We start from the raw sequence: 59,771 nt of genomic DNA on the forward strand, positions 1-59,771 counted from the left end.
CAGGAAGGGCCCCAAGCCAGCAACGCCCCGAGCAAACCAGAGCGGCAGAAGACGAGCATCCCCTCCCTCGCAGAAACTGCTCCGCCACTTGTTATCGCGGAGATGCAGGCCATGAAGGAACAAATGGAGGTTATGATGAATGCTCTCAAGGGACGAGTATCAAGCGACTTGGACGACCTTGTCAACCGAACTGACTCGCCGTTCACCGCCACCGTCAACTCCTACCCTTTACCAAGTAAGTTCCGCATGCCACAGATAGACAGTTATGATGGGGTCAAGGACCCGCTGGACCACCTGGAGACCTTCAAGACCCTAATGCACCTTCAAGGAGTAGCGGACGCCATCATGTGTAGGGCCTTCCCTACAACACTGAAGGGCGCAGCGAGAATTTGGTTCAGCCGACTGACACCAAACTCCATCAGCACCTTCAAAGAGCTCAGCGCTCAGTTTACCGCACACTTCATTGGAGGCCATCGATACAAGAAGTCTACAGCGTGCTTAATGAGCATGAAACAGCGGGAAGATGAAACTTTAAGGGCTTACATCTCCCGCTTCAACAAAGAAGCACTCTCAGTCGACGAAGCCGACGATAAGATCCTTGTTGCGGCATTCACGAATGACTTGAAGAAGGGAAAGTTTTTGTTTTCCCTATACAAAAACGACCCTAAGACCATGTCGGAAGTGCTTTACCATGCCACAAAGTACACGAACGCCGAAGATGCGCTATTGGCTCGGGAAGAGAAGCCAAGGAAAAGAGAACGGCAGGAAGACAATCGGCAGGACCAAGGCCGAAAGAAGACAAGAACAGGAGACCGGAGGGAAGAAAGGCGCCCTAGACCCATGGGGGGAAGGTTCACGAGCTTCACTCCGCTAACAGCCCCGGTAGATCAAGTCCTTATGCAAATCAAGGACGAAGAGGCTCTGACGTTCCCAGGAAAACTGAAAAGCGACCCCAACAAATGTTCCAAGGATAAGTATTGTCGTTTCCACCGCGACCATGGCCACGACACGGCTGATTGCTATGACCTCAAGCAGCAGATTGAGGCCCTTATCAGACAAGGAAAGCTGCAGAGATTCGTTAGCAAAGAGAAAACAGATCCTCCCGCACAAGACCAACACCCCCGACGGGACAATGAGCGACCAAGGCCTCCGATCGGGGATATCAGGATAATCGTAGGAGGAACGGCTGCCGCCGGGTCATCCAAGAAAGCCCGCAAGACCTATCTTCGGATGGTACAAAATGTTCAGCTGACGGGAGTCGTGCCGAAGATAGCACGGAGAGAAGGTCCCACAATCGGATTCTCAGAGGAAGACGCGCGACGCCTTCACCATCCACATGATGATGCGCTCGTCGTCAGCCTGCGTGTGGGGGACTACAACATGCACCGGGTGCTGGTCGACAATGGCAGCTCAGCTGATATTTTATACTATACAGCGTTCCAGCAGATGAGGATCGACAGAGAGCGGTTGATCCCAACCAACGCCCCGCTTGTTGGCTTCGGCGGGAGCCGGGTATTCCCAATAGGCGCAGTCACATTATCCGTCATTGTAGGCGATTACCCTCAACAAATAGCCAGGGACGTGACATTCTTGGTGGTCGATTGCTCATCAGCCTACAATGCTATCCTCGGGCAACCCACGCTCAACTCATGGAAGGCAGTAACTTCCACCTATCACCTAATGATCAAGTTCCCGACTGATTACGGAGTAGGCGAACTGTGCGGGAGTCAGATGGCCGCACGCGAATGCTACATAGCCATGATGGAAATGGAGGATCAGGTTCAAGCTTTAAGCATAGAAGAACGCCGGACGGTAACAGAGCCGGTCGAGAAGTTGGAAGAGATACCCCTTGACAGTTCCGATCCTAGTCGAACTACCAAAATTGGAACACTCGCTAACACCATGATCCGTCAGGAGCTCATAGCCTTCCTCAGACGCAATTGAGACGTATTCGCATGGGATCATGAAGATATGCCGGGAATAGATCCTTCAGTCATGGTGCACAGGTTGAACGTATCGCCCGCCTTCCTACCTGTCAGACAGAAGAAGAGAGTGTTTGCCCCCGAGCGAGACCGAGCCATAGCAGAAGAAGTCAGAAAGCTACGGGAAGCAAGTTTTATTAGAGAAGTATACTATCCCAACTGGCTAGCAAATGTGGTGATGGTCAGGAAGGCGTGCGGGAAATGGCGGATGTGCGTGGACTTCACCGATCTCAATAAGGCCTGCCCTAAGGATAGCTACCCCCTCCCGAGGGTCGATATCCTAGTAGACTCTACGGCTCGACACCAGCTGCTGAGCTTCATGGACGCCTTCTTGGGGTATAACCAAATCCGAATGCATGAAGCCGACCAAGAGAAAACGTCGTTCGTAACCAGCCAAGGCCTCTTCTGTTACAAGGTGATGCCCTTCGGCCTGAAGAACGCAGGCGCAACATACCAGAGACTCATGAACAAAATGTTCGCGCAGCAGATTGGGAGGAATGTCCAAGTCTATGTGGACAACATGTTGGTGAAGAGCCGAAGGGAGGAAGATCATCTAGGAGATCTCAAAGAAACATTCGACACACTTCGCTCCTACAATATGAAGCTCAATCCAGGAAAGTGTGCCTTTGGGGTAACGGCAAGAAAATTCTTAGGATTCATGGTGTCTCAGAGGGGCATCGAAGCAAATCCGAACAAGATCCAGGCCATCCTGGATATGGCACCACCAAGAAATGTGAAGGAGGTGCAAAGCCTCAACGGAAAGGTAGCGGCACTAAACAGGTTCGTGTCAAGGGCCACGGACAAGTGTTTACCCTTCTTCCGAACATTGAAGAAATCCTTCGAGTGGACTGACGAATGCCAGCAAGCGTTCGAAGAATTGAAGGCTTACCTTTCCTCCCCACCATTATTAAGCCCGTCGCAACCAGGAGAGGAGTTTTTTCTCTATCTAGCCGTCTCCCCTGCGGCAGTTAGCGCGGCCTTGATCAGAGAAGAAGAGAAAGTGCAAAAGCCCGTGTACTACGCAAGCCGAGCGCTTCATGGGGCCGAAGAAAGATACCCGCCCATGGAAAAACTTGCCTTTGCATTGGTTACGGCAGCCCGCAAACTCAAACCGTACTTCCAAGCCCATATGGTGAACGTCCTGACTGACAAGCCTTTAAGGCGAGCAATGAGCAGTCTCGAGGCCGCGGGACGATTGGCATTATGGGCTATAGAACTGAGCGGATTTGATATTCAATACCGCCCACGGACTGCCATCAAAGGACAAGTCGTCGCCGACTTTATAGCTGAGTTCACTCATGATGAAGACAGGGGGGCAGCAGAGTCCCCTCAATGGAGTATATATACGGATGGGTCATCTAACAGACAAGCCGCAAGGGCCGGCATTGAGCTATTATCGCCCGAAGGAGACACCATTGAATGTATGGTCCGTCTCGACTTCCCTGCCACCAACAATGAATCAGAGTATGAGGCTCTGATAGCAGGGCTCGACCTCGCCAAAGCGGCAAGAGCCGCGAGGGTAGTCATCTACTGCGATTCACAGGTCGTCACTAACCAAATAAATGGAGACTATGAATGCAAGGGCGAAAAGATGAAGAAGTACCTTGGTGAAGTAAAGGCGAGAGTGGATGACCTAGAAGCTAAAGTTGTCCAAATTCCTAGAGAAGAAAACGAGCGAGCCGACCGCCTCGCGAAAGCCGCCTCGGCGGAACAAATGGTCATCCCTGGTAATGTACTCTCCTTCATACAGCTTTCTCCACTAATAAACCTCAGCAACATGCAGGAAATATGCTCCGGCAGAAGCTGGACGACGCCGTTAGTTTCATACTTGAAAAACGGGGTCTTACCAGACAAGAAGGAAGCCGCAAGGAGACTTAAGGTCCAGGCTGCGAGGTTCGTCCTGATAAAAGACGTCATTTACAAGAGAGGTTTCTCCCGACCATATTTAAGATGCTTGGGTATGGAAGAGGCAGACTACGTCATGAGAGAGGTGCATGAAGGAATCTGCGGAAACCACTCAGGGTCCAGATCGTTGGTACACAAGCTTGTGCGAGCAGGGTACTATTGGCCCACCATGCAGAAGGACGCCAAAGCCTATGTAAAGGGCCTGCGACAAGTGCCAAAGGTTCAGCAACATTATTAGGCAACCAACCGAAGAGCTGACCCCAATGACGGCCCCATGGCCGTTCGCACAGTGGGGCTTAGATATTATGGGACCCTTCCTTACAGCAGCACGACAACTAAAATTCCTGGTGGTAGGCATCGACTATTTCACAAAATGGGTGGAAGCTGAAGTTTTGGCCACGATCACGGAGAAAAACGTACGAAGCTTTGTTTGGAGATGCATCATATGCAGGTTTGGCATTCCTAAAGTCTTCGTCTCCGACAACGGACGGCAATTCGACAACGACCCCTTTCGAGATTTCTGCTCGCAGCTAGGAATAAAGAACCACTATTCCTCCCCCGCCCACCCTCAGGCTAATGGCCAAGTCGAAGTAACGAACCGATCCTTGCTCAAGATTATCAAGACTCGGCTCGAGGGGGCAAAGGGTATATGGCCCGATGAATTGCCAAGCATATTATGGGCTTACAGAACGACAGCAAGGACACCCACAGGAGAAACACCATTCCGACTGACGTATGGAGGCGAAGCGGTCATTCCAGCAGAAGTTAGGCTCACAAGCTACAGGGTGCACAACCACGACGAAAACAAAAATGACGAGGCTATGCGACTACAGCTGGACCTAATAGACGAAATCAAGGCAATAGCAGAACAAAGGCTCGCTCGGTATCAGGACCGTATGGCTAAACATTACAACTCCCGGGTTCGACACAGGGACTTCCAGGTTGGAGACCTTGTTCTTAGAAAAGTCATGGGCGCCGCTAGGGACCCTACCCAAGGGAAACTCGGCCCCAATTGGGAAGGACCCTACAGAGTCACGTCGTGGCAAAGGAAAGGCACATACCATCTAGAAACGTTGGAAGGAAAGAAACTGCCGCACCCGTGGAACACCGAGCACCTGCGAAAATACTACCAGTAGGAGCGACAGCACGAAGTTCAATTTCTTCTTATTTTATTTTACATTTCAGCAAGACTTTAGTCTCACTCCTCAGAACTATCATTTACTTTAATCTTTTGCAACAATTCTTCTTTTTAGCCCAAGGGGCAGGATTTGGTTTTAATTACCTTTATTTGAATGCATGGCAATAAGAGGAGTTTTTCGGAAATTACTAAAGTGTATTTTTTCTACGATCTACTAAGTTCGCGGCCAAAACCGCCAAGTCCATAACATACGGACCAAAAAGATGTCCAAGACATCAAGGCTAAGGTCGACGGTCCAAAAGATGAAACAATCATCATATGGACGAGGTCCTAAAAAACTAAGGACTAATGAAGGTGTTAAATACACCAAGGCTTAAAAAGCTGACGGGCCAAAAAGATGTCAAAGACATCAAGGCTTAGGCCGACGGTCCAGGAAACCTAAAAAAAAACCGACGGTCCAAAAGACGAAACAATCATCATATGGACGAGGTCCTAAAAAACAAAGGACTAATGAAGGTGTTAAATACACCAAGGCTTAAAAAGCTGACGGGCCAAAAAGGATGTCAAAGACATCAAGGCTAAGGGATTAATGAAGGCTAAAAAGCTGACGATCCAATAGATGAAAATATCATCATATGGACCAGGTCCTAGAACTAACGGACCTATAAGGCAGACGGTCCAATAGATGACGGTCTAACGAAAAAGTAAGACCCTACTTACAAACGTGGTTCTCAAACCAACAAGCCTGTAGAAATGATAAAAAAAAGGGGCTAAAAAAAAATCAAAAGGTAACGATCTCGTCAAATAAATGGGGCCATAAGAAATTAGAATCAGTATACATGTTCCAAGTGCCATAAAAAGGGGCAGATAGAGTTACAAGTAAAAAACCCAATAAGCGAAAGGGCATTTAAAAACATTGTTCAAAAATTACAATAGAAAAGCCAGGGTTAAGTGGCAGGAACATCCTTAGAGACTCCGTCAGCTTTATCCTTGGCAATTTGTGCCACATCTGAAGACTCGGCAGGGATAGTGACGGCTGGCTGGGCCAAAATAACTCCGGCATCATTAAGCAAAGAGTCCAAATTAAGGGGTCCGTCACCTTTGTCAGCAACGATTTCACGAGCAGGAGTCATCGGCACGGAGGCATCCATGGTAATTCCGGATAGATCCAACTCTGGATAAGCTGACGCTACTTGCTTCAGACAATCGTCGAAACCTGTGCCATAATAATCAGCGCAGGAATCAATAAATGACTGGGTTGTCTTGAATTTTTGGACCGCGTCAGTCCCAGCCGTCTCTACTTGTGCACGTAAGGATGAAACCTCCTCCTGAAGCTTCTTCTGCTGACCCTCAGCCTCTCCCAACTTCTCCTTTACATCCTTCAGATCTGAGTTTAAGAGACGGACGGCCTCCTTATATTGTGCTTGCTGATCCATCAAATTGGCGTTATGCCTCCTAACCCGAGAAACGACGCCTTCTTTGGCCACGCACCGGTCTTGAAGTGCTTTTACACGAATCAAGGCCTGAATGAAGTACAACCGTCAGCCACAAAGCAAGGCAAACATTAAATTGATCGAAGTAAAAAACATACCCGTGCTATGTCAAAGAAAGCTGACGCCCCCAGGTCTTCCGTCCCTAGCTGAGCACAAGGATCCAGATCCGTCTGTTTTATAAGAGATTCTACCCCCTCAACAGCATAATCCTTATGGGTCAGCAAGCAACGGGGTCCCCCAATGACGGGACCGGAAGAGGTCATCATTCCTTTCCCAGCACCGTGACTAGACTTAGGAGGCGACTTCGTGGAAGGCACATCCCCTGCACTGACGGCTACCTTCTTAGAAGGAGGATCGTCCTTTCCGTCAGCCTTCCTCTTAACTGAACTCTTCAAAGAGGAATGAGGGGTTGACGCTCCTTCTTTTCCCTTGGCTTTCTCCTCCTCCTTCTTACGGGCAGCAGCAGCCCTCACCCTTTGCTTCGCAGCTTCCATCTCTACACAAAATAAACTGACGGATCAGTGATAGCCGATGAAAGAAATAAACCGACGGGTCATGTAAGGCATCGACTTACGTTTACGAGAAAATTCTTCCAACCTCCGAGCTTCAACCGTCGGCTCTAGACCCCCACAATACAAATGGAGAGTGTCTAGGGTGATCAAGTCCCTACACTTCCGTTGCTCAAGCGGTATGCCAAGTATCCGACGGATGAATTCCCTTTGTTCGTCAGATATCTCCGGGCGAGCGCTAGCTGAAATAAAAGGGAATAGACGGTGTTAAAAGAGACGGTCTTAAGAAAACTCCCTGATAAATGAAAAGAGACGGTAGGAAGAAAGACAAGGGGGCAACCTGACTCCCTAATATAGGCCCAACTGTTATCAAAATAACCGCTGGGCAGTGTATCCCACTCATCTGGACGGCACACCCAGTCCGTCCCTTTAACAAAGAAAAATCTATTCTTCCAATTTCTATTGGAGTCTGGCATATCAGACACTAATCTTAAGCTCTTCTCTCATGGAGCAAAATGGTAGATCCCCTTGGCAGATACTTTATGTTGGGGTCTGTAGCAATAGAAGAACTCGTCTAGCGAAAGGTGACGGTTCCCTCCACTCAAGCGACCCCAAAGGATCTCAGCACCAATAAAAATCCTCCAGGCATTCGGAGCAATTTGGCTGACGGACAATCCCAAGAAATCCGCCAGCCGACGGTGTAAAGCCGTCAGTGGTAATCTAAGGCCTGCAGCAAACATGGCATCGTACATCCCCACATCAGCAGTCCTCCCTGTATAACACCTCTCGTTTTTTCTAGGGAGACGGATAGGAATGTGGTCTGGGATTTGGAAACGGGTACGCAACTCGTTAAAAACTCTGTTGCTAATCTTTGGAAGGAATTTATTGACGGCCCACTCCTCCGGGAGGATGAAGGGACGGTTACCTCCAGAACTCCCTGAAGTTCCATCACAGGACTCTTCATCACCTTCATCCCCATTTCCGTCACTACTAACCTCGTCACCTTCATCCCTACTCCCATCACTATTCGACTCCTCGTCGCCTTCATCCCCGTTCCCGTCAACAACAATTTCCTCGTCTCTCCCCTCGACCTCAACCTTACTTAACACTTTATCCCTAACTTCCTCAACATGGTCTTCTACATCAATACTAGGGGACTGGGCTGACGTTTCCTTTCCTGACGATTCAGAAAAGCCGTCGGACTCTTGACCTGAGCCAAAGAATTCGTCGTAGCCCGCTCCATCGCGGACTGACGACTGATCACTCGACGCGTCACTTGACATCTGACTACCTACAAGTGACGGATATACTCTAAGTTCCTAGACTGACTTTGTTTTTTCAGGCAAAAATAAAAAAGAAAGAAAAAGCAAAGAGAAGGAAAGAAGAACTTACAGGTGAAGCAGATCTTGAATGGATGGAACGACCTTGAAAGTGACGGTATTGATGACAGCTGACGGATCAAATTGGAAGTAAGGGTGACGGATTCTCTCTTGAAAAATCAGCAAGGTTGAAATGGTGAAATGAGGCAAGGGGCGTGGTATTTATACAAGAGAGAAAACGCACGGAAGACGAGGCGACGCCCGTGCCCAGAAACGAGGCCAACGGCTGAGTGCCACGTGACCTTGCATTTAATAGCTCGAAGATCGAGGAGTCATTCATATTTGGTTTTTCTCTAATCATCTTCTCATTCTAACTCCACATGCCGACGGTCTTGGGCGTCGAACATGTAGAGTAGGGGGCAACTGATGAGGATAAAAGAAAAGCCTAACCACACGGATGTAAAACCGACGTTTTAGTACATTTCCTTTAGGCGTAACTGACGGCATAAAAAGCTGACGGTCATAGAGTCGGCTGACTCCATGGTTGACGGCTCCAAGGCTGACGGCATAACAAAAGTAAGGAAGGTAAATTGAAGCTGACGGACCGGGCACAAGTTTACTTGCTTCCCACGCTAGATAATAATCAAAGGATCCCCATAAGGAAAAGATCCCGTAAAATACGCTCAAAGGGACTCCTATAAGGAAAGAACTTCTACTCCAAGGTAAAGAGGTCAACCTTCTACTAGTATAAAAACCCAAGCACCCTCACAAACTAAGGTACGCATAATTTACCCTCTCTAGCACTCTAGAGCAGTGAGAATAATTCTAACTTGACCTTCGGAGGGTGTTTGGCCGGTACCACACCGGTACTCTCTGTTAGGTTACTCGTTTTCGTTGTGCAGGTGCCATTCGCGATCGTACGAGAAACGTGTGACTCACTGGTGGTATTATTTTCGACATCATCAGGTAAGAAAAAAAAAAATCAATTATTTGGAATATCTCTTTACAAGGATTATACATCCTATAAGAAACATGCAATTACTCAAGAGATTACTTGAATTTTTTTTTTTTGTTATAAGGTTACATAAGTATTAAATTCATTGGTTTGGGACGTGATGATCTCAAATTCAATCTTTTACATTATTAGTTTATGGAATTTTCAAAATGTCTTAATAAATTTTGGTAAGTAACTGTAATTAATTTTAATTTGGACCTAATTCTTGCTATTTATAGTATTTCATAATTTTTTTAAAAAAAAATTTCACACAAATTTTTTTATCCATGCTAATCCTCTGCCGTTCATATGTTGAATCGTTGATCAATTATTATAAAATTTTCTTTGTCCGTAGTGGAAGCGGTGTTCTTGAGTGCGACAAAAAAGAAAAACTACCCAATGCCCAAATTTTGAAGGCACTCTAAAGTCTGGACTATGAGGCACTGAGTACACCCAAAGGTCCCACACTAACCGAAAATGATGTTGACTGACGCCCAAACTAACAGGACCAAGTGGGCTCTCCTTTGAAAAAAAGGCTAACCAAAGTCTAGAATAGAATAGTACTGTAAACTTTCTCTCTCTTTTTTTCTTTTTTTCTTTTTTTAGTTTGGCCTCCAAAGAGGAAGTCTACTGCTTAGAGGTTGGAGTTTGAACAGACTATGCATGCCCTCAAAACAAGCCGAGCTCTATTCATAGTTTGTTATATTCGTTATCTGCCCATCATCATGCATACACAATGGCTTCATTTGGTGGATATATCAAAATCATAAAGATACCGTTTTGGTCCTCGTTTTAGTAGTTAAATTGAAATGGATATTCTCAAGAGTTCTATAACTTAATTGGTACTTTTTGGTGTTTTTTTTTTTTTTTTTTTTTAAAGTCAAAGATTATTCGCTGAAAGAAAACTAAGAAGCTACAGCAAGTTTAGGAAAATATTAGAAAGGTCCACAAGCAGACTATCAAAGAAAATAAAATCTAGGTCCTAATCAGATCCCATTTTAGTGAGCACATTTGCACACCGGTTCACTTCCCAATAGCAATGGTTAAACTGAATCCGATGAAACTGGGAGACTAGTGTTGGGGGCAAAAAAAATTTCCTTCCAACAAATGAGATTTATGTTGGGTTGGGGGCCTAAATCAAAACCCAACAATGGGCTTGAGGCACAGCCCAGAAGCTATCAGTAAAGATCCAAAGAATTCGCTGTATTTTATGCCTTGAGCTTAGATTAAGACTGACAAGAATGGCCCATAAACAATTCCTACAACAGATACGTCAACATGATTAAAAAGCATATTGCAAAAAATGGCCTAGCAGTAAAATGTTTCTGCAGTAAACTAGCCCAGCGGTAAAATGTTTTTGCAGTAAACTAGCCCAGCAATAAAATGTCCCAGCAGTAAAGTAAGCCCACCTGAGTCCACACATTATTTAAAACCCATATAAATATTTCCCATATATATTACCCAAATATTCTCCATATTATTGGGCCTTCACAAAATACTCTGTACCCAAGCCCGTAAATTGTCATGGGCCCTCTCACAAATATTACCTATTATATCTCACATATCATCCAACTGAAATTCTCCACAAAATATGCTCATCACATCACTGCCAAAATTGGGCCACAAATTACACTATCCCCACACAAAGCCCAACATCATTTGGCTTGTGGCAAAACTCAAAGAAAGCCCAAATTCCAAAAGTCCCACTACGATGTGGCTAATTCCAAAGTCCCACTACGATGTGCAAATTCAAAACCCGCTACGATGCGGCACTATTTACAAAAATTGCTATGATGCGACACTATTTACAAAGCCTGTTGCTACACGGCAATACTTTACAAAATCTCAAAATCATTTTTACAAAACCCAAATTCTCATTTGGCATCTATTTTCACAAAGCCCAAATTCTTATTTGGCATTTATTTTCACAAAGCCCAAATTCTAATTTGACACTATTTTATAAAGGCCAAATACTAATTTGGCACTATTTTATAAAGCCCAAATATTATCTTGGCAATTCTTTCATAAAGCCCAAATACTAATTTGGCAATTATCTTTACACTATTTTTATAAAAACCCAAATGCTAATTTGGCATTCATTTTACAAAACCTAAAACCATTCTAGCAATTATCTTACAAAGCCCAAAATGACATTTTGGCAAAAACAATTACTTTATACTCAAAGCCCAAATGTTAATTTGACACTTATTTTTGCAAAGCCCAAATAATCTTTTGGCAACTATTTCATGAAGCCCAAATGCTATTTTGGCACATATTTACTAAATTCAAATATTATTTCAACATTTGTTAAATCCCCAACTCATGGGAAATACAAATTATTCATTTCTCAAAAGAATATCTCTTTGACAAAATTTTATGGGAACTATGTCTATTATTTCCATAATCAAACTATGAAACCCATGAATATCACATATGGCAAAACTACTCATTTTGTAGGGTTAATAAAGCCCAAGCAAGCTTATCAACAAAGCTCAGCTGGGTCAGACCAGCCTATAAACAAATTTCAGCAAATGAAGAACACGTGAACTGGTCAGCCAAATCTCAGCAATAAATAAACAGCTGGAGCCCCTTCCCATCAAGTCCCAACATGTCTAATCGGTCAGAAAACAGACATGTGTCCACCAGGGGATGAATCCTTGTTCCACAAGCTGAAATCTCATCATCTCTCAAGTGACATAAAGCTGAAAGTTATGTGACAAAAAGCTGAGAAAGCTGGGAAAGTTTCAGCCAGCTATTACTTCTTTCTCCTTCAGCTCATTCAGTCAAGAAAACAAAGCTGCCATGACCAGACCAATGAAGCTCCTGACACGACACAAAATCAGCTCATTTTCATACTAAAAATATGTATTTTCTGGTTCATGAACCAAGCACATGAATCCCAAATGGGGAAACTTAGGGAAATGTGGTTTGGAAGGCACCAAAAGGGATCCCAATAGAGTTCTCAGCAAGGGTTTCAAGGTTGACACCTAGCATGGGGTGGTTCAATCTGTCCTGGGGAACTCTGATTCTAGTTGCAGCATATCCAAGATCATTAGCCTAAAGCATGCCCTAATCCCATCAGTCAAGGCTAATTAGCATTCAATGCTAAAGCCAGAAACCCAGCTGTGGTTACCCAAAATGGTAAAAAACTTCTAAAGTTAAGCTTACTACTCTTAACTAAAAATCTTAAGAACGATTCTCTAAGAATTTTCTAGAGATTGAGAAAGATTTAGCAAAGATTATTTGTTAATCACTCCCTGAAAAACCTAATATAAATGAAACTCTCCATTAATGCTTCAACAATGAACAACACACTAAGACTTACACCAGAAAAGTTTCTGCCTTAACCTCTCTGTTTAAGCTTTCTTTAAGCTCTAAAAAAGCATTTGAGTTCTTAGTTTCAAGCATGGAGACTAAGTCTCCCAGCTCCTAACTCACAAATACTTTCTCATAGCTATACTCATAAACACTTACTTGCCTCAACAGAATATTCCCAGTAGTATTACTATACACTCTCACTCATTACTTATACTACTCACAAATGATTCTCTCTACTCACTACATATATTATATTCATGAGCATGCCATGGCACCATAATGATATTGTTGCGCTAGCTGGGATCTTTCTCTCTCCCTTCATCTCACACTAAGTCTTCTCCATTATTTGTTATTATGGAACCGATGATATTTATCTACTCATTTACTATAAATGGTTATGATGTGATTGTCACTATAAAGTTTTTCCCTCATATTGTTGTATTAGAAGATTCATCTCCAGAGTTAACGGATGACGAGTCTGAAAACATAGATGTTTTCCTTAGTCTGTAAAGTAACTAATTTCGTTTTACTTTACTGCTGGGCTATTTTTCGCAGGAGTACCTTAACAGTTGGGCCCTTTTTTGCAGAAATATTTTTACCACTAGACTGTTTCTTGCAGAAATACTTTGCTGTTGGGCTATTTCTTACAGTATATTTTTCAACCGTGCTGACGTATTCGCTGTAGGGATTGTTCATAGGCCACTCTTGACAGTTCCAATCTAAGCCTAAGGCATAAAATATAGTGGACTTCTTGAATCTTCACCGATAGCCTTTGGGCCGTGCATCAAACCCATCGTCGAGTTTCAGTTTAGACCCTCCAACCCAACTTAAATCTTATTTGTCGAGAAGGAAACTTTTTTTGCCCCCGACAACAGTTACATCATAACCTTCAATAGTAAATGAGTGAATGAATATTATGGGCTCCATTATGACAAATAATGAGAAAAACTTAGTGTGAGATGAAAGGAGAGAGAGAGAGAGATCCCAATTAGCGCAACAATATCATCATGATACCAGGGCATACTTATGGATATGACATATGTAATGAGTAGTGAGGGCCATTTGTGAGTAGCATGAGTGATGAGGAGAGTGTGCAGTAAAGCTACTGGGGCTTTCTGCTAGGGGTAGATAAGTGTTTATGAGTAGAGTTATGAGGGGTGTTTATGAGCTAGGAGCTAGAGAACTTAGTTTCTAAGCTTGAAGCTAAGAACTCAGTGACTCAAATCCTTGCTAAAGCTTGGAGAAAGCTCATCAGAGAGGTTAAGGAAGAACCTCTTTCTATTAATGTGTCTCTTAGTGTATATCCCCCCAAGTGTTAATGGAGAGTTTCCATTTATAGTTGAGTTTTAGGGGGTAATTAGCAAATAATCTTTGCTAAATCTTTCCCAATCTTCAGAAAATCCTTAGAGAATCATTCCTAGGATTTTAGCTAAGAGTGGCAAGCTCAACTTTTAGAAGGTTCTTGCTATTTTTGGTAATAACAGCTGGGATTTTGACTTAGCATTGAATGCTGATTGGCCTTGACTGATGGGATTAAAGCATGCATTAGGCTAATGATCTTGGTTATGCTACTGCTAGAATCAAAACTCCCTAGGGTAGATTGTATCACCCCAAGCCAAGTGTCAATCTTGGAGCCCTGTTGGGAACTCTGCTGGGATCCCCTTGGTGCCCTCCAAACCACATTTTCCTAAGTTTCCCCATCTGGGTTCATGTGTTTGGTCTATGAACCAGAGAGTACACATTTTTTGTTTGAAAATGAACTGATTTCAAGTTTTTTCAAGAGCTTTCATGGCCTGGTCATGGCTGCTCTTGGTTCTTGACAGAATAGGTTGGAGAAGAAAGAAGGGACAGTTGGCTGAAGCTTCCCAGCTTTTTGTCATGTCACTTTAGCTTTATGTCACATGAGAAATGATAGAATTTCAGCTTGTGAAGGAAGGGTTTAACCCTTGATGGACACGTGTCCTCTTCTGTTTTGATTAAACAAGTTGGAACTTGATGGCAATGGGCTCCAGCTGTTAAGTTGTGCTGAAATCCGGCTGGTCAGCTCACGTGAGCTTCAACTGTTGGGATTTGTGTATGAGCTGGGCTAGCTCAGCTGGGATTTGTGTATAAGTTGGGTTAGCTCAACTGGGCTTTGTAGTTAAGCTTCTTTGAGCTTGGTCATCCCTACAAAAATAAATGGTTTGGCCATGGGTAATATACATGGACTTTTGTAGTTAGTTGATTATGGAAAAATAAGCATAGTTATCATAAATTTTGTAAAATGAATATTTTTTTAGAGATGGGTAATTTATATTTCCCATGAGTTAGGGACTTTAGTATATACTTTTGCCAATAAATAGTTTTGGGCTTTTAAGCATAATGTAATTGTTTTTGCCTAAATAGTATTTTGGGCTTTTATAAATAGTTGCCAAAATAGATTTGGGCTTTGTAAAAATAAGTACCAAATTAGTATTTGGGCTTTGTAAAATATGTGCCAAATTAGTATTTGGGCTTTGTAACATAAGTGTCAAATTAGTATTTGGGTTTTGTAAGATAGATGCCAAATTAATATTTGGGCTTTGTAGGATTTTGTAAAAATATTGCCGTGTAGCAACAGGCTTTAGGGTGCCGTGTAGCAACGGGCTTTTGATAGGTGCCGAGTAGCAACGGGCTTTTAGAGCTGCCGTGTAGTAACGGACTTTAAGAAGTGCTGTGTAGCAATAGGCTTTAAGAGGTACTGTGTAGCAATGGGCTTTTAGAGGGTTTTGTTCGGCCTTTTGGATTCTGCCTACAGGTTAAATGATTTTGGGCTTTTTTGTGGAGGAAGTATAAATTTGTGGCCCAATTTTGATAGTAATGTAATGAGTATTTTTGTGAAAACCCAAGTTGGATAATATGTGGGATATAATGGGTAATATTTGTGAGAGGGCCCAAGATAATTTATGGGGCTTATATATGGAATATTTGTGGGAAATATTTATGTGAGCTTAAATTAGTTTATGGGCTTGTGTGGGTATATATTTTCGTGAGTGGGCTAATGAAATTAGGGCCTGAAAATTTGTACCTCAACAACTAGCAGCCTACAATCATTCAGAATAGGGGACACAACATTATTTACATAGTCTGATCTGCATAAGACATCCACAATAGCTTTGGCATCAAGTTCAACAACAAGAGATAGAATATTAAGGTTGCTGCAAAGCATTAACCCGTCCCTGAAGCCCCACAGTTCGGCCACAAAACTGTTAGTTGTCTCGATATGCCTGGAAAATCCTGAAATCCACCTGCCATGATTATCTCTCACAATGCCTCCACAACCAACTAGACCCGGATTGCCAGCGGAAGATCCATCAGTGTTTAGCTTCATCCAACCTTCTTGAGGTTTCTCCCAACAAATTCTTTTGACCATCATATGAATCGGGCTTCTTGGGGAGTGCATGCAATGTATGAATTCAAACATTTGGTTAACTATTTCATCAGCCAAGTTTACATTCTGAGCTTTCCTACTTTTCCAAATAACCCAAACAACAAAAGGAAAGAGCATTTTCCATAGGGGTTTACTAGGGAGATAACTGTTGCTAACTTTACCATTCATATCCAGCCACTGTTGAAGGTTGCTCCTCCAAAAGGTTTGATTTGCCTCCTTAATTCCTAACTGCATCCACACAGGCTTGACCCAACGGTAGTCTCGCAAAGCATGCAGGACTTATTCCGGACCTCCATGGTAAATGGGGCAAGCATTCGCATCCACAACTCCCCCTCCTTGCAAGGCACACCTTCACTCCAACATTGTTAAGCACACACCTCCAAAGAAAATTTTTCATTCTAGGCAACGTCACCACTTTCCATATCCAGCCAGCAATGAAAGGAGTGGTTGAAATGGTGTCCACAACAATTTTGTAGGCACTCTTTACATCAAAGCTACCTCTCGAGTTGCCCACCCAAGCTAGCCTGTCACTTCCTCTGCTTGTGATTGAAAGAGGAGTAGCTTGGATTATCGACTTAATTTTAGTGGGAAAGTCAAAGGGAAAATGACCCTAATCCTAACCAGAATCTAGCATGACATCCTTTACCTTCCAATGGGTTGCTTCTTGGGTTAGGGGGCCTTGAATTAGATGACTAACAAGGCCCTTATTTGTCCAATTACCACACCAAAAATTTAAATTACTATCCCTTCCTACCAACCACATACTGCCCTTGTTGAAAACTTTCCTATCTTTTTTAATTCCTACCAAAATCTAAGAACACGAGCCTATCAGCATTGTTGGTGTTAATTCTTCTGCTGTTGCAGTATTTTAGTCTTAGGACTTTGGCCCATGGTGCTTCTTACTCTATATGGAGCCTCTAGTTAAGCTTAGCAAGAAGAGCCATATTTCTACCCTTCACTATTTGCAGCCCAAGACCACCTTCCTTCTTAGATTTAATCACCTTTTGCCATCCAACCCAGTGGATTCTTTTTTGAGTTTCTAAAGTACCCCACAAGAAATTTTGATTCACCTGATCTATACCATCTAGAATTCTCCCTAGAACATAAGCACATTGCATAACATAAGAAGGGATTGCCGTCGAGGAAGCTTGGATTAGAATAGAGCGACCCGCCAATAAGAGCATATTAACTTTCCATCCTGCTAATTTTTGTTTCACTCTATCTAGAATAAAGTTATAATCTTGGGACGATGTACCAGGTTATTTAATAGGAGTACCTAAATATTTACTAAGGAACGAAGTGGAAGCAAACCCAAGGATGTCACAAAAAGATTCCCTCGTATCCCCATCCATATTAGGAGAGAAATACACTCTAGATTTTGCTTCACTAACTATTTGCCTTGACATCTTGCAAGACTCATCCAGAACATCTTTGATGGTGGCACAATTAACATAGTCCGCTCTAGCGAAAAAGACCAGGTCATCCGCAAAGAGCAAGTGGGAAAAGGCAAGCCCACTTTAAGAGGCCTTAACTGGATTCCAAAGATTAGCATTGCATTTTTCCTTTATGAGCTGGCCAAGGAAATCCATGCAAAGGATGAACAAATATAAGGATAGGGGACCCCCTTGTCTTATCCCTCTAGAAGGATATATCGGGTTCAGGGCTTCTCCATTAAACATAATAGAAGTAGAAACCGTAGTCATATAACTCATAATGATATCAATAAGATTCCCTGGCAGATTTGCTCTGATTAGCATATCTCTAATAAAACTCCACTCTAGCTTATCATACACCTTCTCCAAATCAATTTTTAATGCCATATACACCCCCCTCTTCTTACTGAGGGTATGGATGATTTCCTGCATTATTATAGCAGTATCAATGCACTTCCTTCCCAAAACAAAAGCCGCTTGGAGGGGAGAGATAAGCTTATCAAGATACGACCTCAATCTAGCTACTACAATCCTTGTCACAATTTTTTAGACTGTGTTACACAAGCTAATGGGTCTATAATTACCCAGCGTCTCAGGGCCTTGGATCTTGGGAATAAGAACAAAAATATCCAAGGAGATATTTGGTATTCAAAACTCCTTTTCCTCATTGTAACTATTAAAATATCCACACACAAAAAAAGATACGAATATGAGCATATATATATATATATATATATATCTTCGTAAACTCAATTTAATTTCATCAAAATGCATCATTATACAAAAATATATCCACACAAATCTCATTGCAAGCTTGAGGTATACCAAATTAACTTTATTGTTTTGCAAATTTCATTAAATGAAACTAATAGTTGGTACTTACCGAAACTAAAACCCATCAATACATGAAATTATCCAAAACCACTATAACAAACTGAAACTCTTCAGAATTTTTAATGGAGCATTTTCCATCATTCCATGGGGGATGGGCCAAAATGGAAAAATGACCATTTTGGGAAAACAATTTAGCAAAATGCCCATATTTTGAAACTATGTAGCAAAATGTCCTTAATTTTGAAACTTGATTTTAACAAAATCAAATTACAAGTGGAACTCTATATTAGCAATGTTAACTTCTACACATATTTTGTCACTAAATTTTTTTTGAAAATTTAAGTGGAACTCAATAGTGCTAATGTCAAGTTTTACTTAAAAAAAACACATAGAACTCAATTTTGAGGCTATCGAGTTTTACATAGAACTCGATTTTATTAAAATTGAATTCCAAAAATTGGGCATTTTGCTAAATAGTTTGAAAAGAGAGACAAATTGCTAAATTGCTTTCTAAAAAGAGGGCACTTACCCATTTTTGCCAAGGATTACGTGCACCAGTTTGATAATAGGTGTACTATATTTCCACCAAATTATTGAAATTGTGTTGGATTTACAACGTTGGGATATCTGTTTTTGTACACATGTAACCAAATGATTGAAGGGCAGTGATAAGAGTGCTGAGAGAGGCACATGTGTTTCGAGGATTTTACTACTTGAGGTTTGTGATAATATCAATTAGGTCCAAAACATTCTAAAATCCACCAATTTGGTTCTTAAAAGACAACTTTGTCCCTGGTAGCTAAACACCGTTAATTTCATTTTCTCATTTTTCCCCTCTCTCTTTTTTGTCTTGTTCCTTTCCCTTTCTACTCTCCCTGTTATCTGAGTTCTCTTTCTCAAAACTCTCTCTAACTAAATCTTAGCCTTGGTGAAACTCATGGCTTGGTCACCGATATCAACAACACCACCATGCAAGGATCTTCTCGATTCCCACTACAATCAACACTGTCAACAGACACTTGTCCCTCTCTCTCTAAGATCGGAACCTATGCAATAATGGTGGTGGTGCTTTGATCTAGATCTCGCCTTCAACAGACTCTGGTCGTGGCATCATGGATCACGGCATGGCCGATCTTGTGATATAGTGTGTTTTTTCTAGTTTCTCTTATGAAGATAGTTGGGATTGTGCTAGTTTTCTATGTTGTTTGGCTAGGATTTTTGTTGGTTTTTTTGGGTTTTTGTTGGGATTTTTAGGAGATTTCATTAGGAATTTACAAAGGTATTTGTGTGTTGTTTGGCTTGGATTTTTGCTATTTTTTTGGGGTTTCTATTGGTTTTGAAATATATATATTTTATGCTTTTTTTAGAGATTTTTTTTTAAAACTTTTTCATAGAGATTTTGATACTGATTTTTATGGCTTCAGAGATTTTGGTATTGTTACTATGCTGATTTTTCTAGTACGTTGGGATTATTTGTAAATGATATTATAAAAGTAACGGTGTTTGGCTATTAGGGATTGTAACCACTCAAATAAAATTGATTTCTGACAAGATTTGCTAAACAATTAGCCTGAGGTTAGAGAGAGCTTTTGAGAAAGAGAACTTAGAGAGCAGAGGGAGAATAAGGGGAAAGGAACAAGACAAAAAAGAGAGAGGAAGAAGAGAAAATGAAAGTAACGGTGTTTGGCTATTAGGGACAAAGTTGTCTTTTGAGGACCAAAGTGGTGGGTTTTAAAATGTTTTAGATCTAGTTAGTATTATCACAAACACCTGACTCATCAATTAAACTCATTTCACCATAAGCTATGACTAAACTTTTATTAGAAGTTTCATAATAGAGTATTTACCAACGAGTAATTTATTCAAAAAAATGAAGATTCGGTCATAACTTTTGAATGAGAAAGAGAGAAGTTAATAAACAACTCAGAGAGAAAAAAAGGCAAAGACTAGGCCTAGTGGCTAGCGATGGTGCACACATATGCAAAAGGCAGAGATCAGGTCTAATGGTGCACATATGCATGAGTGCGGGTGTGCACGTTAGCAATGTAAACAAGCTGAACCGAGTATAAAAAATTTAGGTTTGGTCATTTAATTTTATTTTGAACATGAACCGATCTCAAACTTACTATCAAACAAAATTGCATGTTTAAACTTGATTCATTTTCTTGCATAACAAGCTCAAATTTATTCACAAGCTACTACATTGACTTTTTTTCTTTCCATATATAGAAAAATCATGACTAAAATACTTTAGTCCTTCACAAATTTATGAATTTTTACTACAAATGAATTGTTTATATTATCAATAAACTACAATCTACAATTTGATATCATATAAACCTAAGTATATTTAGACAAGATACTATCCAATTTCAAGAATATATTAGTATTCCTTTAGACAAATATACATATAAAAATATAATATTAATATAGTTAAATCGGGCGTTATGTCCACAAGTTTTTCACAAACATATTATTATATTGGGTAAATTACAGTAACCTAACTTAAGGTTTGTGGTAATACCAAGCACATCCAAAAGTTTTAAAAAATGACCAACGTGGTCCTTGAATACAAACGGCATGTAATGCCATTTGTTCATTCTCTTCCAAACAATTTTTTAGTTCATTTTGTATTCTTCATTCTCTCCTCTTTGCTTATAACATAAACGCCTCTCTCTCACTCACTCTCAAGCTTAAATCAGTATCCAAAGGATCTACATTTTATAGACAACCATGTATTTAAGCAAAAATCAAAAGAAAATCTCATTAAACCAATATCCACTTTCCAAAATCATACACAGTTTCACTTGGGAAAAAAATTGAAAAACATTCAAAGAAAAAAAAAATCTCACACATCAATGATCAAACCAAGATCAACCCAATTAGATCCAGCATCACACAACACAATCAAACATGGATCAACTCAACCATCCAACATCAAATCTTAAACATACCCAAATAAAAAACATTTCAAAACATAACCTAGACCCACAACAAAGACCATCGTGTGACCTAGAAATTGTTGTCCACCACGACACCACCTATCACTATCCACTCATTCTCCTCAAACCCAAACAATTCCAACTATCTAACATCATGTGATTCACAACCTGTAAAGTGGTGGGCCTTGCTTGTAGTGTTGGGCTGCTTCCTGCTGCACTAGGCCCAAGTTTTCTGGATAAGGGAGTTGGGACCGGTCCAACTGCAACTCAATTTGGTCCAGTTTGTGCGCAAACTATGCCTAGTTTTCCAGGAACATACTTGCAGCAAGCAGAGCTGTTTCAAATAAGTTGTGGCAGACAGACATGGTAATAATAACAAAATAAAATATCCTGGCTACTTAATAGAAAATGACCAAATGATCCCTATTTAAGAAACAAAATCACAGCAATAATAATCACTTTTACAAAAAGAACAAAGGGAACAAATGGTAATATATGTGGGTTAATCAGAAGAGAAAGAAGTTAGATAAAATCTGGTCCGCAGGAGCAAAACCAGAGAGGAAAGAACGTTTCTTCTCAACGCAATTAATCTCCTAGGAAAGCCCTACCGTGGAAATTAACTATCTTGAGGGAAACGGACCTGAATGGTTGATGCATAAAGGGCTCCTTTTGGTTTTGACAGAGAGCAGGATTTTGTGAGGGAGAGAGGGAATCAATTTATTGGTGCATGCCTGCCGTTCTAACTCTCTATCTATTTTCTTTTTGGTTTTTCTCTTTTCTTTCTTTCCCTCACACTCATTTCTTTCTGTTTCTTGGTATATCTTTTCGAATTCCTATTCCTTCGTTATGGTTCCCGTCCTCTGTCCCTTTTGTTCACGGCAAGGGTCTCTTTTTATAGTGCCTGCCGTGACCGGATTTTACCGTTTTAGCCCTTAACATCCTTTGTTTGGTTTGGGTGTACTTGCCGACCACCACTAGTCCGTCTGTGTGCCACCTATCACCAGACAAAGAATGGTATTTTGTTTGTTTGTCTTCTGTGGCATCCTTTCTTACTACGGTCTGGGTTCTTTCTCTCTCCCTATCCCTCATGGTATGCACCTAGTGGTTCCAACTCAGCTTACTTCTTTTGGGTAGTATGTCATCCCAGCAGGACACTTCCCCCAAAAGAGCCTGAGCAGGAACCTCAAAAATAGATTTTTTCCCTCTCCCCACCACCAAACTATGCCCTCTTACCTTTGACCCACAACCTCACCATGTCTTGTATTGGCTGGGTACAGGCTGGTAATGCCTGGGCCTTACGCGTGCCTCCCTTCCATGTGTGTCCAAAAATCTGTCTGCTGCTCATTCGTCCGCTGTGGTCTAGAGGCTTGCCTGCACAGTCTGCCGTCCGTTTTTTTGACCTTTTATGTGAGCTGCTTTTTGATTTCCCGCTCCCCTTAGGAGCTGGGCTTTATTTGACACTGGGTCTTACATTTCTTTCGGCCCATTTCTTGATTGCCCTCATTTTCTGTCATATTACTCTATCATTCCTGCTATAATGACTCAATCTTGCTGGGCCTCTTTAGACCTGCCGTTTACTCTTTCCCTCAATGACTTGGCATGGCCATTGGTTCTCCTACTTATCGACTCCTGTGTTCCTTTTATTTTTTCTCTTGGGCATCCTTGGCCCATTTGCTTTCTTTGGGCTTCCTTGACCCTTTTACTAACTCTGCATTCTCATGGGTTTTTACTAACTTTATTGGGCTTCCCTGACTCAATTACCTTATTCTCACCCTTGGGGTTCGTGGGCCTGCCATTAACCCCTTACTTTTTTTGTTTGCGTTACTTTGAGCCTGCAGTGGCCCATTCTCACTTTTCTATATCATATACTGCACATGGGTATGCTATTTCTCTCTTTCTGAGCTCCTTTAAATCCACTTGCTTCTTCAAGACCCATTTGTTTATTTCATGGGCCTGTGATATATTATTCCTACCACTTGAGCCTAATGGTTTTGCCATCTGTTTGCCAACCCCTTTGCTGCCCTTGTTGCTGGGCTTTCTTCTTTCTACTTGGATTCTCAAAAATGACCCTCAACACACCCAAACCCAAATGAACCCAAATCAAAATTAAAAATTAAAAATTAAAACTCATGCTCACAACAGTGAGCTCCACCAGACTGTGATCTTGTAATCGCAGGCCACCACTCTGTTGGAAAAAGCTAATTTTGCATTTCATACAAAACCCACAGTGGAAGCAACACAAGAATTTACTTCATTCATTATAGATAACATGTAACCTTGAATTCTCGAACAAAGAAAAGAAAGTGTACCTTGGTGCAATAAAATTCAAAAACAAGACTTGAGAATACCTTTAACTTCATCCCAATTTCACATGGTGCCCAAGATGAGTGGTCTCTCAATCAGTTCTTACCTAAGTTAATTTTCCTTTTTGGAAAAGTGTATTTTCAAGATTCTGTAGAGAAAAACTGTTTTCTTTTTCTTTTTCTTTTAATCATACGTACGTTTTTAACTGTCTTGGCAATTACTTTATTTAATAACTTTTATTAAATAAATAACTAATTATCTAATTGGGTTAGCATCTCGGGCCAACCCAGTTGGGCTTAAGTGTGGCTTGAAATGAGACCAAAAGGACTAATAAGGCTCTAGCTCTAATGGGCCTCAGACTTATCTGTCAATTCTTGACAAGCCCAAAATTACCATCGATTATATAACAAGTACCACTATTGAAATATAATTGTATTCTAGGTTTTATTGATAAATTATATCCTAAGACTCTAATATGATATCATTTGACCCCTCCATGAAATATCCATAGTGAACAAAGTCATAATAAACTGTCACTTTGTAAACAACTATTTTATTCCTTGAGTACCCAATTTAATCTTTTAGTTATTCATATTTATGAAATCTAATTTCATAAATAAAAACTTTAGTAACTCTTTACTAAAGTGGCTAGCACTGAATAACTAGTTTTCATTAAACTTATTTTAAGGGGATATTTCATGTCTCTATAGAAAGAGATTATGGATTCCATCTTGAGAATATGTGTTCCCTCAACACTACGTGTGGTTACCCAACATACTAAGATTTTGACTGTTAAACTGGATCTCACTCTTGATATATCAAAGTAACCTACATTTCATAATCGGGTTCACTATCCTCTCAGGATTGAGAGTTAATGAAATTAGAAGTCGTGAAATTAATTATTCAAGTGACAGTTGTTAATTGAATAATTAATCTCACAGTGGTCTAGTTCAATATGTCTTACACACTTAAGACATATCAATACATCAACTAGAAGTCTCCACTTCCACGATCAAGAAAAACCATCCTAATTGACGAGTTATAGTCTTCACAAATGAAACGTCCAATTTCATCACCGACTAAGAACTATATTTTGAGTTTACAAGAAACTTGTGATTTATATATTCTGTAACTAAATCACATAAATCACATACAATGCATCTCAAGGACTATGATAATGTCTCATTAGTTAATTTATAAATAGCCTCATATAATTAAACAATTTAATTATTTATAACATGCCAATAAATTGGATTTTAGGACACAAACCCTAACACACTCATGGTTGCCTAGCAACCTTAGTCCACCATCCTTCTAGATAGTGGTCGAACCACCCAACTTTAAATGAAAGCATATGTTGTGAAATTTATGGGTAAATCGACTTTGAAACCATTCCGGTGGTGGAGTTTGTTGGTTCTTGTTGAGTTTGAAACCTTATGGCTTGGCTTGGGAGAGAGAGAGATTTTCTGGCGTGGAAAAGAGAGAGCAAAGCAACAGAGCAAAGGAAAGAAAAAACATAAAAGATGAAGCAGAATGATTTAATAGATGGTGCACAAACGGTGTTAGTGTTTAAGGACCAAATTGGTCATTTTTTTAAATTTTTGGATGTGTTTGGTATTACCCCAAACCTCAAGGTAGGTTATTGTAATTTACTCTATTATATTCTGAGCTTGACTTGTTTGCTAAACAAATGAATATAAACAAGCCTTTTTCATAACCGAGCTAGAGCTATTCATAAACAACTTGTTCATTACAGCCTACAATGCAATATGAAGATCAAAGCCTCAAGAAGTGCAAATATTGGAACTTGATGTTCCATGAAAACCTTGAAAAGGAAACACTCCCATCTTGGCCAAATCTTATTTGCTTAAAACTGTACAGTCAAAAAGTGGCTTCAAGCAAATAACCTAACTTTTTCAAGTTAGTCAGCTTATTTACTTAAAATCACTGTTGTCTATGCTTAGCCAAATACATGGATGTTTGTCAAGTGGAAATGAATTGAGTAGGCTTAGAGAAAGATACAAGCAGCATCACCATCCAAAACATGAAAACAAGTCAGAAATATGCACCATGACTAGTAATGATCAATACCTTTCTTGGCCTTTTGGCTAAGATCAAGAGTAAAAATGATCAAAGCAATAGCATTTCACAAAGAATATCTTCTATTTTTCTTTCCAAGTGAGAATAAAGAAAAGTCAATTTATGAATCCAATAAAAAAACTAGCCCCATTATTTTTCACAACAAGAGGGACAAGAACCCAGCCAGAGGCCACAACTTAAACTGAAAAGTTTATACAACGTAAGTAAAAAAAAAAAATCTAATTTTTGACAAATACAACCAGTCAATCGAGCAGCATTGCTTGCAATAAGAATTTTATGTACAGTAGCTAGGCAGATGGAGTCCACATCTTAATGACAAGATAATATTGTGCTCCTAAATGCATGTGCCGAGAACCACAATGGGAGTGTACAGCCATTCTTCACAGAGTACATTTCTTTCCACACTCGATTCTTTCGCTGATACACCAATACCTGCTTATGAGTTGCTAGAAAAACATATTCACTTGTCTGACTTATTGGGAAAATGCCCGGCACAAGTCCTCTTATACATCTAAGACTCACCCTATCAGCCAAATCCCATTCTTCCCTCACATAGTCTTTCAAAACCCATATATTCATCCACGAATCTGATATCTCAATCAAGGACAAGCAACTATCCAATTCCAACATATAAATCCTATTCCCAGAACCATAGCCCGATTTGTCAGGCAATGACATCTTCCTCCATATGTCACAATCCAAATCAAGCGCAAGAATACATGAACTACCCGTCAACCAATGCAATGAGCCATTGACAAATACAACCTGATTCCGATTCATATGCGTAAAATGATAATCTTGAAAAGACATAAACTTTCTCCATTTATTCGACTCTGAATCAAACACAAAACATATAAAAGTTCCATCCGACCTATGACCAAAAGATCGATGATAACCCGCTAACACAACATTAAACTTCTGAGTCCACAAATTGCACGCCAAACCAACCAGTGAGGCCTCACCATCAGGGTAAAACCTTGTCACAGGCCTCTCTCTACTCTTTGGAAGCAACCTAAACTCCCTAGTCATAGGATTGCATACATAGTACACACCCTTATCAGGGATGCTAGAGCAACACAACAATCCATTACAAGAAGCTCTAATCTTAACCCTATCATTCAAGAAATCTAAGGAAATTTCAGACACACCCCTCAAATTATCGACACAGATCAAACTAGATTTCGATTCTGATACCTCAACCAACACCATTGGGTTCTTAACAGACACTTCATTATAGAGCTGAATAAAGTACTTGTCAGAGGACAATCTGTACCAAAGTTTACACACAGTTTTGGTTCTGAATAGAGACTTCACAGGCAGTCTTGCAAGGATTTGAAAAATAACTTCGTCCGGGAAAAACCCATCTTTTACCGAATTCATCACAATTCATCAATTTTTAAACAGAAAACAAAGTACAATTTGAGACACCCAGATGGGAAAATCAATAGAAAAAGTCTGAGATTCGCTTACCAGATGAAAATTTCGAGATGGGTATTCCGTGAATTCTCATTTTGAAGCAAGTAAATCTAAAAGCGGGGCATTCACTTTTGGCCTTTCGTTCTTCTTCGACAGTATTAATGTTTTATTTATATAGTATTTTTTTTTCCTTAATCAATGAGTTCTGAGAGAGACTGAGAGGCTCGGTGTTGTTTAAGAAAATTGGATTTGGGTTGGCAGAAATTTTTTTTGGGAAAAATCTGTAAAGCAAAAGGATGGAAGAGAGAGAGAGAGAGAGAGAAAAAATGTAATGAGAGAATTTGCGAGTTAAAAATGAATATATTTAGTATGAGTTTATGACCGAATTGATTGACAGTTGTGAATAATAAATTTGAGAGGACAAATGGGCTTGTAGGCCCTCATCACGTTGGCTAATGGGCCACAAACTGTGATGAGGTAAGGCATCACGAGTTGAATTTCAAAGGAATATATGGCCAATGGGCTCAATAGATTTCATCCCATTTGCTCGAATAAAATAAAGGGTCCTGTTACCAGTGGGTTGTAGAATTCCCAATGCAGTCATTCACTTTTTTTTTTTTTTTTTTGCTAGGCAGTTGAATTTTGGTCAAAAAGTCTAATTTTTTTATTAACCTTTTACTATTTTTATTGCTTTGTGGCTGTTGATAGCCATTTTGGAAGCCTAAGTGGAAAGGAGAAACCCAACAACACGGACAGAAAAGAATTGATAAATGGATAGAAAACCCATTAAGACCAAGTGGCAGAAATAATGGATCACAAGCTTATGAGATAAACAAATGGGCCTTGAGGGGGTAAATGGGCTTAAAGGAGCTCGGAAAGAGAGAAAAAGCAAACCATGGGCAGTATATGATGTGGAAAAGTGAGAATGGACCACGGCAGGCCCAAAGTAATGAAAGTAAAGAAAGTAAGGGATTGATGGCAAGCCCATGAACCACAAGGATGAGGGATAATGTAATTGGGCCGAGGAAGCCCAAAGAACTCAGTAAAAACCCATGAGAATGCAAAGTTAAGAAAATGGCCGAGGAAGCCCAAGGAAAACAAATGGGCCAAGGACGCCCAAGAGAAAACAAATGGGACATAGGAGCACGCCAGTGATATAATAAAAGAACCAATGGCCGTACTGGACCATTTGGAGAAGAATAAACGACAGGCCCAATAGGATTGAGGTAAACAACTTCGCAGTGGGAATGATAGAGTGGTATGGCAGAAGATGGTAGCAGGAAAAAGGGTGGGCTAAAGAAAGGCAAAACCCACCGTCAAACAAGGCCCAACCCCTAAGTGGGGCAAGCCATAAAGGAAAGGGGAACCAGAAAATAGTTAAAAACGGATGGCAGACTGTGCAAGCCAACCACGGCAAACGCATGAATAGCAGGCAGATTTTGGATATACATGGAAGAGAGGCACACTTAAGGTCCAGACCTCACCAGTTTGTACCCAACCAATACAGGACACGGTGAGGTCATGGGTCAGAGGTAAGAGGGTATGGTTTGGCGGTGGGGAGAGGGGAAAAACCTATTTTGAGATTCTTGCTCGAACTCTTTTGGGGGAAGTGTCCTGCTGGGATGACATACCACCCAAAAGAAGCAAAACTGAGTTGGAACCACTAGGTACATGCCATGAGGGATAGGGAGAGAGAAGATACCCACACCATAGCAGGAAAGGGTATCACGACAGACAAACAATCAAAATAGCTTTCTTTTCTCTAGTGATGGGGAGTGGCACACAGATGGACCAGTGGTGGTCGGCAAATATACCCAGACCAGACAAAGTTGGTTAATGGCTAAAATAGTAAAATCCGGTCACGACAGGCACTATAAAAAGAGGTCTTTGCCGTGTACAGAAACAACGACAACAAGCACCACGGTATTGGGAATTTGAAAACCAGGAAATAGAAAAACAAGTATTAAGAAAAAGAGGAAGAAAGAAAAAAAAGATAAGAAAGGGGAATATTAGAAAAGGAGGAAAGAAAAAGATAGAGAGTTAGAGCGGCAGGCATGCACCAATAGGTTGATTCCCTCTTTCCCTCTCAAACTCCTGCTTTCTGTCGGAAACAAAGAGTTCTCTTGTGCACCAACCATTTAGACTCGCTTCCCTCAAAGTGATTAATTTCCATGACGGAATTTTCCTGGGAGATTATTCACTTTGAGAAGAAGCGTTCTTCTCTCTCTGGTTTTAGTCCTGCGCATCAGACTTGATCTGATTTCTTTCTTCTTTTGATTAACCCATATACTACCCACTTATTCCCCTCATTTTCTTTATAAAAGTAATTGTTATTAAATTGTGATTATCTTTTCTTAGTTAAAGATTATCTATTCACTTTAATTAAGAAGTCAAATTACTTTCTTTTATCTTATTATTATCATATCTACCTGCCACGACTCATCTGAAACAGTTATGTCAGCCGTAAGCGTGCTCTTGGAAAATGAGACATAGTTTGCGCATAAACCGGACCAAATTGAGTTACAGTTAGACCGGTCTCAACTCCTTTACTCAAAATATTTGGATCCAGTACCACAGGAGGCAGCCCTGCCCAATTTAACCAAAAAGGCCCATTACAGTGGCGTAGATAGGATAATAGTTGTCAAAACGTGAATTGTATTGTGAATTAATTTTTAATTTTTTTATATCGTGTCTTGTATCATATTGTCCACAGACACCTAATAAATTTTTTTTTAAAAAATTATAAATATACATATAAAATATAAATTCATTATAAATTCAAAATTTATTCAACTAATGACTAATTTAATCATTAATTATGTAATAATATTTAACAAATATAATTAAATAAATCAAATTAACATGTGTTTATAGTATGTACATTCAAATTGATTAAACTCAAAAGTGATAATACATGACATATGAGCTAGAAAAATATTTTTTTCACCATATTCATCATCTTGCTTAATCAATACCACCTAAGTCAATGTTATTGTAATATTAATCATCTTGCAAAATTATTTCTTCATTAACATTTTTTTCATTATCATTAGCATTTACTATATCTTCTTATTCTTCTATTTTAATAATTTTTCTTGGCATTCTAACTTCTTAGACTTATAACAATAATAAAATAAAATAATATTATATTTTCAATTAATGTCTTATTCATAGTATAGAAAAGAAATTTCCAAATGTGAAAGTTAAGTATTAAGTGTGTAGTCCAAATTTGATAAGAGAAAGAAAGAAGAGAGGGAGAAAATCATGAAAATGCTATTTTATTGGGCTCAATTAAGTAGCCCAATAATTTTGAGTTAAAAACAAGTTTAACAACTTGTTAAACTCAATTAAAAGTACAATTTTTAACACCCCCCCCACCCCCCAAAAAAAAAAAATCATTTTAAACCCACTTATTCATGTATTAAATGATTTATGAGCACTTTCAATACGTTATTATGATACATAACTTTTTGTACATGATACAATACTATCGTCTATCGTACGATACTAACAGCTATAGATGGGACTCATTTTATTTTCTTTAATGATTTCCTTTAGAACACCCGTTAACATACCCTTGTCCACATATATGGTCTTATGAGTTGCCATGTAGTGGGTTAGAGCTAGAGGGGACTCTTCCAAACTGGGTTGGAAGAAAACTTTGTCCAAAATAAATAATGTACGAATTAGTCATGATAATTCTATCTTGGTGTCATCATAATCATCTTTAGCTAAAAAATTTAGTTAATTTTTTTTAATAAATATAGTATAATTTAAATCTATGGCACAATGAATTTCCTTTTGGCTAAATTGCAAACTATATCCTTAAAGTTTGGGGGTGTTTGAATTTTACACTCTAAAGTTTCAAAATTTGGATTTTACCCCCTAAAGTTTTATTATGTTTAAATCAACAACCTCCCAAACCATATTTTCCATTAAGTACAACATAAACTTGTCATGTGTGTTTAGTTTGTCAATAAAATGAAGCCACATCATTTTTGTAGATTAAAAATATTTTAAAAATCAAATAATTAAAAATGACGTGGTATCATTTTATTAGATGAACTAAAAACGCGTGGCAGGCTTATGTGGCATATACACAAAAAATATGGATGGAGAGATTATGGAATGTGGATGTGAACGGAATAGAACTTTAGAGTGCAACATGGTATAGTTCGCAATTTAGCATTTCCTTTTTAAATAAATGGAATTTGATTTTAGGTCTTTTATTGGACGGATCAAGGTTGAGTTTATTGGAAATTTGGAACCCATATTAAAATAAATATTTAAAAAAAAAAAAAAACCCTCACTGTTTAAGGAGCGGGACTCAAATGAGATACTTACCGACACTCTCTCAAATAAATCTACCAATCATCACTACTCACGTTTTAAAACCCCAACTAACGGTCTAAAGGAATGGAATTATTTAATATTTGATCTCCTCCCACTAATGTTGAGGCTCGAACATTCTCACACAAGCATACAATTATGATAACTAATACGTGTTCCAAACTCTTTCTTCCAAGAGGTTTTGAAATTTGAATAAGAAAAGAATAGTTACTGTAACTAACAGTAATAGGCCTGGTTTGAAACAGTTCTTTACTAATATATATAATATATATTAATATAAAGTCTCTTTGAGGGTCGTGTTAAGAGTCGTATGCTCAATTCTCCTTTTATCTTTATCTTTATTATTAAGAGATTTATACTTAATATGAATATGAATATGAATAGTTACTTATCTAGAAAACACTAAAAACCAACTATTGGTAGCAGTAGAAGTCCAGGTTTTATATTTACGTTACATACATGAATCCTAAAAGTCTAGATGCTAGAAACCTTTAGGACATCTCCATATCAAACAAACTTTGAAAAGGTGATTGTTCTTTGTTCATGTACATATTGTCAATCTCTTAAAGTGCCTTTATCTTCCCCCCCTCACAAAGTGTGAGAACCTCCTCAACCCCAATCCTAAGCCCAACACACACATAACAAATTCAACCACAAAGATGTCTCTTGTGACAGCAGAGATGAAGGCAAAAGCAGAAGTGTATTATGGGGATGAGATTTGTAGAGAGAAGTTCATGTTGTTGCTGTCAGAAATAGGTTTGCCTGATGGTCTACTAATCTTGCAAGACATAGAGGAATGTGGATATGTGAAGGAAATTGGCTTTGTTTGGCTTAAGCATAAGCAGAAGAAACAGTACAGATTTGACAACATACTTGTCTGCTATGACACAGAAGTCACAGCCTATGTTGAGCCCAACAAGATTAAGAATCTGACTGGTGTCAAAGCCAAGGAGTTCTTGATTTGGATTACTTTGAGTGAGATTTTTGTCAGGAATCCTCCTGCAAGATGGATTACCTTTAAAACACCGGTAGGTTTGTCCAAGTCTTTTCCGACATCGGTGTTCACTATGAAAGGGATGATGCATATATCTGCAGAATGAGATAGTTGTAGATTCCTTGGAGAAGAACATTGAAGAAGCAAAGGAAGGGAAAGTAATGCAGGGCAAGTGTAATTCAAAAAAAAAAAAAAAAAAAAGAAGAAGAAGAATATCTTGTATTAAATATTTATTGATCCTTTATAGGAAGGGAAAGTAATGGAGGGCAAGTGTAATTCAAAAAAAAAAAAAAAGAAGAAGGATATCTTGTATTAAATATTTATTGATCCTTTATTTGATTACTTTGTATATTTAATAATGATTTCTTGTTCATCTCAAACACGTCATTCTTTGGTTTATGAATAGTTTTTAAAGCAAGAAAAGAATATGCTAGTTAACAAGTGCCTTGAGAGGTTCCTCTCTTTCCAAGATTCTTCACGCAACCAAAGTGACAAAATTTTGGAAAGGTGACAATTACAGTGCTGCAACGCAAGAATTCTGGCTGATGGTCCCAAAAGTGCAAAGATGCCCCTTGCATCGTAGACAGACAGAGAGAGTTCAATACAGTGATGGGTAAAAATATGCCGTACAATCAATGAGAGCCACTAGTTCTAGAGCATCCGGAGTGCATTTTAAGTCAGCAGGAGAAAACTGTATTTCAGATTTCACCAATCCATTTGGATGTTTGAAATTGAAGGTGACGTTCCCCCACTTGATGTCTATTAATAAGGGTGGTGTTACATCCATTTCAAATGTGAAACTGGCCAAGTACTTATCTCAAACCCTTTTTTTTTTTTTTTTTTTTTGAGAATCAAGTTAAGGTATTTCATTCAAACCTCTTTTAGAAGTAGGAAATTACAGCAAGTTCAGTGTCTAACAAATGTTGGTTGTGTTGACAATAGAGTAACTCTAGAAAAACACTAATTATAAAACAACCTGTAGTTGATCAATCTAAACTATTAGTTTGTGCTTCAAGAGAGAATGGCTTAATTGTGGAATTTAAGGTAGATAAAAACCGTGATAGTTTGAGGTCTTTTGGATTAAAACTGGTTATGGCTCAATGCCTTGGTTGCATAATTGCCTAAGGTAGCCATGGGCTTCAAACCAGTGAGATCCTCTACCAAGACACAAGAAATATCTGGCATTAATGTGAACTGTTCTTAGGAGAGATCAAAGGCCTCAAATTCAATTTGATATTTGAAATGGGGCTAGCTAGAAAAATGAAATCTTATTCACATGAAGTGACTACAAAATGTAAGTCCTTCCATTTATTGTAGACACTGACTGCATACTGAAATAGAACAGATTTCGTCATTTAATACGGAATAAGCTAAGCTGCTATTCAAAGTGAAATTAATCATGGAGGAGGAAAAAATGCAAGGCACGATCAAAAGCTTAAATGATATATCCATATTGAAAATGCTATGTGGAATTAGTAAGATACTAATATGTTTAATATTTACAAGATATCATATCAAATGAATCTCTTACATACAAAAGAAGTTGGAGGTTCATTGAACCTGGAATCTGGTTGGAGAAGGCAAGAGAACTCTCAGATCTGACAAAAAATATATACACACAGCAAAGGATAGCAACATTCTTGAACACATTAATGCTTCAATTTTTAGACGCACAAAATGTTGATCTGATGTAGCCAAAGACATTCTTTACAATAAGATAGCAGATTGGCTTGAAGAACCTAAAGCAATTCATTCTTTGATCAGAATTTCCAATCCTGAAAAGAAATTAGCTGAGCATAAGTCATTGTGCAAAGAAATGAGCAACCAGATCAAGCATTTTTGTAGCATAACCGCAAAATGAAATAATATTATTTATAACAATTAAAAGGTGTATGAAGCATGAATAGCATAAAGGAGTGGAAAGTGCAACAAGGGCATAATTTCATCTATATCAGTAAAAGAAAATGTACAGAGTAAAGGCCATACAACTTTTGAGAAAAATCTATCCAAGCATAAGCTTCTTTAATCCACTTAAAACATATATATATGTGTGCATGGTGCTGCTATAAAGCATCTGATGGAGAACTCATTCTTTTGAAATTGTTAAGAAGCCAGCAGATAATTGATAATCAATCATTCATTAAAAGTTAATTTCGCCAATTTGGAAAAACTGGACAGCTAAAGCCATTAGTAGAAACACTTAATAAGAGACTTACAAAGTGGTTATTGTTTGTACATTTCAGGGCTTCAGACTGTTGAGAGATTTCATGGGTAGAAGAAATCATTTGTAGTTTATAAAAAGGGACAATATGTTTGCAAATTCAGAAATATTTACACAAGAAGCTATATAAAAAGATTGCCTCAATAAAAGTACCATATAAGCATTACTGATGTCCTACCCTAGAAGCAGCTACCCAGTTTCCATCGACCCATTCTTGATGAGGCCTCAGATCAGAATGTTCAAATTCCAGCACCTCATTTGTGGTCTCAAAATACACTCTGTACCTCAAGTCATCTAGAACATTGGATATATAACCTACCCACCACCCCTCATTATACCAAACATCAACTTTCTCTTGCACTGCAAAACGGTAAAGATGTTCAATATCAGGGGGACAAGGCCTTATATCTGACACATCTGCCTCTTCCCTAAGAAGTTCAGTTTCATCCTCTGTTCTCAGTGTCTGATATTCCACCAAGAACTTGTCATTCCCTATCAAATCAACAATGATTGCAGTGTACCAAGAACCTCGAAAACCTTCCTCATCACTTCTGACCTCTACCATTGCTCCCAAGTTGAACTTTGCCTTCGATTTGTTTCCAGCATCATTCATACTCACTTGTACATCCCTATATGCCATTGCCAGCTCACAAGACTTTCCCTGCATTTCAAAACTCAAGATAATGACACATTTTAACCAACAAATGGAAGACAAGAAGCTTTTAAGAATTATTTGCCTTGGCAATGCAGAAATAACAAACAATAATTTCCAGAAGAAGTAAAGTTGAATCTAGTTTATAAATATCCATTGAACAAAGTCCACGACCATGGGAATAATACACAAGTCAAGCATGGCTCAGTAGCTTGTTTTATTATTCTCTCCCAAGCACACTGTCTAAATACTTTCGATGTCTAATGGACTGGATGCCCAGACAAAGCCAAAAAAATTTGTAAGGTACTTTTTGATAATTCGAAATAACATTACTCAATAACACAAAAGAACATCATTCCTCCCAGCTTCCAGAACCAGAGCAGGGATGGAGAAACTATTACAACAAGAAGATGAAGGCAGTCTTAAGGCAAACTTACACAAAGTATGGGTTACACCATTTGCTTCCCTTTTCACCCAACAAAAATTACAAAAAACGAAAGATTTAGCTACATTAATTTGTTGGCATAATTTTTCTAGACATTGCAACTTGCATCAAAGTGATTTATTTTTTAAAAAAACACCAAAAATTGATGATTTCCCTTCTAAAGCAACCAGCATATAAGATAAACATATCCAATTGATCAAAACATTGCAACATTGCTTAATGATCTTGATATGTATATAATAAATTTTTTAATCACTATTCAGAAGAAAAGGTACCCTAAGTTTGGATGGAAGGAGCATAGAGGGAAGGAGGAGAGAGAAAGATGGCCGGAATATACTAAAAATTAACAAATTATGGCCACCTTCCACTCTCCTTTCTCTCCATCTCCCTTCATCCCATACATATGAACATCATGTAATAGAAGCTTCTAACCTTGGAAGCAATGAGCCATGTTCCATTAATCCAATGCTGATGAGGCCTCAACTTAGAATGTTCAAATCTTAATTCCTCATTGGTAGAGCTGAAATAGACAATATACTCTGAGAAATTTATAACTTTGGAAATCACACCCTCCCACCACCCATCATTGTACCAAGCATCGACTTCTTGGAGCTTTTTAAAATGCACAATTCCAGAAACTTTAGGGGGGAAAGGCCTAATATGCCGTGCATGTGCTTCTTCTCTGAAAGGCTGGATTCCATCATCCATTGTCAGGTTATGGTATTCCACCAGAAACCTGTCAGATCCTGTAGACCCAATGACAGTAGCAGTGAACCAAGAACCCTTATAACCTTCCTCATCACTACTGACCTCCACTAATGTTCCCTTTCTGAACTTTTCTGTTGATTTTTTGCTGCTGTATGTTATCTTTATTCTTAAATCTCTAGACTCCATCTCCATTTCAGATGGCTTTTCCTGCACTTCAAGCTTTCAAAATCTTATCACGCTTTAAGAAACAGATCTAGTTATTGAAGAAACAGTTATCCAGATGCATTTAAAAGAAACGATAAGAAGGCCAGGCAAAAGGACACACTGTTTACATGGAAAAAATAAAATAAAAAGAATGACAGTATCAGGCATAGGTATTGCACTAATTATTTTTATGCCAAATGCCAATGGAATCACACTTTTAATGATGAAGTTCCACTAGCAAATTGTGGAAATGTACAGTCAACTGCTTGAACAAGAAAATCCTAATTCAATGTGAAACTTTTGCAGCATGAATGTACAAGTATTTCATTTAACTTACCTCTATGTTTATAAAAAGTAAAGAAGATAATAAAACTATATGCGCAGTGAAAGAAGATAATAAAACTATATGTGCAGTGAAAGAAGATGTCCGGAAATCAGGCCATTCATCAAAGATGTGACAACTGGAAACATATAAGATAATCATAACAATCATATCCATTTGGGCTAAACATTGCTAAATGATCTTGATATGTATTTAATTAAATTTGTAATCAACAGAGTTTTTTCAGAAGAAAAAGTATTTAAAAATACAAAACATCAGACTTCCATGCATAATGTAAAAGAAGCTTCTAACCTTGGAAGCAATGACCCATTTTCCATTAATCCAATGTTGATGTGGCCTCAACTTAGAATGTCCAAATCTTAATTCCTCATTGGAATAGCTGAAATAGACGATATACTCTGAGAAATTTAGAACTTTGGAAATCACACCTTCCCACCACCCTTCGTTGTACCATGCATCGACTTCTTGGAGCTCCTTAAAAGACACAACTCCAGGAACTTCAGGGGGAAAAGGCCTAATATACTGTGCATGTACTTCTTCTCTCAAAGGCTGGGTTCCATCATCCATGGTCAGGTTATGGTATTCCAACAGAAACTTGTCACTTCCTGTAGACTGAATAACAGTAGCAGTGAACCAAGAACCCTTGTAACCTTCCTCATCGCTGCTGACCTCCACCATGGTTCCCTTTCTAAACTTTTCCTTTGATTTTCTCCTGCTGTATGTTATCATTATTCTACAATTTCTAGACTCCACCTCCGTTTCAGATGGCTTTTCCTGCACTTCAAGCTTTCATAATCTTGTCACACACTCACACTTTAAGAAAGACAGAAAGTTATTAAAGAGACAATTATCTAGAAGCATTTAAAAGAAATGATAAGAAGGCCAGACAATAGAACACACTGATTACCAAAAAATAAAAATAGAAAGGACAGCATCAGGAATAGGTATGCTATTAATCATGCCAAAGGAATGACACTTAATGATGAAGATCCACTAGCAAATGGTGCACATAAGCAGTCAACTGCTTGGAAAAGAATATCCTAATTCGACATGAAACATATGCAGCATGAAAGTATTCATTCAACTTACCTTTATGTTTACAAAAAATACAGAATATTATAAAAATTATATATGCAGTGAAAGAAGATGTCCAGAAATTAGGCCATTACTCAAAGATGTGAGAACATCTAACAGAATAGCTTAGTCTTGGTGAAAGAAAACACCTCAAATTAATGTGTCGCATTTTTGTTTCCCACATTCTCCCTGTTTTATCTACCAGGAGCAAAGGCACACTACTCCTCCTTATGACAACAAAGTCCAGTCTTCAATAAAGACACATTTAATGACCACCTTAGTCAGTATAGGCCTTATTCACCTCAAAAATCAATGACCTCTCCGTTAAGGCCCGAATTTGTAAATTTGATGTGTACACAGTAAACTGCACAGTGCTGCCTTGTAATTAACCTGATTATAATAGAAATTAGAGAAGAATCTATCATCAAAAGTTGGATCTGATTCTATACAAATAATCAAATTTTAATTGGGTCCGCTTCAGATACTGACCCGATTAGCCCGAAACACTGATAACCCCGAAATTCCTAACCCCAAAAAAGCACCATCACCCATCTCTTTCCCTCAAAGACAAAACAAAGGACCTGAAACCTTTTCCACCAATATAAACCCATCACACCCTTCCCCCACTCCCCTTTGCAAAAATAAATAAATAAAAATAGAGAACAAGAAGAAAGCAAAATTATTCTTATATTCATTTAACCAAGTGGGCCGTTTTCGTCTCTCTCTAAAACATGGTACAAAACGTTTCAAAATTCAAACCGTACATACATATATATAATCACTGAACAAAGTAATGACAAAAAAAATAAATAAATAACAAACATAAACATTCTCTCATCATATATATTTATTCCACCACCCAATCATTTCTCAACAGTATTATACTCACGTGCAGAAACAACCTTATACATGGCAAAAGTTACCAACTTTCACAAATGCTCCAAAGAATCAAAACCCAGAAACACAAAATTAAGTACCAAAACCAAAAACCCATTAACATATATTAAAAAACACAAACATTCTCTCATAATTGCACCACCCGATCATTGCTCAACAGTGTCACACTGACATACACACTAACACACAGAGAGAGACCTCAACATAGCAAAAGTTAAAACTATCACTAATGCATAAAACAATCAAAACCCAAAAACACAAAATTAAGCACCAAAACCAAAAACCCATTTATATATATACGTAGTTCTAGAAGAGGTGCGTCCCATGAGCCACGAACCCAGTTCCTATGAAGCCGCAAATTCCACTGCTCAATCTCGAGCTCTTGTTCTTCCTCGTCGAAAAGCACCAAGTACTTGGAGTTTTCATAAATGTCCATAACCGTGCCTTTAACCCACGAACATCCTCGAAAGGCGTCGACGGAGTCACCGACTTTGAGGCCCTGGTGGGGGTCGTTGGGCGGAATGGGCCTGACCCGGGCCCAATGGACGTACTCGGTGAGGAGTTGCGGGCCGTAAGGCCCACTGTGCAATGACTTAAGGGTTTGGTACTGAATCAAGAGGTGGTGGTCTTTGGTGGGATGTGAGCGGAGCACGATGGCGGGGTAGTAGGGTCCATTGGTGGCGACGCTGGTGGTGGTGGCGTAGGAATGGTGGTGTGGCTTTGTCACTTCCACTTGGTCACCTTTCCTGAATGGGGTCTCTGAGTCTGACATTGTGAGTGAGCTTTGAGAGAGAGAGAGAGAGAGAGTCACAGAGATCACAGGGAAGAGAGAGAGAGAGTCTCTGACATTGTGGCGGGAGACAAGTACATTTTAGTAACAAACGGACGGTATGTATTCCATGGAGGCACATGTACCTTTCATTCTATTCTATTGAATCTATTCTATTCTTTCAAGGTTTTCAAACCAAAAAAAAATTAAAATTTTAAAATTTTCCCGTTATAAATTTAATTTATATATTTGATGGTATAAAGGCTATAATAAGCGTATTATTTTAGTACATTTTCACAAGATATTATATATATGGTATGTATTCCATGTAATTAAACATCTACACTCCTTCAAGGTTTTCAAACCAAAAAAAATTCAAATTTCAAATTTTAGTATAACAAATTTAATTTATATATTTGATGGTATAAGCATATTATGTTCATAAAAAAAAGTAATTATATTTTTTATAAATTTATTATTTTTTTCCACTTTTATTTATATTTTTAACAAATATTATAAAGATATGGAGTCCAAGCCCAATTCTATTTGGTGTCCAAGCAACGTTTTTTATTTTTATTTTGAGACTACTATTAGTCTTGTAACAATGGTTAAATATATATATATATATATATATCTTATATTGGATTTATTGTAAGTTTGTAATATATAATTCAAAATAGTGAAGATAATTATTAATAACTTTCTTTTGTGAATGTTAGTCGTTAGGCTAAACCACGTAATACAATTTTTTTTTTTTTTCTACTTCTACTTCTCTCTTTATTTTAGATCTCTAACAAAAATAACAAGTGAATGAAGAATATGATATTATTCAACAAATGTCCTTTGGAGATTAGGGATTTCAGTCTTCAATTATAAAATCAGTCAACACCTTTAGAAGCCTATTGATTTTATGAGGAAATTCTTTGCAATTTTATTCCTTGATTTTCTCAATCATATAAAAATAAAAATAAAAGACTTTTACAAATTGCAATAATGTCCATCAATACATTGCTTGAATGTGTTTGAATGTTCTTCACATGTTCATTTGATGTTCTTTACATGTTCATACATATAACCCTACTAGATCTTAGGATGCTAAGAAATTTAAGTCAAACATGTGTTGTTACTTGATTCTTATCACTTGGCATGCATAATTGTTGGGAATATTATACAAAGTAATAATGGAAGAACAAGGTTAACACAGAAGACAAACAGAAAATAAATAACTTTGAGACACAATATTGTTTCTTTAGACAATATTTGCCCCCCACACTATTGTTACTAAAGGGTTATTGCAAATTTGTTCCTAAGATACAACCAAGATGTTGGGTTCTACAAATAACAATTCTGGAGAATGATCACATGATTTCTTGTGTTTCTTTCTAACTTACTATTTTGTTACTAAAGGGTTATTTTCAAGTGAACATAAGTCTCTATTTATACCCATAGAGTTATGTTTCATCAAAAGGCACGTATGGAGAGTTAAAATGTTTCATAAAACCGTTCACAAGGTTTCAAATTCTCTGAACAGTCACTAGAAAATTTTGCAGAAAAATCATGTTTCATGATTTTAGATCGGTTGAAAGTTACTTTCGATCAATCAAGTGCTCTTTTCGATCGGTCGAACAGGAATCCAGCAGCGATCGAGACATCCAGAGACTCCAAGATTTTTTCTTTACCATTTCAATCAATCAAGCCAAAGTTTCGACCAATCGAAAATGCTATATTTCGAATTTTCACTTAGAAAATTCCAAAACTTGAATTTTCACTTTATGAAACAATATTCTCCAAACCCAAACATCATTATTATAACTTATCCATGTATATACCTATATATACAACAATCCCCCACTAAGTTGTAATAATATATGTCTCACTTGATTAATATTCTATTATGCATAATGGAATGTGTCTTTCAACTTAAACCTCCCCATAGTGTAATTGCTCAAGAAAACAACAGAGTTAATGGTGGCTTGATGCTTAAACCAAAAATCTTATTTGTTGAAATCGAAAACAACACACACATGAGAACATCCACAACACATTTAGAAATCCACAGTTATTAGCACTATTATAGCCTTGTACTCTTCTCGGTTTAGTGAACATTTACAAGAAAAAACCATTTACTCTTGCTAGAAGCAGCACCACTTCTATGTTCACAAAGGTGAAGTTCCTTCTTATGTCCCTGTTACTCAGACATTTATAATTTATGAACTTCATTAAGAGTATAAAACTCATCCTCAATTTCATCGTAATAGTCTACACTAATGCATCTTAAATGAGACATAAAATTAGTGCTTTTACTAATCACGTATCAATAGCTTGTTGTTACTCTTTAAACCTCTTTAGAATAAATCAATTTGAGGTTGGATTCCCACTATTGGTGATTCTCTTAAAAAAGAGTTTTAGTCCCATTCTAATGGATGTTACCCCAACCATATCTCGAGACACTGCTTTGGTTAAAGGGTCTACCAAATTACTATTTGACCTTACATAGACAATTGAAATGGTACTAAGTTCTATTAATTGTCTTATGTAATCATGTCTTAGACCTGTATGTCTAGACTTACCATTATATATTTTACTGTATGCTTTGCCTAAGGTGGCTTCACTATCGCAATGCACCGAAATTGCAGGTATTGGTTGTGGCCACTACTCTATGTCTAAAAACATATTTCTTAGCCATTCCACTTCCTTGCCTGCTGCTACCAAGATTATAAATTCTGATTCCATGGTGTAGTGAGAAATACATGTTTGTTTCTTTGATGCCCAAGAGATGGCACCCCCACCAAGAGTGAATATCCAACCAGACGTGGATTTGTTATCACTCACATTAGTAATCCAACTAGCATCCGAGTAACCTTCCAACATAGCTGGAAATTCGGAATAAAAGAGTCCTAAACTTATGATTTTTTTTTAAATAACCAAAAACTCTATCAATTGCTTTCCAGTGATCCACACTTGGATTACTTGTAAATCTAGAAAGTTTACCCACTGAAAATGATATGTCTGGTCTTGCACAATTGCATAGCATACATCATGCTACCAATAACGCTAGCATACTCAAGCTGTGCAATTGCTCTTCCAATGTTTTCACCCAACTTTATGCTCAGATCGAAAGGTGTATTTGCTTCCTTTATATTAAGATGTTCAAATCTTTGAAGCACTTTCTCAACATAATAAGATTGACACAATGAAAATCTTTCACTATGTTTTTTAATTTTGATTCCCAAAATAGTATCTACTTCGTTTAAATCTTTCATTTGAAACATAGAAGATAGATACTTTTTAGTTTCACATACACCTATCATATTCATACCAAATATGAGCATATCATCCACATAAAGGCATACAATGACTCCATATTCTTTCGTGAATTTGGAATATATACATTTATCGGAACTATTGTGTACAAAATCATCCGACAAAATTGCTGAGTCAAACTTCTCATGCCATTGTTTTGGAGCTTGTTTCAAGTCATACAAAGACTTGACTAACATGCAAACTTTCTTTTCATTTCTAAGAAGTACAAAACCTTCGAGTTGTTCCATGTAAACTTCCTCATCAAGTTCACCATTTAGGAAAGATGTCTTAACATCCATTTGATGTACATTCAACTTGTATATGGATGCAAGAGCTAACAACACACGAATAGACGTGATCCTAGCCACCGGTGCATATGTATCAAAATAATCTACACCTTCCCTTTGTTTAAAGTCTTTTGCCACTAACCTTGCTTTAAAGATTTGTATTGATCTATTGGTATTATATTTTCTTTTAAATATCCATTTACAACCAATTGGTTTAGAACTAGTAGGTAGACCCACTAGGACCCAGGTATTATTGGATAATATTAAATTCATCTCATCATTCACAGCTTCTTTCCAGAAAGCTAAATCTCTAGAAGCCATAGCTTCCTTATATGTTTTAGGATCATCCTCTGTGTTAAATACTATAGGTATTTTATTTAGGACCACTTGTCTATTTCCTTCAACAAGAAACAATTGAGCTTGATAAGAAATGAAATTTAAACCAAAGTCCTTTACTTTTCTTATCCTTTGACTCTTTCTTTGTTCACTTAGTGAACCACTTTCAATCATTTTAGTACCACCCAAAGTAGTATTAGGATTAAAGTCACCTTGTTGCATTTGAGTAGGTATCAATGCATTCATGGAATCTTATTGAATTTATACTCAATAAACTCAACATCTCTTGATTCCACCACTGTATTAGAGCTAAAGTCTAATAATCTATATGCTTTTGAATTTTCAGCGTAACCTAGAAACACACTTTTTATAGCTCTTAGTCCCAACTTTGTTCTTTTTAGATCAACCACTCTATAAAAGGCTAAACACCCTCACACTTTGATATGATCAAGGTTTGGTTTCCTTCCATTCCATAACTCATATGGTGATACTTTAATCTTTTTGGAAGGTACTCTATTGTGCACATGACATACTGTAAGCAATGCCTCTCCCCATAAATTAAAAGGAAACTCTGCACTCAAAATCATGACATTTACCATGTCTACAAGAGTCCCATTTTTCCTTTCAGCCAAACCATTTTGTTGGGGTGTATAAGGAGTTGAACTTTAGTGTATTATACCATGTTCATCACAAAATGTAGAAAAATCATTAGGAAAATATTCACCACCTTTATCACTTTGTAGGATCTTTATTTTCCTATCCTTTTGATTTTCTACTTCAATTTATAGCGTTTGAATGTGTCAAAGGATTCATCTTTATTTCTCATTAAATACATATATGTAAATCTAGAGAAATCATCAATGAATGTAATGAAGTATTTTTTACCTCCTCTACTTAATACACCATTCAATTCACATACATCAGAATGTACAAGTTCAAGCATAATAGAATTTCTATCCAATTTAGAAAAAAAGTTTCTTTGTCATCTTTGCTTGAATACAAATTTCACATTTCTTTTCATCATCATGCTTATATGAAATTATACCATGCTTTGACATAAACTTCAAGTATTTGAAATTTAAATGTCCTAATCTAGCATGCCACAAATATGAAAAATCAACAAAATAAGCACAACCAGAAACATTTTTATTAATAATACTTAATTTGTACATGTCATCAGTAGCATATCCCTTTCCTACAAATATCCCATTCTTGGACAAGATTAACTTGTCCGATTCAAGTACAACTTTTACACCACTCTTACATAACAAATTGGCAGACACAAAATTCTTCTTGATATCGGGTACATGAAAAACATTGGTCAAGATCATTATCTTGCTGAAACTCATCTTCACTTCAACGGTGCTCTTTCCTAGAACCTTTGCTTTATTGTGGTTGCCCATTAGCACTTGTTGTTTTATGGAAGACTCATCATAAGTCTTGAATTACTCTTTGTTGTTGCACACATACACCGTTACACCCAAATCGAACCACCAATCAAAAGGATTTGCAATCACAACCGTATGAACTTCAGTGATTATATCAATATATATGCCACTCATCATAGCAACAATGTCCTCAATGACATTCGTTTCAATGGCATTGTCTTCTTCATCATTTTTCTTATTTTTTAAGAGTTTACATTCGCGAATGTAATGACATTTCTTTCCACAATGGAAACTAGCCCAATTCTTCTTGTCCTTGTTGGGATTATTGGAGTTGTTCTTCTTGAAACCACTTTCACTTGTGTTCACTTTCAAGTACTTATTGGTCTTACTTGAACTCCCACTTTGAACATTGCTCACATTGTTCACATTCACTTTAGAATCGATGTTAGTCCCATCTCTAACCCGACTTTCCTCTTCAATTCGAAGATGTTGTCTGAATTGTTCTAAAGTGAGATCTTCTGACATATGCAGAAGCTTCTTCCTAAAATTATTCCAACTTGGTGGGAGTTTCGCAATGATTGCACCCACTTGGAATGATTCGGGAATATTGATTAACAAATCACAGAGTTTATTGACCAAAATCTATAACTCATGTACTTGATCCAAATTTGAGATATTATCAAGCATTTTATAATCAAAATACTTTTGAATAATAAAATTTTTCGTACCTATTTTCTCAGTTTTGTGCTTCGCTTCCAAAACATTCCAAATCTCCTTTTGTGACTTCATTGATGTGTAGAGATCATGGAGACGATCCGAAAGAGTATTGAGAATGTGCCCTCTGCAAATCAATTCGTCTTCCTCCCGTTTCTTTCTTTGTGCCTTTATCTTATCGGTGTCTTTATCACTCACAATAGAAAAAGGCATCAAATTCAGGTCCAAGACATAGAAGAGTTTGAGTGCAATAAGTAGGAATTTCATCTTGTCTTTCCATCGAGAGAAATTTGTTTCATCAAAGCGATCCAATTTCACCAACTCATGATTCAACATCTTCAACGCTGAAACATCACTTGTTCCTTCCATTGTAGGAAATATTGTCTAAGATTGTTAAGAATATTATACAAAGTAATAGTGGAAGAACAAGGTTAACACAAAAGACAAACAAAAAATAAATAACTTGGAGGCACAATATCGTTTTCCTTAGACAATATTTGGCCCCCCACACTATTGTTGCTAAAGGGTTATTGCAAATTTGTCCCCATAATACAATCAAGATGTTGGGTTTTACAGATAGCAATTTTGGAGAATGACCACAGGATTTCTTGTGCTTCTCTCTAACTTATTTTCAAGTGAACATAAGCCTTTATTTATACCCATAGGGTTATGTTTCATCAAAAGGCACGTATGGAGAGTTAAAATGTTTCATAAAACCTTTCACAAGGGTTCAAACTCTCTAAACAGTCACTAGAAAATTCTGCAAAAAAATCCTGTTTCACAATTTTCAATTGGTCAAAGTTACTTTCGATCGATCGAGTGCTCTTTTCGATCAATCAAACAGGAATCGAGCAGTGATCAAAACATCTAAAGACTCTAGGATTTTTTCTTTACCATTTCGATCGATCGAGCCAAAGTTTTAACCGATCGAAAATGCTGTATTTCGAATTTTCACTTAGAAAATTCCAGAACTTGAATTTTCACTTTATGAAACAATATTCTCCAAATAAAATAATTATTATGCTAGAATTAGGATTTTTCACTATGCACACAAAATCACATGTTAATTTTCAATTTCAAGCAAGATCACATCTCACATTTACTTTTAAGTCTAACATGCAATTGATGAATGACATGTTATTTGTATGGATGATGTGACATGATCATTGGCCACCATAGCCTAGAAGACTAATTTTATTGGGTAAGGTGAGTGTCTAACCCCTTCTTACCTTGTAATTTAACCTCCAAATGTAAATCAAGGGCTTTTTACATTAGTTCTTGTTCATGTACTTCTACATTATATAGAATGTAACTATGACCGAAGCCACATAATTCTTAGATTGTATCTAGGACCAAGGCATTGTAATGTTATTTATATTTAATGTAAAATTTAATTATTCAACGGTATACATTCTAATCATATGGGTTTCTTATTTTCCTTTTAAATAAAATAAGTGACGACTTCATGTAAAATTCTCAATTTATGGGAAAAAAAATTATAACCAATCGAATTGTCATTTTGAGAAGCACCAACATGATTCCACACATTCACGCTAGTTTGGCCCAACTAAGGAACGTTGGCGGGTTGGGGGTGCAATCTCTCACATTTTCCTATTTAAATAATTAAAATAAGTAACGACTTCATTTAAAACCCTCAATCTAAAGAAAAAATAATCAACATTTTGAAAGAAGTTTTATTTTAAGTGTGAATGATTCTAATTGAGGGGTATAAGAATTTAAATAAGGTATTTGCGCCACGTGTCATATCCATGGCCGAGGAGGTCACACGCTTGGACAATAAGGCCACGTCAATGGCATGTTACCAGAGGAGGTCATACTGTAGAGAAAGAGTTTTGGGGAGGGGGCTAGCCCTGACATAACTGAAGGAATGGTGGCTGCCACCACATTTAATGCATCCCACCAAACCTCCTGACTGCATTTATGTGGAAAAGACTCCTAAATAGTGCGGCCTTGATTGCCCCAACTCACAAGGGGCTTGGGAAGGTGTCTAATAGGACAAACACTCAAGTAGTGGCCTAGACAATGAACAAATGGAGGGCCAAGATCATCTAAAATGAACTATATAATGTAAGAGACCCTCTAGGGAGAGGGGATCGGAAAAATTTGTAGAGAACATATTGTAGCAACAAAAACAGAAATTGTATCCAAGTCCAAAAGAACTAAATTCAAGAATCATTCTCTTCGGACTTTGCCGAGGAAGGATTTCCTTGCTTTAAACTTGTCTTTCTTTGTTTTCTTAATATCCCTGACCCATTGTGTGTGTTGCCTGATTCATTAAGGCTTAACTTTTAAATCCACTCTCTACAAATTCATTGTGTGGGGCTTTTTGGGCCTTAACCCATTCATCATTTGGGCTTAGGAGCCAAAAACCTGTCCCTACACTAATTTTTTCATGTCATAATTTTTTAAAAATATATACAAAACTAATGACAGTCAGTGTTTATTTTAATGTTGGTAATGTGACAAAATTTGAAATATTAATTAAAATATGAATTGATAGAATTTTAAGAACTTTATAATAAATGTATTTATAGATACAAAAATAGTGTTAGTCAATATTTGTTTAAATATTGATAACGTAATAAAATTTAAATTATTCATTTAAGTACAAATTGTTAGGATTTTAAGAAATTTGCAGTAGAAATTAAATCATTCAAATCTAGGTTAATTATCTAGTGGATATCAATTCATAGAAATTAAATCATTCAAATCTAGGTCAATTTTATATGTTTGTTTTTTTTAATTGATACAATAATATTTGAAATCTTTGATGTATACTCTATTTGGATCCCTTTTTAATGACAAGAATTGAAAGTCACGCAATAAAAATGTATTTGAGCACATAAAATTCGGATAAACCAAGCTGGTCCACATATAACAGACTTCCTTAACAGCATCTCTTGACATCCTTTTTCATGAGAAGATTAATTAAACCCTTTTTTTTAACCCTCATCAATAATGTTGACAATTGAACCAAATCCTAGCCACTTCTTATCAAAAAAAAAAAAAATCCTAGCCACTGGTGAAATTATCATTGCCATTTCGCCCTCCAAAAACTAATAAATAAAAAAAGAGAGAAGAAGAGAGTAGAGGGAGTTTATGTGCTGAGCTCAAGAGCTAGCGGCACACAATTGCCATGGTAGACATTTTTATGCTTTATTAAGGTACCTCAAAGTCTAATGGATGAGTTTTTAGTTTGCCTTGCATATGTGATTAGTTTCAATTTTAGCTCCTCATTACAAATTTGTGTTACAATTGGAGGCATCAAAATCATTATGCCAAATTGCCAATGATTGGAAAAAGGTGCAGAAAATATCATCTGTGTGCAGGGAGGGGTTCACCAGTCAAGAAAGAGTGAATAAGGGAAAGTGCTTCACTTGGCTTGTTGAGAGGTACCAAATGACCTGCCCCTCTCACTGTTACAAATGTTAGCCCCTCATACTCTACCATTCTCCCTCCAACCTGCATTTTGTTTACCAAAATATCATCACAATCCAAAATCCAATTTCATTTTTTAGCCTTGAATAGATCAAGAATACACTTTTGGTTTGCAATTGAAACCATAGTATGCAGATAAATGTCATGACTCATGCTTAAAGAAAACAAGCAAATATTTATTCTAACAGGCAAAAAAGAAAAGAAAATGGAGAGGGGGGGGGGGGGGGGGGTTGGAGGATTCACACCAACGAGGAATTTTTGAAATTCTATAACTAAATTATTTTAACTAACTATTTAAAATTTATTGATATATTTTATTATCAAAAATAAGAATTTATTATACCCATATCAACTCAATCATTCCTTTTTTTTTTTTAGAATGAACTCAATCATTCCTGAAAGTCATTTGTAATTAATAATGTACTAATTTTGTAACAATTTTACTTTTAATGTACAAAATCAAGGTTTCCATTAGAATATCATCTTCTATTTTGTTGTGAAATTTATCTTTGAAATTATTTCATGATTGAAAATGTTTGTTCCATAGTTGCAATAGAAATTAGAAGAACTAGTAAGTTGCCCGTGCGATGCACAAATAATTTTGTGATATTTTATGTAAAACAGTTTTGAATAATGTTGTACATAAATTATAAAGAAAAAGTAAATTGAATTAGAGAAAAGAAACATATACATTTTGAGATATTAAAAATTGGTTTAGTAGTTTCACTGCATATTTGTAGCTTTCTTAAGGTAAGATTATTATTTTTTAAAATCATGAAACCAAAAATAGATGCAAAAAAGTAAAGGGACCATGAAATAAATTAATTTGTGTTGTATTCACATATTTCATACTATAAAACATGGTGTGGGCAAGTGTGTATGCACATGTCTTATAGATGATTTAAAACCATGGCAGAATATGGTTTTACATTGCGTACCAAATATTCTCTCTACTTATATACCCAAAACAAAAACTATCAAACCAAATTACCCAAACTTAAATCATATTTAATCTCCTAATTTAAAAAGAAAAAAAAATACTCGTAGGGGTTTTGGCGTCTTGATGGTGGTGGGAGGCCAATATGACGGAGGCGACGTCCCCTCAGATTTCTCTTTCTCTCTTTTTCAAATGTTTTGTCAATCTTAGGTCTTTTATAGTGAAATAATGCGTTTTGATTTTGTAGTGAAACAATGCATTTTATTTAACAATCCACAACATTTTTAAATTTCTCTATCTCTCTCCAATGCCTTATCTGGTTAGTTATTACTATTAGTCCTTAAATACTATTTTTTTTTTTACTTTTTTTAAAATATTAAAATGGTGGGTATGCTAAAAAACATGAAAAAGAGATAAATGTGTGATGTAAGCTTAGGCAATTAATGAGAGACTAATGAGATAACAGTAAAATAAGTTAATGTAAACTTTTGGGTAACTATAAAAAAAACTTAATGAAAGAAGTAAAAAAAAATGCAAAATGCAAAATTAGAGCGTCACTTGGCAAAACCTTACGTACTCCCGCATGAGATCTCTACTTATATATATATATATATATATTGATTATTATTCCTTTATAACTTCTAATCACTAATCAACATGAGTCTCAAAAAACTTTGTGATAGGACTTTATCATACGTAGAAAATAAGTTTAGATTTTTTTTTTTATCTTTATTTTTTTTTTTAAAAGGATATTGCTATTGTGTTCATCCTTATAAGAATTTAAGCACAGATTAAATTTTCATTATTTTTGACAATTTTTCTTTGATTCCTTTATAATTTATATATTGTGTTGGTTTAAATGAATTTTTTTTCAAGCTTTTAGAGGATGGACTTTAGATAAGATGTTCAACTTTTATACGCCAAGTATTGACTATAAGTCTTGTACATGGAACAAATAGAGATAAGAAACTAAGAATATGGTCCATTTTGGTCGGCCTTAGCTTGATTTGTCTAGACATCAATTTTCTTTCTTGCCAAAAGTCTGACTTATTTTAGGTGGAAGTTTCCTTGATTATTACTTGTATACAAAATTCTAGGATCATTAAATTGGAATAGGTCCTTTACTAACCTAATCAATTGGAATATGATGAAATTTCTTCCCATCCACACTAAACGTTGTGTCCATTCCAAATTTTTTTTTTTTTTTGCATCTCATAATGATACATTGTTGATAGGTGTCATCCAAGTCTAACATGATTGAGAATTGTAATTGAGACTATGGCCTAGAAGCTTTACTATTCAATACTTTGCGAGAAAAATTAAACACTCATTTGATGTAACAGGAGACTATGAAATTTGACATTGTATACACTAGGATTTGTTCTTGTTGTTGTGAAATTGTTGTAGGTACTAAAAACTCTAGTTTGATTAGTTGGCAAGTCATGTTCTTTAATCGTGAAAAGTCTACAATGGAAAACTTGTGTGTTTCTATAATAAGGGTCTATTTGGATAGAACTTATTTTGCTGAAACTGAAAACACTGTAGCAAAATAATTTTTAAATGTGTGAATAGTACCGTGGGACCTATTTTTAATAAAAAGTTGCTGAAAAGTGAAGTTTGTGAGTCCGTGAACAGTGCACAAATACACTGTTCTGGGTCAAAAGTTGCGGCTATTGTTCATAACAGTGATGAACAGTAGCGTTTTACTCCTGAAACGTGTGCCAAAAAAAAAAAAAAAAAAAAAGCTGAAACGTAAACGTGAAACGCAGCTTCAGTGGATCCAAACAGATACTAAATGTTTTGGAGAGAAAATTGTTAGCCCCCTCATCCCATTGGGACCCTCCTATTTTTACGAAGGAAAAATGGTCCAATATTCCTACATGTGACTTAGTTACATGGAATTTTTGTGCAAATGTGCCTAGATTTCTTTTAAAAATTTAATTATAATTTAAGCTCTAATTTGGTGATTTTTATATGATTTTTGTGGTTTGATTTTGATTTAATAAAGACATATTAGCCAAAAGAAACGAAGGTAGAGCTATTAAAGAAATTTGTACTTTCAGATTAGCAATTACAGATGGTTAAAAAAAAATTATGTGGACCTAGATAACATGATAGCACCCTAATCCCAAAATATCAAACTTTTAATTTTGCTTTCCAAATAAGCTAACAAGTAACAACAAAAATATCATACCAAATACTTAATTATGAAGCATAAAGTCATTTGTGTTATTTCGTAAGCGAATTTTTTATCGCTTTTATTTAAATTTTTTTTATAAGTGATTTGTTTTTGTTTTTGAAGTGGACCACCGACCACATTCATGAGCTAGGTGACTTTTGGGGACTGATTTTCAATTTGAGGGATATGAATTTTTGGACCACAACTTTCAAATGATATTTATTATTAATAAGCTTTCAAAAGTCCAAGAAGGCCCTTTGATTTCTTCTTAGTTTCATCATTTTTTTTTTTTTTTGATTCTATCTTCTTAGTTTCATCATTAGTGAGAGGTAGGGATGGTAATGGTGTTGGACGAACTTAGATCATGGGTGTCTTGTCTTATTTTTGAGTGGAGAAAACCTGCATGGGGTGGGACTGTGGGAGTGGGGCAAGTTAGGTTCAAGGTGAGTTGGAAGTATTTTTCTAACCTGACATTGATGCCATAAAGATGAAACAAAAAGGGAAAAAGACAATGGTGAAAAGCACTAAGAGAGAAAAAGAGATAAGCATTTTGGAGAAAGTAACAAAATATTTGAATATGTATAAAAAAACACAAATTATATGTGTATATATATATATATATATATATAGAAAATAAGCATATACACATTTAAGATAGGGCAATTTAAGACGATGGGAGCAAGCAAAGCCCATCCCAATCCCGTCACCTGTTCAAGACAGAAATAATTCATACAAGACAGTAGAATAGGACAGCTAGACGATTGATGTGTTTTTGCCATCCCTAATAAGAGGTCTAGTCATTGGTAAGAGATCTATGCATGATATGAATGCATAAGGGTGGACAGGTGGATTTTTTTGCCATTTCTGCTTCTTGTTTGCTTGTTTACCATCACTCATATGGTTTGATGGCTATATATAAAGAATATTCATTCATTGCGAAAGTTCCCTACTTTAGTAAGGACAAGCGGTGGAGGTTATAGGGTCCTTGCCAAACTCAGTCATTCAAAATCTCATCACATACACATGAATAGAATCTTATCTATATCTGTTATATAATATTTTTTCCCTTTAGTTTGAAATCGAGGTTTTGAAAATGGAATAGAATAATACACCTCAAGGAAGATGAAATAGAATAATTTAACTAGAAATTGTCGTTCCAAGTAACAAAGAATGTAAAGCCCCATACGATAAAATTCATATAATTTGTATCTCAATTTGCTAAATAAATAGTGGGCCAACTAGCTTTGGCAACGAGGAATCTTAAATAATAATAAAAATTCCAATTCTCCACGTATTTAATTAACTTAATTGATAAAATTTTTTTTTTTTTTTGTCGAATAAAAAATTTGAGTTTTGAATTCGAACCCTGCCTACACTAAAAGGTTTTTTTTTTTTTTTTTTTAGAATGAACACCAAAAGTAATTGGTATCTTAGCTTGATAATAAAACATAAAATTATACGTTTCAATTAACTTAATTCGTAAAGGTTTTTATTGTCGAATAAAAAATTTGGGTTTCAAAACCCGTTTACTCCAAAATCAATTAGTGTGAGTTTGGATACAACATTTGCGTCTGTGCGTTTTTTAGTGGGTCTCGTGCACTGTTCACGGGAACTGCAAGTACTTTTTTCAGCAAAAATAACTTTAAAATTAGGTTCCATGACACTATTCACATATTTAAAAATTATTTTACTACAGTATTTTCAATTTTTAGCAATAAGCGATATCCAAACAGACCCTTAATAACTTAATTTGATGATAAAGAACCGTCAATAAGTGAATGCTATGAATTAAAATTTTATTTTATCTATTTTAAAGGGTTAATTTAAAAAAAAAAAAAAAAAACAACTTGCATTATATAAAGGGGAAAAAGAAGAATAGAATAAAAAAGAGGATAACGAACCTGATGGTTGTGGTACCAAGAACGCCAAGGAGATTTGAGAGAGAGTTCAAGAGCCTCAATGCAGTAGCGTGACCCAAGCACTGGTACTCTGCCATCTGCATCCCCGCTGTTACCAACCCAAACCAAATGGAATCATTTTTTTTTTTTTTTTTTTTTTTACTTTCTAAAAAAATAATTTGATAAACAAAAGCAAAACCAATTCACGAGGATGTTGGGGTGTGGACCAAACTGCAAGAGACACGTGAGCCTGTCAAAGGTTAAAACCATGCTTCGTCTCTTTGCTTTGCATTATTTTTTTTTCATGGTCCACCTCAAGGGTCCTTCACATTGTGTCCAATCGCTCCCATCTATTTACTATTAGGCTACATCTTATTGGTTACTGCAGACTCTCATATACACACTTTTTGTTTCACTTTATAATTGCATAAGGATGAAACACAATTTTACAATTTTAACTGAAATTTTGTTTTTACGATTTCAACTACCGTTAGTAATTATCATCATTCTTATTTATTATTAATATAACGATACAGGTTTTTCTTACTCACAAAAAAGTAATAGAAAAAGTTTAAATAAAAGAATAAGAATTAAGAAGAAAATTAGTTTATTTATTTATTTATTTTTAGAATCCGCATAATATGTACCTGTAAACCCATATCTTGAGGCCACCCTTGCTGAGTTTGGTGTAGATGGGTAGGATGGAGAAGACTGTGTCATTATAATCCCGAAGGATGGAATCACTGAAAAATAATAGTAGTTACAACGTACAGCTTATTGAGGGGAAAAATTTATATACAGAGAGAGTTAGGTTTAAGTTATACTTGATATAACTCTAAGTAATATTACATCATTTAATAACTTGTTATTAAAATCATAATTTGAAAATCTCACCGTTGGATTACATATTCTATATGTTCTTAACATGCATGCTAATTCTCATGTCAATCAGAAGTTATTTACCATTCGATCTATAAACTTATCTTTTATGCATGATTTTAAACTACAAAAAAACTTGAATTTAAACAATTGATTGATGACTTGACTATTAATCTTTGATTATCTTGAAATTTTGCAAGTACGAAAAATATACAGAGATAATGTAATCCAACGGTAAATTTTATCAAAATCCACATTCAATTAAAAAAATATTGAGTGGTATATAAACCTTTATCTAAAGGCCTTAAAGTTTTAACTTTTAAAACAATGTAATAATTTTATTGCAAACCAAATTGAACAAAACTACTTCAAAAGAAAACAACATGTGTGGTTTGCAAAAAATACTTCAAAAGATAAAAACATATATGTGGTTCCTTAGTTTATACTTACTTGCAGACCTTCCATTTTACATTGGTAGTTCTTCCTTTAATGCTTGCATGAAGGGATGATTGAACATCTTCCCTGTTGAAATATTCTTCTATGTTATCAGAAAAACATGGGTCATAGCCTCCAAAGATTCTCATCCTCCTCATCCTATAATTACTCACCTTTTCAACCATAATTCTAAGTTAATATTCAGTGCATCCAATGTTCTTATTATTTTGTCTAAAATTAAGGAAAATGCTATAATTATTATCAATTTTATTAAGAAAAACTTACAACTGAGATTAATAATTATGACTATTGTCAAATCAACAATGCAATAAATCATTTTTTAAACTACTTTTTATTCTGTACTTTAAAAGTTGACATGTCAATTTATAAGAGAGATATATAATAAAATTCATAATACCAATTATCACCTTAGCGAGTGAATTAACACTCTCACTGCTATCAGCTAGCGAAGATGCGCTGTTGGAAAGGCACTTGGGGGCATAAATATTGTAGATGTCAATCTCATTATATTTCTCAAAGAGTTGGTTCATGACAATGTTACATTCGCTAGACCAGTTGGGGCTCTTAAAATCACACGCTTGTTTAGCCTTGTCATAGTGCTGGTCTGTTATAACAGTGTGGCTCCACGCATATTCTAGTAATCCCTTATAATCATAATAATCATCAGTTTCCGGATTTCCTACCTGCAATACATGTATAACATGACAGTTTTATGTTATAAATAAACTATATTTTGAACATAGAATCATGATGAAAGCTTTTGTGCAACATATAAAGATTTCAATTTACGTACTATAAAACCTTTGAGATTGATCTTTGGGTATTTACTTGTATCCTTGTTTCGGTCATATACAAGCTCTGCAAGTTGTGGCACGTAGTGGCCTACAAAACATAGAGTTTATAATTGAGTGATAGTAAAAATACTACAAATTTTATTTATATAAATTTTACAAATTAAAGCATCATCAATTACAAGTAATTTGGACATTTCTTTTTAATTTATTGTCAAATTAGTTTATAAGCTTTTTATTATAAAATTGCTAGTAATTTTGAGAGAGAGAGAGAGAGAGAGAGAGAGTGCTCAAAGTTCATGCAACTCACCTGCATAACTCTCTCCTGCGATGAAGAAATCATGGGTTTTAAACTGTGGAAATCTTTGCAGCCAGTTCACCAAGAAATTGTAGGCATCCTCAGCTAAGTAAAGTGGACAAATTAGAGGTCACAACTAGTAAATATTTAATTTAATCCATTAGGAAAAAAAATAGTATATAATTAATTGATTCAATAATGAGGTAGAAAATGGTGAACTATGTACCCACAAACCCATCATCCAATTTGGTGAAGTCAGAAGATGTATTAGTGTAGGAGAACCCTACTCCAACTGGGGACTCCACAAAGAGCAAATTTGCTTCTGCAAGGGTAATAAAATATTAATTTTCAAGCTTAAAATGCGTACAAAAGTTTTTTTTTTTTGGCTCTAAACATATTATCCAACAGTGAATAGATATCGAATAATCAAAATAGGATCAAAGTATTATATGAAAGGACCTTTATTCCAAGCATATTTATTGAAGTGAAGTCCAACTCCATTTTTATTAACTCTAAGAGGTCCCAACTCCGCAGCTGCACCATACCCAACTGAGGAACATCCAGGTCCTTCAAAGTTACAATTCCACAAAATAATTAAATATACTACACCTTTAAATGACTAAATAATGCACAAAAGATTTGTTAAAAAAAAAAAAAAGCAAAACTTTATAGTATATGATTGGTAAATAAATTGGAAATATGGGAAGAGAGAGAGAGAGAGAGAGAGAGAGAGAGCAAATTAAGCTTTATAATATATGATTGAGAAGAACAGCAAGCATAGTTTTAGTAGGACTAAAATGTTTATACACCTCCATTAAGCCAGAGAAGGAGAGGCTTGTTGGACCATTGAGATTGAGCTTGAAAGAACCAGTAGAAAAGGGCCCTCCCATGGTGTTGATTGACATTGATGTAACCTGAGAACTGGGAGATAGATGGGCTTGTGGGTTGGCCTGGTAGATTTATTACCCTATCAGATTCCTGGGATTTGGGGTATTCTTCTTGTGATGCTTTAATGCAAGTTGTCATGCACTGAAGAATGAGAAACATGGACAAGAGAGAGAGAAAGAGACATTTCTTTGAACTAGGATTGGCCATTTTTGTTCCGAGCTTTTGCATTCCCTCCACTTGTAAATACTAAATAGGTCCTTGGGTATGCGTGTGTGTGTGTTTGTTACTTGTTAGAGAGAGAGAGAGCTAACGGTACTAGATAAAGCGGACGGTACTTACAAGATAAAGCGGAAGATAACAGATGATGATGAGGTCGGAGCTAACTGATAAATTATTCGACGGATAATCCTTTTTTTTTTTTTTTTTTTTTCGTTAAACTCACGTGCCACAAGCAAATCTGTATGTGGCAGTTACTTGCGTGGAGCGAGTTATTAGGAGAAACACACACACAACTGCCCAATGTGTGATCGTATAGAGGCAATCTCTAAGCAGAAGCAGTAAATACTTTTTCGTTAAACTCGCACGTCACAAGCAAAACTGCATGCATTAGTTACTTGCACAAAGCGAGTTATAAGGAGAAACACACACACACAACTGTCCGATGTGGGATCGTATAGAGGCAATCTCCACGCAGAAGCAGTAAATATTTTTTTGTTAAACTCACACGCCACAAGCAAAACTGCATGCGATAGTTACTTGTGCCGAGCGAGTTATAAAGAGAAACACACACACATTCAACGGATAATCTTATGTTATCAATTTTATTGCAAAAACTTTATCAAGGAATGTGATAATAATATTCTTCTTAAAAAAAAAGAAAAAAAAAAGAGTAAAGTGATAATAAAATGATTGGTGTTATTTCAACAATATAATTAATAAAAAAATAGATTTTGTTACTTTTTTCTATAATAAAAAAAAAATTGAAAAAATACATTTTTTTTCTTTTTTTCTTTTTATGACTTTTTTTAGATAAATTGATAGTAGAGTAGGGGAAGTCTTATTTTATTTTTATTTTTTGTCTTTTTAGATAGGTAGGCAGGGGGAGAAGAGGTAAGATTCAAATTGTAGACATTGGGACATTTGGTACCACAAATGATGCTTTCTCATTAGAACATCACTTGAACCTCGATTATTAATATATGAAAAATGTTAAAATTATTACAAATTTTACTACAAAAGATTACAAATTAATGCAAAAATGAATGTAATTAGTGGATTTTCAACAAAATAAATGAATACTAAAATTGTCTTTATGTGATTGGTGTCACATTAGTTTGTAAGACTATAACTATATATTAAAATTTATAATATCTTTAATATTACTCTTTTCTTTTTTCTTTTTTTTCTTTTTTATGAAAAACTTGTAACTTTATTAAAAAAAAAAAAAGATAAATTCAATATATCCTGAAAAATAGTCGACTCAATTACTAGCATTCAAACAAAAAAGGAATATTTCTTATCTTAACTCTCAATTTGATGGAGTGCACATATATATGACATATTTTAACTGATACCTACAATAATTCACATGTATTGGTTAAGAGATGTATGGTCCAACTGAATGATTGAATAATATGTTGAGCTTAATTAAAGCAGTATTATATTCAAAGCCGCCTATTTTGACCACTCAACAACAACGTGCATAATGACATAGCTTAAAAACTATTCCCAGTTTTTCATCTATTGGAGAGATTTGAATACCTGAGGCTGCTTGCTTTGAGTCTTTTTTAGATTTCTTGCTAACTTTGTCTTTTTTCTCAAACCAATCAGAATGGGTCCCTTCTTTTTTTATGAATCATATGTCAGGTCCAGGAAGAGATATATATTTATATATTTTATTTTATTTTTAAGGTTAATTCCAATCAGTATTGTTCCACTTTCCTCAAACTAGTTGCCAAAATCACAATATTCAAACTTTAGAGTAACTTTTTAGGTGGATGATAATTGAGTGAAAGCATCAAAAGTTCAAGATTGGTTTGTTGAATTTTCTTTTGACCAAGTTGCCAAGAAATATCATATGTTTAAGCACATTATCAAGTTAATTAAATTATATGGTCATTTTTATTTTTATTTTTTATTTTTAAATAAAGGTAAGTTTGTTCACAAATTACTTGATTAGATTTTTTTTTAGATAGTATGATTACA

The 59,771-nt window shown here is 36.7% G+C and overlaps 4 protein-coding genes across 9 annotated transcripts; 1 reads left to right on the top strand and 3 right to left on the bottom strand.

Annotated features, from left to right (window-relative positions):
• Positions 1-25,765: 25,765 nt before the first annotated feature.
• LOC115993952 (F-box protein At5g49610-like) lies at positions 25,766-27,428 on the bottom strand. The gene has a single exon (XM_031117952.1). The coding sequence runs from the start codon at positions 27,058-27,060 to the stop codon at positions 25,990-25,992; it is 1,071 nt and encodes a 356-aa protein (XP_030973812.1). The 5' UTR covers positions 27,061-27,428; the 3' UTR covers positions 25,766-25,989.
• A 4,405-nt stretch (positions 27,429-31,833) lies between these two features.
• LOC115950635 lies at positions 31,834-32,641 on the top strand. The gene has a single exon (XM_031067859.1). It carries the CDS (start codon positions 32,106-32,108, stop codon positions 32,544-32,546), a length of 441 nt encoding a protein of 146 aa, XP_030923719.1. The 5' UTR covers positions 31,834-32,105; the 3' UTR covers positions 32,547-32,641.
• Positions 32,642-33,870: 1,229 nt separating this feature from the next.
• On the bottom strand, positions 33,871-39,876 carry LOC115950560 (protein AGENET DOMAIN (AGD)-CONTAINING P1-like). Of its 5 annotated transcripts, none has more exons than XR_004083073.1 (5): positions 39,288-39,876; positions 37,305-37,801; positions 36,191-36,685; positions 34,657-35,322; positions 33,871-34,215 (listed from the first exon to the last, which is right to left on the bottom strand). XR_004083073.1 is itself a non-coding variant. In XM_031067754.1 (5 exons), exons 1-5 carry the CDS (start codon positions 39,754-39,756, stop codon positions 34,201-34,203), a joined length of 1,947 nt encoding a protein of 648 aa, XP_030923614.1. In that variant the 5' UTR covers positions 39,757-39,876; the 3' UTR covers positions 33,871-34,200. The 5 variants fall into 5 exon arrangements, 4 of the variants coding, with proteins under 4 accessions (XP_030923614.1, XP_030923613.1, XP_030923610.1 ...); XM_031067754.1 differs by having other exon boundaries at positions 34,840-35,322; positions 37,305-37,790; positions 39,289-39,876; XM_031067753.1 differs by having other exon boundaries at positions 34,840-35,322; positions 36,191-36,673.
• A 9,022-nt stretch (positions 39,877-48,898) lies between these two features.
• LOC115950866 (serine carboxypeptidase-like 33) lies at positions 48,899-57,940 on the bottom strand. 2 transcript variants are annotated; one of them, XM_031068135.1, is made up of 10 exons: positions 57,488-57,940; positions 57,138-57,227; positions 56,905-57,000; positions 56,691-56,783; positions 56,383-56,471; positions 55,997-56,272; positions 55,584-55,741; positions 54,902-54,997; positions 54,258-54,363; positions 48,899-49,264 (listed from the first exon to the last, which is right to left on the bottom strand). In XM_031068135.1, exons 1-10 carry the CDS (start codon positions 57,792-57,794, stop codon positions 49,118-49,120), a joined length of 1,458 nt encoding a protein of 485 aa, XP_030923995.1. In that variant the 5' UTR covers positions 57,795-57,940; the 3' UTR covers positions 48,899-49,117. The 2 variants fall into 2 exon arrangements, with proteins under 2 accessions (XP_030923995.1, XP_030923994.1); XM_031068134.1 differs by having other exon boundaries at positions 57,138-57,245; positions 57,488-57,938.
• Positions 57,941-59,771: the final 1,831 nt, after the last annotated feature.

The sequence above is a fragment of the Quercus lobata genome, chromosome 6, assembly GCF_001633185.2.
Source record: "Quercus lobata isolate SW786 chromosome 6, ValleyOak3.0 Primary Assembly, whole genome shotgun sequence".
Taxonomy (NCBI): domain Eukaryota; kingdom Viridiplantae; phylum Streptophyta; class Magnoliopsida; order Fagales; family Fagaceae; genus Quercus; species Quercus lobata.

What these genes read in the sequence shown, in the direction of transcription:
- LOC115993952 (XM_031117952.1), bottom strand. Translation starts at nt 27,060, where the DNA reads ATGAATTCGGTAAAAGATGGGTTTTTCCCGGACGAAGTTATTTTTCAA.
- LOC115950866 (XM_031068134.1), bottom strand. Translation starts at nt 57,794, where the DNA reads ATGCAAAAGCTCGGAACAAAAATGGCCAATCCTAGTTCAAAGAAATGT. An exon ending in GTGTTAATTCACTCGCTAAG is followed by an intron (nt 55,742 to 55,996) that starts GTGATAATTGGT and finishes ATGGTTGAAAAG; the next exon opens with GTGAGTAATTATAGGATGAG. An exon ending in CTCAAGATATGGGTTTACAG is followed by an intron (nt 54,364 to 54,901) that starts GTACATATTATG and finishes GGTTGGTAACAG; the next exon opens with CGGGGATGCAGATGGCAGAG.
- LOC115950560 (XM_031067750.1), bottom strand. Translation starts at nt 39,756, where the DNA reads ATGTCAGACTCAGAGACCCCATTCAGGAAAGGTGACCAAGTGGAAGTG. An exon ending in GGACGCACCTCTTCTAGAAC is followed by an intron (nt 37,802 to 39,287) that starts TACGTATATATA and finishes CAAGATTATGAA; the next exon opens with AGCTTGAAGTGCAGGAAAAG. An exon ending in CATGGCTCATTGCTTCCAAG is followed by an intron (nt 35,323 to 36,190) that starts GTTAGAAGCTTC and finishes TTTGAAATGCAG; the next exon opens with GGAAAGTCTTGTGAGCTGGC.
- LOC115950635 (XM_031067859.1), top strand. Translation starts at nt 32,106, where the DNA reads ATGTCTCTTGTGACAGCAGAGATGAAGGCAAAAGCAGAAGTGTATTAT.